Source organism: Gadus morhua, chromosome 22 (genome assembly GCF_902167405.1).
Source record: "Gadus morhua chromosome 22, gadMor3.0, whole genome shotgun sequence".
In the NCBI taxonomy this organism is placed as follows: domain Eukaryota; kingdom Metazoa; phylum Chordata; class Actinopteri; order Gadiformes; family Gadidae; genus Gadus; species Gadus morhua.
Genome location: NC_044069.1, coordinates 13471717 through 13541901, shown reverse-complemented (window position 1 = coordinate 13541901; position 70185 = coordinate 13471717). Strand labels below are relative to the sequence as shown.

Genomic DNA, 70185 nt, shown 5'->3' with positions numbered 1-70185 from the left:
CTCACTAATAACCTGTGTCCATGACGGGATGGAACAAAGCATAACTTGGTCGATGTAACCTCCATTGGGGAAAGATGTCAGGAAGCTGTATGAAATGTTAATTATTTCTGTTGCAGCTCACTTTTAATCCTTTCTGTAAAGTGAGCATGATCTTTATTTTGATCCAATTTTTTGAACCACACAAATTCAGGCACCTTTTATATTTGCTTTTCAATTCAGGGTTTTCCAGGAAGTCTTGTTGTTGTTGTTCTTGGTTGGTGATACTAGTTAGTTTGGTTTTATTATCATCAAAATATGGCACACAGTAACTGCTGCATCATCCAATCACATCGAGTCTCTAAAACTTTTTTGCATTGTTCCAAATAAATAGAACAGATGTAAGTTGCTAAGTTATTACATAATGATATATTAATAAATGCAGTGTGAAAACACTATTAATCTTGTCTCCTATTATCCAATCTCTGCAAGGAAAAACTTTGCCATCGCCAAACCCAATCAATAATTCAACACACATATGCACGCATATAATTTATCACTATTAGACTATCATTCTAGATTCAATACCCTTGAAGTAAACAAGACTCAATTCAATTTCTCTTCGATTAATTGTGCATGCCCCCACTAAAGATTTGAATTACATTCTCCAACAAGGAAGTACATTTTTATGAAAGAACTGCAATATCCAGTGGTAATGCTATTTTACTGATTCACAGTAGAATATTTAGTAAGTTGTTTCATCAGTAAGTTATAATTATGAGTATGTAACTTGGCAAGATTTGCTTAAACAGGTCCCTGTAGTCGTGTTTTTGATATCCAAAAACTTTATTAGTATTTCAAAACATGATTTCAGCTCTTGAATGGTGCATAAAAAAACCATTGTATAGAAAGCAGTAGTGGGACAAACAAACGTGAAAATGCAACATTGTAGACCTACTTGTAAACTATTTCTGCTGAAATTCAGAAGTAGTTATCTTCAGCACTATAGGCCAAACCAAATACCACCTCATAGAGCCGTCACAGTTGAGTATATGAGACTATATTGAAGAAGTCCACACATCCAAAGAAGCAATGCTACTTGACCACCTCAAGACATGCATTTCATGTCATAGGCGGAAGTTCTCATAATTCCTGCTGCCGTTATTATGTTTCGATATCATAGCTGTTGTTGATGTAGGGACTGATGCCATAGCGTTTGGAGGACTTTCTGTTGAGTCCACAGCGAATGAGTCTGTAAATGGCGACCAGGGGGATGGAGATCACCGGAAACACAGAGAGGATGACTATAATGGCAAACACCCAGCCTGGGTAATCCTTTGCCTCTGTCTTGGGGAAATTGACCTGGGATAAAAACAAGCCAATGAATTAAATTCCCATGAGTTGCTTTTACAATGACATTTTACAATGACAATAACATTGTAAAATAAACAACATTACCTTATTACGTTATAAAATGTTATAAAAGAGTTGATCCTCAAACCACTTCGAAGCAACTGTATATGTCATGTCTTTCGTCTCTGATCGGTTCACTCACATAGTCAGGGTTCCATGCAGGATACTGTGGGTGCTGCTGGGCCTGAATAACCACATAGGCCAGAAACACCACCAGCAGGTACAGTGGACTGATAAACCTCCAGCAAACCCTCCAGAAGATGTTGGGTCTTTTCCCAGTCATGAAGAGGATGTCGTCACTAAACCTGCCCAGAGACATAGAACATGAATGTGATTAATAGAGTTCCTTTAGTTGTAACTGTATCCAACATGGGGCATGACCTACGTTTAGGGAATAAATTAATGCAAAAATGACAACTTCATATCTACCACCAAAAACAGACTAAAATAATGACAATCACGATTAATGCTAGAAGGAAATGGTTACTTTTGCATCCCGTAGAAATAGATGACTCCGATCAGCTCGAAGAAGGCGATGATGAGCAGTGGCACTGAGCCCACGTAGCTGTTGAAGATCTCCAGCCAGTAGTTCCCTGAGCCCAGGGTGAACACCAGGGCCACCAGGAAGGAGATCAGGCAAACACCAGCTTTGAGAGTTGAGAGAAAATATGGTGTAATTAAGGCCCCGGTTAAAAGAGGACGCTTGCGGGCAAAAACGACAAAATACTTATCGGAAGTGCCTTTTGTTAAGACGGTGACAGCGTTTTTGGGGCTTAAAAAACGCAAAAATCTGAAACCACCCTCCAGAGTGGAAAACTTGCTCCGAATTCGCTCCGAATTCGCTCCGCCTTAGCATTTCCGTCTACACTGCCAAAACGCAAAACTCTGCTCAGATCAGTTCTCGTCGCATACATGTTTACGTCACATACATGCACCAGTACAGGGAAATAAACAAACATGTTGGATTATTTCCATGCGTCGGACCATCAAGCTGCTCTGGCAGCTCTAATAAACGTACAGGAGTCTTTCCAGGAAATGTACAGGACATGTACAGATAGTATTACTTAACAGAGAAGGATCTGTAATATGTTTTGGTTTTCGCGGCGCAGATAAGAGAAGAAGGAAGATTCTACGCATGGGCTCAGACATGCCGGTGTTGTGTGATAGTGTAACACAGCACCACCTAGCCGCCTGACATGCATACCCAATCGAATTCCACACACTTTTTGCGTCACCGTATGCACCCGAAAAAACTCAATGCGGAATAAAAAGTGAAGACGCAACGCCACTTTTGCGTCTTCTGTTCAGACCGTCATCATGTAAACGTAGCCTAAACCCGCCACAAGTACTCCATGCGCTACAAAGTCGGCCAGATTTGATAATAAACGACGGTCCTTTGCTCTTTTCCTCTTTCCTCCAATGCACTTCGCTGGTCATCAGTAGCGGTTTTAAGCACGGGCGAACCGGGCAGCCCGTGGGGGGTCGGCAAATTACGTATAGGGCGCCACGAGCAGAAAAAATAAAGAAATAATCATCTCCGCTGCGAAGAGGTTTCTTTTGGAAGTACAATAACCTTGTGTGGGGAATTGGCATACTGGCGCCCCCTCTGGCTGCAGGCGCCCCTGCTCGTTAAGAAGGTGCCATGCACAGATGGATTGACACCCCCACCGAAGTCTGTAGGGTCATGATACAATCTGTCATGACCCTTAAAATGTCTAATTGTGTGGAGGAACAACAAATAGCATTGGTGCACTGCACACCTGGGACCAGCTCACTGGGGATCCACTTTGGCACCAGTTTTAGGTCCCGAATAGGCGTAAAAATTCCCTCCATGGTTCCAAACATGGTTGACAGGCCCAGGCTGAAGAGCATGACAAAGAACAGCACGGCCCAGACCTGAGAGCCCGACATCTTTAACACCGCTTCGCTGAACACAATGAACGCCAGGCCGGTACCAGACGCACTCTGAGAAAAGAGGATGGAAAGTATATGTTTATATTCTATCATTTAATATTATTACCAGAATTATCTATCCATTGATCGGTCCCTTAGTACCTGGTCAAGGAACTTTTGAAGGTCGCAGGACCTCAGTTCCACCTGTGCAACCTCATTTGGCCGTGTGCTGGTCAGATATTCAAGCATCTGTTCGTAGTTTTCTAAGGTCATGTTCTGGTCTCCGATCTCCAAGTAGTTGGTCAGAGATAAGATGTTGCTGAAGATTAAATACATTATGTGTATTATATCTACAGGCAATTTAAAGAAAATTGAAAGAGTAAACTTGAATTACCTCATGCGGCATGAGTTGTAGTTGTTGGTGGCCTTGAAGCCCAAAATGGAGAAGATGGTAATGGCTGCATAAATAGATGTAATAAAATTGATCACACCCACCAGAACAGCATCTCGCTCACAGTTATTCCTGATGGGCATCCGGGAGAGAACACAGATCATTAACACTTCAGCGTCTGTCATTGCTTAATGACAGTCCTGCATGTGCTAGAAAGGTAAGCATTAGAAAGCTCAGCTTTAGCATGATTAGCATTAGAAAGTTAAGCATTATGAACAGGCCACCCACTTCTCAGGATTATAACTGGATAAGGCGATGAGACCTCCGATACCCAATGAGAGTGAGAAGAAGATTTGAGTGGCGGCGTCCAGCCACACCTGGGGATTCTTCAGAATGTTCCACTGGAGAAGGAACAAAACACATACAAAATCCCATCAAACCTGCTCCCAAATGTGAGAAAGGAGGTCAGCCTGCAAGTTGTGATAACTTACATCTGGTGTGAAGAGGTATATCAGGCCGTCAGTGGATCCAGGCAGAGTGAGGCTTTGTATCAGGAATATAGTCAGCACCAGGTAGGGGAAGGTAGCTGTCACATATACTGCCTTGAAGACAAAAGGTACGTTAGGCCAAACTCCTGCATTTACCCTGTGGTAGAATATCCCTCCTTGTATATCCTTACAAAATCAATGACAACCAAAGTCAACCCGGTGCACCCACCTTCCCTATGGTCTCGATGCCCCTGATGATGCAGATGTAGACCACACACCAGGTGGTGGCCAAGCAGATGACCATCGTCCACTGCAGAGAGCCGCTAATCTCGATGTCCGGGGTTATGTTCAGGGTCTGGCGGTACCAGAAGTAGTTTACCGGCGTGCTGTCCACACACTCTTGGTTGTAGGCTGTTCAAGGAGATCACCGGTTCAAGGAAGGGTATTTGCCTCAAAATGTTATCGTTGCTCATTTAATATCAGATAACTTATGTGATCTAGTACAGTAAAACTTTTAGCAATCCTGCCCTGACAAACCTTGGAAACCTAACTCAGACACCGAGCCATGACCAAGACATGCGGATGTACTTCCTGTTACCTGTAGAGTTGTCATTAAGCGGGCACTGACTCCAGGGCAGGGGATCCTGGAAAGAGTGGAAGAAGTACCAGAGCACCCAGGCCAGGATGGTGTTGTAGTACAGGCTCACCAGGAACGACACCGCCATGCTGGCTATGCCTGGGCAACAGATTTTTTGTGATTAATGTAGATTCTCATTCAAGGTCCTCCTAATTGTGATCGATTGTCAACTCTATTGTTTAATCCACCATGTTTCTGAACCCAAACTGCTCTTTATCAGCAGGAAGCCTCACCATTTGTATGTTACATGTGTTTTTTTGATGCACTTCTTCCGGATTCTTTTTTTTTACTAAGACACATCTCTTTTTTGTTGCTACTCAAACCATGTCTCAAAGCTTGCACGCCCATTCAAATTACTCAATGCTAATGTTATCAGGGATCAGACACTGTTTTCAAATCGATTCGCTTAAGGCGACCTACCGACTCCACCTAGGAAAGGGGCGATGGAGGTCCAGACGCCGATGCTGCCCATGCGCAGCCTCTGTCCGATGGCCATCTCCAGGTAGAGCAGTGGAAGGCCCTCAAATACAAAGGCTATCAGGTAGGGGATGAGGAATGCACCTGGGTGGGGAAATACTTGAGACGTCAGGCAGGAATGTAGAAACAATCTGGGACTTTGTCCATGATGTCTGTGCTCTTCGTCAGACAAACTAATTGTTAAAAATCTGTCGTCTATTCGGCCTAATTTCTAATCTCAACTCCCAACTAGTGGCTCGAACACAATCAAAACACATAGCCGCGGGAACGTATTCTCAGCAGGGGGTGCTGGAAAAAAAAAAATCAGCCTGCACTAGACTCGCAACTCGCTACATTGATAAAAAAGAAATATAGCAGCGCAGCTCAATTACACCAGTGCATGCGCGCACAGTCGAAAATCGATCATTGTGTTCACACCATGGTTCACATCCAGCTTCTCGCAGAACAAGTTTAGCGCACCACCGCTCCCCTCACACTTTTTCATATAACTTTTTTTCATCACTAGGTCATATGAGCATTAAATAAATGCTGCTTCTCAAAATGCCTTGGACAGCAGCGAGGATGACCCGCTTTGCCACGGGCCGAAACAGTGCGGAGCGACCACAGCCAGAGCGAACACAGCGGGGCAGAGGAGTGTCAGGAATAGTCTTTGGTGTACACATCAGTACGGCCTATTTGCACTACTGTTTAGTGGCAATGCAGTGTTTTATTCGATGCCTTTTTGTTTTCGTATATTTCAATGAATACAATTTATTTATTTATTTATAAAAACAAGATCTGGTCTTCAAATCTTTTTTCCAAATATAGGTCGTCTTACAATGGGGTTTGTGTTTATATTCGAACCAATACGGTACAGCGGGCGCTGACATGACGTTAAGCATTTCCTGGTGCATGTGACGCTTCAGAACCTAAAATCCCGTTTCTCCCCATTGACACGACAACACATAACCGGCGTTTTCAGAAATCTCCACTTTGGCCGGAGTTTTTAGAAATGATCGTTTTCTGTGATAAGACAGGGCCTCAGACAGGGGGTGCTGCAGCACCCCCAGCACCCCTACTTCCCGCGGTACTGCACATACACCTACACAGAGCTTCTTCGTCCCCATTTTCTGTAAAGATTGTGACGGTGGACAAGCTGTCATCCAGCCATTAGTTGAACCCTTTACATTGGATTTGACATAAAGCTGAATGTTCCTTTTCAGAAGATACAAGGATTCGACTGAATGGTTCACTAAAGGATAGTCAAACATATGTTTACTTAAATACGAGAGCTTACTTGACTTTAATGATCTCCGAGACCTAGTATATAAGATGGATAACGCTCATCCTTTATTTTTTAATAATTCTAGTATATGATGCGTACTCAATGACATGACACTGGCTATTGCCATTTCATATGGACAAACAATATTTTATTCAAAAGGAAAAACAATTTTTATGTATACATCTCGATCACGGACAAAAATTAAGTTTTCAGGGTTTAGTCTTTTTCCTTCATTTTCTAGAAAAAATAAGCAGCCAACTGATTGTTGAATATTTAGGGGTCCAAGCAGAGAAGCTCCTTGGCCCCTATTGTTTCTGTTACGTTTTTTTATTTTCTCAAAAAAAGGATACCGTAAGTCAAAAACTCTTGACATTTTCAGGTATGGTTACCAATAACCCCCTCTTCCCATGAACCCAAATGTGGTACTGCACCTAATGGTGGCGCTATTGTAAAAATCAGGAATTAGACTTTTTTTCTCCGCCTTCAGATTGACCTGGACTCCAAATTCTTTCAGAATATTAATCTTTAGAATCTGAATTCAATAAAATCCTTTATTAAAGCTAAACATGATAAAAAGATTCACAGGCTACAAAAATTATAAAAAATTCCCCAAAATCGCCACATAAAATCTTTAGACCAAGCCTCACAAATATCATCGAACAGAATTTGTTTTACTTAGATCTATTTGAGAAATTTTGGCCAATAAAATGAGCAGTAAGCCCATTTTTCTTATCGTATAAAAAAACATAAGACTATTCTTAGGTGGATATCAATACCCCTAATAAACCCAAATTGTGGTACTGCACCCAAAGGTAGCGCTATTTAAAAAAAATGTGAACTAGCCTAATTTCTCCTAACGTGATTGACCCGGACTCAAAATTCTCATGATATTAATATCTAAAATCAGATGCATCTTTTTCACCATGGTCACCATGGTCTAAAAATGTTTACTTTTCCCACAATTTCATAGAAAAGCCAAACGTCCACAGTCTGAACCCATTTTGCCTATATGACCATTTTGTTATTGTATAACTACCATACGGCTATCATTAGGTGGATACCATTAACAGTGCAAATTTTCTGATTTGTACTCTTTTAAGAAAGCCCTTTAATTCTCTTGTGAAATGTGTGCTTGGAGTTTTCTTGATGTTGTGTGCTTATCAATCGACTATTTGACAATGTGAATGAGGCTTTATGCAGTTCAGGAATGTCATTGGCTCAACGGGATAATGCTGTGTACTGGTGGTCCTTAGGTTGAGGGTTTGAATCCTGATTAGAGCATTATGAACAAGCTGAACATGACATTCTGTCATTGCCACTCATTTAGGAAACACAACATTGAACAGCACCGGAAATTCATCAGGCAATCAATATTCCGGCTCATTAGTTTCCAAGAGTCGGTCTGCCAAGACACAGTATGGCATTAAGGGGAACATCTCCGTTAACCATTTTTCCTTCATAATTAGCTCATATTTATATTTATATTTCCTCCGTTAGTGTTCTTGACTACAAATGTTTAATTTCCCCAGAATTTAAAAGATTTTTCAGGTATATGCTTTGAAGAGAGCCCTTAATTCACATGAAAAATGTGTGCTTTGAATTTTCTGGATGTTGTGTCGCTATCAATATACATTTTGACCATGTGAATGAGGCTGCAGTTCAGGTTTATAAGTGGAACATCTTTCCTTAAATATGACAATTATATGCAACATGTATCTTCAATTAGTGTGTTCTTGACTTTTAATTTTGCTCGGACTCCGTTAATCACCGCTTGCAGTTATATTTAACCTTGAATCTTTCTACCCTTCATATTGTCAAACCTATCAACCAATGGCTGGTGGCAAGTGTTATTTCCTGACCGTGATCTCAAATTACTCTTTTTGTAAATGAATAAGCATGAAATCATTCAAAAAACTACAGCATATAATCCTTGTATCCAACATCCCCCATACCAAGTTGGACATGAATGATGCACTATCACAAAGTATTCATAGAGGATAAATATATATTCAAAAGTAGTACCTTACCTCCGCCATAGATTTGGCACAGATAGGGAAAACGCCATACATTCCCCAGTCCCACAGCAAAGCCAACGCTGGTCAGGAGATACTGGACTTTGTTGTCCCATTTAGGTCTCTCCTCCTTCCCATTGGAGTCCACTGTTTTCCCCATGTTGCAGAGACAGCTCTTCAAACAACAAGGTTAGATACCAAATCCAGCGATGGAGAACTTTCAAAGCTGATATCCAAGACAACCCCTTGGAAATATTTTGGGGAGTCTGACCTGGACTCACAATCCAGTCGCAGGGTCTGTCGACCGAAGGCAAAGTATGATGTCCAGTTGGTTATGCCCTCGCTTCTCTTTTGACTCGCTTGCTCTTTATCTCTCTCTCGCTCTAAGTGGGTCTGTTCTCGGTTTTAAATGCACAAGCCCTTGTATGCAGGCTAGAGGTGGTGGTGGTGGTGGGGGTGGGGGGGTTATAGGTACGATGAGTGCTAGTTAAAGTGGACAGGATGATCTAATGCCTATGACAGGGTTTTTTGGTTTGGGCCGGAACAAAAAAAATTAATGGTTTATCATGGTGATACTGCCTGTGTGCTGCCCAGATCACAGGCACTTGGGCACATCTTACTACTATAATAGCAGGCCTGTCGCACCAGTTACTCAAGTTAGTCGTGTGCGCATGTGCCAAGCAGAAGGCAGCTCATACACACACACAGCAGGCGCAAACGCATCCATACACCGCAAGCACGCACATACACAGCACGCACACCCACCCAGGCGCACACACCGCACGTCAAGAAAAATGCAGCGACACATACACGGAAGCGCACACGCTCGCGCACACACACACAAGCACACGCACACAGCGCACGTCAGGACAAAGGCAGCGACGCACTCGCCGAGGTAAGACGTTATGTTTTTAAACATAACGGCTCCGCCATCGACACACGCGCAGGTAAGAACACACACGCACGCGCACACACTGCAGCGACACTCTCCCTTAAACATAACGTCCCTGCTATCGACACACGCGCAGGTAGGAACACACACGCATGCGCACACACAGCAGCGACACAGGCCCAGGTAAGACTTTATGTTTTTAAACATAACGGCTCCGCCATCTACACATGCGCCCAGGTAAAAAACACGCACTGCAGCGACACACTCGCCCAGGTAAGACGTTATGTTTTTAAACATAACGGCTTCGCCGTTGACAAACTCTCCCAGGTAAGAAGTTCTGCATATAGACTGTAGAAATTGCGATAAAAGAAGGGAAGAGACAATTTCTCACCTCTACAAGCAACGGCAGGTCGTTAATTTTGTCACATGACAAAACCGTTCAATTCAAACATTGCGCCGACCGGCAAATCAACACACAAGTCAAGTGATCTTACTGTAAAAAAAGTCAGTGTCCCTATAAGGCAACGAAAACACGTCAATAACAGAATATTGTGAATTAGGTCTTTAGAGTTGTCGTGGAAATATCAATCATAACTAAAATATATAATCATACAAATTATATTAACCTTGTTTACATAATTACTATTCACATTAAAAGGAACTATATACATTCTCCCTGTATCTTAAGATACATCCCTTCCTCTCTCTAACTGAGAAGGGTAAGAAAGTTCAGATTTGCATTCCCACTGGAGCCACAATGTCTGATACTAAGGCCAGGCCAATCGACTGACTTCTTTGTTATGTAGATTCCTTTAACCTTCTTGCAGCCATGCTTGCAGACTCGCAGACATTGTCCACTTCTCCAATAGTGTATTGCAGTTAACTTGGCCTCTCCTGCCAATCCTAACTTTCCACTATGGTCACTCCCACTAACCAGTGTATTCCCTACCCACAATGCAAACGTTTCCCTATAAGAATCTTGATAACCCATTTTCTCACTGAATGTATCCTTGGTGAATGTATCCTCCTATAATATCAAATCAAATAATTCGCTGGCCGACGTGTCTGAAAATTAAGTTTCTCTTCATCAAGAGTCCACCACAAGACTACACTTTGTTGCTCAAATGTAATATAACCCGCCTCCTTGAGCCTCCCGAAATGTATTTACACTTTGTTGCTCAAACTTAATATTTCTCTCCTCCTTGAGCCTCCCAAAATGTCTTGCAATTGTAACCGGTACCTGGTGTCTTTTAATGAACACTGTTACTAGTTTACAATCAATAATCAATATATGGGCTAGACTACCAGAAGATTCTAAAGTTCGTTAAGGAGAGATATGGTAACTGTCTGCACCAGAAATGACACACTGAAACAAGAGATATACCTGTATATTTCAAAGGTAAGAGAATTTTCAACGCTGTTTTTTTTCTCTCTTACCTTTTGGTTTTATTTATTTAAGTAGGAAAAATGATAAACGGAAACAATTATACCTAAATTGATTTAAAATAAAATGTGGAAAAGATTAAAATGATCACAAATACCTTTCTTATTTACACTCTTATTTTAGGTCACCAAAAGAGTCAACCCTTTCAAATAAAACTTAACCAGGTTTCAAAATAACTCTGAATACTTAAAACATCCCTAAATAACACATTTCAATTACACTAATAAAACACAGTAAAAATATTAGATCAGCCTATTTACAATATCTAAATAATTCAGTCTCTTGTCCCTACACTGCTGCAGAAACGATTAGAATTTGCCTTATTGTTCGTGGTCCAATAGGATCGCTCTGATGGGGTAGCTCGCCAGTCTGCACACCGCTGCGGGACCATAGGGAGGGCGAGCAGGATACAGACGTTCCAGGGTTCAATATCTTTTTTCGATCCACACAAAAAACCCGGCCAAGGGTTTCGATTTACTGCACAGGCTTTTCGGGACTTTTAGTGGCGGGGAAATCTCTGTTCTTTAGGTTACTATTAAAAAACGGTAGTCTATCGTCGAATCTCATCTGTGGCTCGTCCCGAAAAGGACGAATCTGCGTAACAGCTATCTGCTGACGCTAAAAAGAGGCGGGTCTAATTTCTGATTGGCTAACTAAGCCAAACCAGTTGCCATGCGACTTTGTTGAGTTACAGGTGGTTTAACAAATCACACCATACTATTTAGATTCAATAATTGAAATGCATTCATTTGAAATATTTTCCCAATATACATCTTTATCTCATTCTGTGGCACTATTTAGAACGACAATACACAAGCCATGTATTTCTTACTGGTTAGTAACAAACTTTTAAAAGGGGTTGTGATTTAAATCGAATTAAATGAAACGGTGTCATGTAACCTGGGTTACACGATATTGATATCCCCCTTCTCCACTGTTTTAGTGTATGCTATGTGTGACTGTAGGCTACTGCTGCCTGCCTTGGCCAGGACACTCGAAGAGATGTTTAATCTCATTGATGATTATTATTTTCAACTAACCAATAGTAGTGGCCTTTCATTTAAAAAATATCAATGCACTTTTCAGCCCTGAATAACAGTAAAAGCTATTTAATAATTGATTTGCATGCATAGTATACTACACTTTCCGATGAATAATTACCCCTGTTACCATAAATTTACTAATTTTATAATCTAATCAAAAGCTCACACACTAGCTGTATTCAGACGGACGTGTAAGTTCTGATATTCTCCTGATGGGCCGTATGTGTAACCAATATATCCTGACATTTGAAAATCTCCTGAATAATACTATCCCTGAGGTAGTATTTTCTCCGTAGGAAATGAAAATAACCTTATATGTGAATGAGGAATAGAAAGTCTGTATTTCTCACACCACTTCAGTGGGCGTGCCGATGACGCCTCTGAATGTCATTGAGTGGCCCCCTGAATGATAATCAGCCTGTTGCCTTTTATTCGCTGAATAGTTAAAAAATATTTAAATGTTGGCACTGCTTTTAAGGGTCATTTGTGGTGAACGAATGTTATACTTTGTGACATTATAGGCAAAATGTTATTATATCATGCGCTCAGAAATTGGTTACATTATCGACTGGGGGTTTCCACAATATTGCTATTGGTTTAAATTACAACTAGAGGATGAGCACGCACAAAAACTAGTTTGTTTAAAACATGATGATGTGACATATAGTTTGGCTCTGTCATAAAATTATACGGGCAACCCAGAGAGGAGAACGATGATGGCGAACACCCAGTCCGGGTACGGTATCACATTCGTCTGGGGGAAATCCACTTGAGGGGGGACAAAAACCCCCATGAGTAATAGTAACGTAATAGTAACGTCTGACTTTGGATTTTATCTCGGACTGACTGAACGTGTGCGGCCGCCTTACGTGGCTGGGGTCCCATGCGGGTCCCATTCATTTGGAATAGCCCCACCAAATATTTTGTCATGGTGTTATTAATGATTGATTTGGGGAATTTCGTTTTATGTACACATTTATAAACCATCACCCACAATAAGTTAGAGAAGAAAATGCACTGCTGCATGAATTATTCCCAGAATCAAAATAAAAAAATGTGTCACCTTACCACCACCATAGATTTGGCACAGATAGGAAAAACGCCATACATTCCTCAGTCGAACAGCAAATCCAATGAACGACAGGAGATACTGGTCTTTGTTGTCCCATTTAGGTCTCTCCCCCTTCCCCACCACCGTTTTTCCCATGTTGCGATGACAGGTTTTCAAAATATAACGTTGAGATAGTCCCAAATCCTGTGATGGAGATCACTTAATGCATATATCAAACACAACCCTGCGTTTTATTTTTGTGGAGTCTTCCTGGATTTTTAGTCAGACTCCCAGTCAAGTAGAGGCTCTACTGTCAACCAAAGGCAAAGTAGCTTCAATGATGTTCAGTTGGTTTGTCCCTCTCTCCTCTGTTAGCTCACTGTCTCTCTCTACCACTATCGCTCTCCCCTTTATCTCTAAGTGGTTGTGCTCAGAAGTTTTCTGATTTAAATACACAAACCCATGTATGCATGGGGAGGGGCGGATTTAGTTGGTCTTATTAGTGTTAGTTATTGGTTTAACTGACCTTGTCAGTGCAAGTGGCATGAGCAGGGTGCTGCTTAGTCAACCACTGGCTGGCTAAATGGCTAAATAGCAGATGACTGGCTGATTAGCAGATGACTCTTGCAAAAGACTGCATTTCTAGAGTTGGCTGAATTTATTTAGCCTATTTAGCCTTTCTTTAATAACGAGGCTGTGGATATGTAGTCATTTTTGTCCATTATAACATGGCAATAGTACAATGTAACTGAGGGAATCTCTTTATTTTACATTAACTATGAGTTTGTTTTTTTATAGGTTTTTTTCCCTCTACCATCGCTTCGAAGCGACGTTTGGACGTGGTTTAAGCATAGACTGTGAAGTGGTGTTGACACTTTTAGTTTCATTTAAAAAAAATCTGCTTGGTTAGGAGTTACAAATCATTATTCCTCCTGTCTATATTCAATATCCCATTGTGTCTTTGGTTCATTACAAGTGGGAAACATGTACAAGATGTATGAGAAAGGATCGGTTAGGGTTAGGGAGGATAGTTTCTAGAAATAATGTAGAATGTAGAAAAAATAAGAAAAAACGTCTATCTCACCTCGATTCACTCCGGGATTTCAGCATAAGAATGACATGGCTCATCAAGATTGCCCATATTTGTGGTGCTTGCAAAGAACAGGTTGTACTTCACTACCGTTAGCCTCCTCGTTCAAGTCACTGATTTGTGGACGCTTTTGGCTGACAGTCAACTCACATCTTTCATCTGGGTCATCGGTCACCAATGTCTGTACTACGTCATTCATTGCATGATAGTCTACTGATGACTTTGAAGTTGATTGATTTGCCTGTCACCCCAATTTCGAGAGCAATACAAGGCAAAATGGTCCAAGCCCCTGTTCCTTTCTGAACCAGGTGCACAATTAACTTCTACCTGAAGGGGTCACCTTCACAGAGCTTAACAATGAAGAGCAACACTGAAGAGCAACTCTGTGGAGGCTGTCTACGGCAATGTGTACAAGCTGGTGTTGCTTCATGCATGGATGAACTGTTAGACCACCAGACACTCTCACAGTCAACCTTCAAACCCCATTACTGCTAACTGACTGCTTCTATCTTGGGCTTGGGCTTGTGAGTAATTGATTTCCAACAGCACAAAATCTAAATCCAGGTTTAAGGAATGCAGGCAATTCAGTTTTATTTCTATTCAATGAATGATGGAATGACGTGCTTCGAATGACCCTGGTCATGACCTGTGTTTATTGCTTTATTGTTGGGATTTTGCTTTGTTTTGTTTCGTCATTATGTATTCCTCCACTCATTAGTGTGGTTGCAAAGCAACTAAATACATTTTGAGTTAACTGAACTTCGGTTTTAGAGTGTTTGTATAGTGTCTTCATAACGTCTAATTGAGTAAGTATCTTCATTCCTATGTTCAACCTTTAGAGGTTTTGTTACTTTTTCAACCCTTGTTTTTTCTTATTGCATTTCACGTCTCTTGGTAGAGCCCATGCCAGCAATCAACTATGTGTTTACAACCACTCCCTAGGATAAGATGTTTGATGAGTCAACCTCACTAATAACCCGTGTCCATGACGGGAAGGACCGAAGCATAACTTGGTCGATATAACCTCCATTGGGGAAAGATGTCAGGAAGCTGTATGAAATGTTAATTATTTCTGTTGCAGCTCACTTTTAATCCTTTCTGTAAAATGAGCATGATCTTTATTTTGATCCAATTTTTTGAACCACACAAATTTAGGCACCTTTTATATTTGCTTTTCAATGCAGGGTTTTCCAGGAAGTCTTGTTGTTGTTCTTGGTTGGTGATACTAGTTAGTTTGGTTTTATTATCATCAAAATATGGCACACAGTAACTCTGCTGCATCATCCAATCACATCGAGTCTCTAAAACCTTTTTGCATTGTTCCAAATAAATAGAACAGATGTAAGTTGCTAAGTTATTACATAATAATATATTAATAAATGCAGTGTGAAAACACTATTAATCTTGTCTCCTATTATCCAATCTCTGCAAGGAAAAACTTTGCCATCGCCAAACCCAATCAATAATTCAACACACATATGCACACATATAATTTATCACTATTAGACTATCATTCTAGATTCAATACCCTTGAAGTAAACAAGACTCAATTCAATTTCTCTTCGATTAATTGTGCATGCCCCCACTAAAGATTTGAATTACATTCTCCAACAAGGAAGTACATTTTTATGAAAGAACTGCAATATCCAGTGGTAATGCTATTTTACTGATTCACAGTAGAATATTTAGTAAGTTGTTTTATCAGTAAGTTATAATTATGAGTATGTAACTTGGCAAGATTTGCTTAAACAGGTCCCTGTGGTCGTGTTTTTGATATCCAAAAACTCTTACTGTTATTAGTATTTCAAAACATGATTTCAGCTCTTGAATGGTGCATAAAAAAACCATTGTATAGAAAGCAGTAGTGGGACAAACAAACGTGAAAATGCAACATTGTAGACCTACTTGTAAACTATTTCTGCTGAAATTCAGAAGTAGTTATCTTCAGCACTACAGGCCAAACCAAATACCACCTCATAGAGCCGTCACAGTTGAGTATATGAGACTATATTGAAGAAGTCCACACATCCAAAGAAGCAATGCTACTTGACCACCTCTAGACATGCATTTCATGTCATAGGCGGAAGTTCTCATAATTCCTGCTGCCGTTATTATGTTTCGATATCATAGCTGTTGTTGATGTAGGGATTGATGCCATAGCGTTTGGAGGACTTTCTGTTGAGTCCACAGCGAATGAGTCTGTAAATGGCGACCAGGGGGATGGAGATCACCGGAAACACAGAGAGGATGACTATAATGGCAAACACCCAGCCTGGGTAATCCTTTGCCTCTGTCTTGGGGAAATTGACCTGGGATAAAAACAAGCCAATGAATTAAATTCCCATGAGTTGCTTTTACAATGACATTTTACAATGACAATAACATTGTAAAATAAACAACATTACCTTATTACGTTATAAAATGTTATAAAAGAGTTGATCCTCAAACAACTTCGAAGCAACTGTATATGTCATGTCTTTCGTCTCTGATCGGTTCACTCACATAGTCAGGGTTCCATGCAGGATACTGTGGGTGCTGCTGGGCCTGAATAACCACATAGGCCAGAAACACCACCAGCAGGTACAGTGGACTGATAAACCTCCAGCAAACCCTCCAGAAGATGTTGGGTCTTTTCCCAGTCATGAAGAGGATGTCGTCACTAAACCTGCCCAGAGACATAGAACATGAATGTGATTAATAGAGTTCCTTTAGTTGTAACTGTATCCAACATGGGGCATGACCTACGTTTAGGGAATAAATTAATGCAAAAATGACAACTTCATATCTACCACCAAAAACAGACTAAAATAATGACAATCACGATTAATGCTAGAAGGAAATGGTTACTTTTGCATCCCGTAGAAATAGATGACTCCGATCAGCTCGAAGAAGGCGATGATGAGCAGTGGCACTGAGCCCACGTAGCTGTTGAAGATCTCCAGCCAGTAGTTCCCTGAGCCCAGGGTGAACACCAGGGCCACCAGGAAGGAGATCAGGCAAACACCAGCTTTGAAAGTTGAGAGAAGACATGGAGTATTTAAGTCCGGCACGGGTACCCTATGCGTTACAAAGTCGGGCAGATTCGATAAACTACAGTCCTATGCTCTTTCCTGCTTTTCTTCAACGCATTTGGTTATTATTAATTAATGGACTTCGCAGAGGCAACTGTCCTCCGCTGCGCGTCAGACAGTTCTAAGGCCTCTGCGTCCTCCATTCATTTCTTATAATGGACACCTCGAAGGGCATTATACCGCTTATGGTCACTTGCCAAAGAAAATAAATTAAGACTATTCATTCAAATTTTCATGCGTTTTACAATCCAAATATAAAGGTTCTCCCGTAAGGTTCTTGCAACGAAATCGTTGTTCACTCCTCCAGTAAATAGGATAGACCTTAGCTACGAGAGCTAACGTTATGCATTGTACATATTTATAATTCTAATTTCGTCCAAGCCTTTATTCCACAGATACTCTAGGACAATCTGACTGGAACTACTTAGCAGGTGTCTTTATATCAGGGGTTAAGCACACCCTGCAGCCAATCAGAATCGAGTATTCCCCAAGACCATGGTATAAATGTTAATATTTCACCTTGACTGAGAATTAGTAATGTTTGATGCATGAAAGATTTGTTTAAAAAACCTCTCAAATGTTTTAAATAACTAAGGATTATACTCTACAGTAGAGTTGAACCATGGGAATAGTAATGAGGTACACAGGCTTATACCATATATCAGGGGTCAGCAACCTTTTCAACAGGCAGTGCCAGTTTGACATTTTCTCGTTAATGAGTGTGCCTTAAGCAACAATTTATAAAAAATGAAGCTGAATTATGACACAGCAACCAAAAACATTTCCAGAAGACCTGGAATTGTACTATTTTCATATAGTCCACAATCATGCATCAACATTTTAAATGTTTTTTTTTTTAGATATTTGCAACATGGGTGTACAAATTATAATGACATATGTCCCATCTTAAAATACCATTTTCAGAAACTCATTCAAAAACATATTTGCACTGTGAGAAATGTAAAAAACGAGAATATATGAGAATGTTGAAACCATCCACATCAATATCTTTCAGACATGTTATGCTATGCAAAACCATGTGAAGGCGATGCATACAGCAACAACACCACTTGCAACAACATTTTAAATATTTTCTTTTCTATTACTCACGACATAGGTTTAAAAACTATTAATTGATTCCATTTCAGAACACTGCTTTCTGTAACTAATTTTGACATATTTGCACTGGGAGGAAATGCCCAAAACAGAATAAAGTGCAAAAAAAAATCGGTAGTAATGATTATGCTGTCGCATTGTGCTTTGAATTTTTTTAATAATATATATATTTTTTCTTTTCTTTTCTTTTTTTTTTTCTTTTAAGCGTGCCAATGATTATGCTGCCCCGTGCGAGTGGTGGCACGCGTGCCTAGGGTTGCCGACCCCTGCCATAGATATTATATAAAATTGATGTAGCATCCGGGCAGGCCTCAGTTATTCCAACTGCATCCAATTCTCTGCATCCAGCTCGTAGCTCATTAGTTTTTAAACTATCGGTTGGTACAGTTGACCGCAGAGCAAGGCATCTTGGCACCGGAATGAACAATAGGAATGAACGCAGTCGAGGTCAAGAGGACGGAGATAGCATGCTAATCCTGAAAACTAGCCTCCGAGGTGAGGTGAGGGTCAGCGGCTAACTGTCACTCAAGAGGTCGCGCCCCTAATTATTCATACATTTTAACCTCCAATAAAATAAAAACTAGCCTGCTAAAGATAAATTCACCCACCTCAGTGTTGTCATGGAGATATAAACTAAACATACTGACTAGAATTTTTTTTTTTGGACCAGGCTGTAAATAGGTTCAATAAGACTGTGAAAACGGCCTGTTTAACAAGTGAGTCAGCGAAGAATTGCTCACTTTTGGTACCACCTCGTTGTGGCCACCCGGTGCTACTGCAAGGTTTGTCACTTCCGCATTGGATGCTGGTAGAACTCGCTGTGGTTGGGACTTGCCTCTACCCATTACTTGTTCTTTTACTCTTGCTTTTCCTAGTTTTCAACATTAAATCTAAATTAATTGCACTGCACTATGGTCGTATCAAATATCAGATCAGCTGAATAAGTAAAGCCAAAGAAATTATGTTTCCGGGAACGAAAATGTCAAAACTTTCAGAGTGACATCTCTGTCTTTTTTCCAATTGTGTTGAGGAACATCAAATGGCAGTGGTGCACTGCAAACCTGTGACAAGCTCGCTGGGGATCCACGTTGGCACCAGTTTAAGGTCCCGAATAGGCGTAAGAATGCCCTCCATGTTTCCAAACATGGAGGACAGGCCCAGGCTGAAGAGCATGACAAAGAACAGCACGGCCCAGACCTGAGAGCCCGGCATCTCTATCACCGCTTCGGTGAACACAATGAACGCCAGGCCGGTACCAGACGCACTCTGAGAAAAGAGGATGGAAAGTATATGTTTATATTCAATCATTGAATATTATTATCAGAATTATCTATCTATTGATCGTTCCCTTAGTACCTGGTCAAGGAAATTTTGAAGTACGCAGGACCTCAGTTTCACATCTGCAACCTCATTCGGACGTGTGATGTTCAGATGTTCAAGCATCTGTTCGTAGTTGTCCACGGTCATGTTCTGGTCCCCGATCTCCAAGTAGTTGGTCAGAGATAAGATGTTGCTGCAGACGAAATACAAATGTGTATTATATCTAGAGGCAATTTAAACATAATTGAAAGAGAAAACTTGAATTACCTCATGCGGCATGAGTTGTAGTTGTTGGTGGCCTTGAAGCCCAGAATTGAGAATATGGGAATGGCTGCATAAATAGACGTAATGCTGTTGATCACACCCACCAGAACAGCATCTCGCTGACAGTTATTCCTGATGTGCATCCGGGAGAGAACACAGATCATTAACACTTCATCGTCTGTCATTGCTTAATGACAGACCTGCATGTGCTAGAAAGGTAAGCATTAGAAAGGTTAGCATTATGAACAGAAAACCAACTTCTCAGGATTGTAACTGGAGAAGGCGATGAGACCTCCGAAAGCCAATGAGAGCGAGAAGAAGATTTGAGTGGCGGCGTCCAGCCACACCTGGGGATTCTTCAGCACGTTCCACTGGAGGAAGAACAAAACAACGCATACAAAATCACATCAAACATGCTTCCAAATGTGAGAATGTGAGAGGTCTGCCTAAAAGTTGTAATAACTTACATCGGGAGTGAAGAGGTAGATCAGGCCATCAGTGGATCCAGGCAGAGTGAGGCTTTGTATCAGGAATATAGTCAGCACCAGGTAGGGGAAGGTAGCTGTCACATATACTGCCTTGAAGACAAAAACAATCACTCAAGTGTGGTTATTAGATATTCGTTGAAACAATGGTACGTTAGGCCAAACTCCTGCATTTACCCTGTGGTAGAATATCCCTCCTTGTATATCCTTACAAAATCAATGACAACCAAAGTCAACCCGGTGCACCCACCTTCCCTATGGTCTCGATGCCCCTGATGAAGCAGATGTAGACCACACACCAGGCGGTGGCCAAGCAGATGACCATCGTCCACTGCAGAGAGCCGCTAATCTCGATGTCCGGGGTTATGTTCAGGGTCTGGCGGTACCAGAAGTAGTTTACCGGCGTGCTGTCCACACACTCTTGGTTGTAGGCTGTTCAAGGAGATCACCGGTTCAAGAAAGGGTATTTGCCTCAAAATGTTATCGTTGCTTATTTGTTAACAGATAACTGTTATGTGATCAAGTACAGTAAAACTTTTAGCAATCCTGCCCTGAAGCCTTGGAAACCTAACCCAGACCCCGAGCCATGACCAAGACATGCGGATGTACTTCCTGTTACCTGTAGAGTTGTCATTAAGCGGGCACTGACTCCAGGGCAGGGGATCCTGGAAAGAGTGGAAGAAGTACCAGAGCACCCAGGCCAGGATGGTGTTGTAGAACAGGCTCACAAGGAACGACACCGCCATGCTGGCTATGCCTGGGCAACATGATTGGCAGTGAGCAGAATCTTGATTTATTTTTGATTAATGTAGATTCTCATTTAAGGTAATTGTGATCGATTGTCAACTCCATTGATTAATCCGCCATGTTCCTGAACCCAAACTGCTCTATATCAGCAGGAAGCCTCACATTTGTATGTTACATGTGGTTTTTGCTGCACTTCTTCCAGATGCTTTTTTTTTACTAGGAGACATCTCTTTTTTGTTGCTACTCAAACCATGTCTCAAAGCTTACACGCCCATTCAAATTACTCAATGCTAATGTTATCAGGTATCAGACACTGTCTTTAAATCGATCTTAAGGCGACCTACCGACTCCACCAAGGAAAGGGGAGATGGAGGTCCAGACGCCGATGCTGCCCATGCGCAGCCTCTGTCCGATGGCCATCTCCAGGTAGAGCAGGGGAAGGCCCTCAAATACCAAGGCTATCAGGTAGGGGATGAGGAATGCACCTGGGTGGGGAAATACTTGAGACGTCAGGCAGGAATGTAGAAACAAACGGGGACTTTGTCCATGATGTCTGTGCTCTTCGTCAGACAATCTAATTGTTAAAAATCTGTCGTCTGTTAGCCTAATTTCTAAACTCGACTCCCAACTAGAGGCTCCAAAACAATCAAAACACATACACCCACACAGAGCTTCTTCATCCCCATTTTCTGTGAAGATTGTGACGGTGGACAAGCTGTCATCCAGCCATTAGTTGAACCCTTTACATTGGATTTGACTAAAATCTGAAGGTACCTTATCAGATGATACAAGGCTGCGACTAATGGTTCAGTATAGGATAGTCGAACATATGTTTACTTAAATACGAGGGCTAAGTTTGACTTTAATGATCTCCGAGACATATATTAGATGAATAACGCTCATCCTTTATTTAAAATAATGGAAAATATGATGCAAACTCACCGAAAGGACACCGGCTATTGACATTTCAAATGGACAAACAATATTTTATTCAACAGGAAAAACATTTTTTATATATATATCTCGATCAGGGCCAAAAATGTAGTATTCAGAGTTTAGTCTTTTTCCTTAATTTTCTAGAAAAAATTACCAGCCAAGTGATTGTTGAATATTTAACCTTGAATCTTTCTACCATTCATATGGTCAAACCTATCCAACCAATGGCTGGTGACAGTTGTTATTTTCTGACCCTGATCTCAAATAACTCATTTTGTAAATTAATAAGCATGAATTTATTCAGGTGGTTGCATAAAACCACAACATCTAATTATTGTATCCAACATCCCCCACACCAAGTTGGACATGACAGATTCACGCTATCATGTATTCATTCATTCAAGTATTCATAGAGGATAAATATGTCTATAAAAAGTAGTACCTTACCACCACCGTAGATTTGGCACAGATAGGGAAAACGCCATACATTCCCCAGTCCCACAGCAAAGCCAACGCAGGTCAGGAGATACTGGACTTTGTTGTCCCATTTAGGTCTCTCCTCCTTCCCATTGGAGTCCACTGTTTTCCCCATGTTGCAGAGACAGCTCTTCAAACAACAAGGTTAGATCCCAAATCCAGTGATGGAGAACTTTCAAGGCTGATATCCAAGGCAACCCCTTGGTTATATTTTGGGGAGTCTGGTCTGGTATTAAGTTGGACTCACAATCCAGTCGCAGGGTCTGTCGACCGAAGGCAAAGTATGATGTCCAGTTGGTAATGCCCTCTCTCCTCGTTTGACTCACTCTCTCTCTCTTTATCTCTCTCTCTCTAAGTGGGGTGTGTTCAAATACTCTCGGATTTAAATGCATGGGGGGGGGGGGGGGGGGGGGGGGGGGGGGGGGGGTTGGGGGGTTTATAGGTGCGATGAGTGTAGTTATTGGTTTAACAGGCTTTCAAGTAAAAGGTGACATGACATGACAGGATGATCTAATGCCTATGACAGTGTTTGTTTGGGGCGGAACCAAGCCCTAAGTTAATGGTTAACCAGGTGATGCCTGAATCCAAGGCACTTGGGCACATTGGTTTAAAAACATGATCATGTGACATATAGTTTGACTCTGTCCTAAAATTGTTTTATATGGAATAAATGATAAATCAGTCATCGATCAAGGAAACCAAAGGTTGTAGTTACTCTGGGAACAATAACCCCAGAATAAAGCAATAAATAATAATAATCTTTTTTAAGGCTTTGTAGTGAGTTCATCTTTGTTGAATTCCGAACAAAGGACAGAAGTTACAATGCATCATATATAATTAACCATCAATAATCTACAATGTTTTTTTTTATTCTGTCACATAAAAACAAAAACCTGCATATGATTGTCAAACATAAACCAATTTCACTGTAGCTGACATCAGACATTCTTCACATTTCACTAGTTTCATCCGGGAAATGTTTAGGGATAAAAAACAGCTTTCAAGGCCAAATAATAAAGTTAATTAGTAAAAACATTGGATTCAAGTTTGTCATTAGCGTTGTATTAGCCATTACATGAGGCTTAGGAAAGTGGTTACTACTCCGGAAATACCATTTGTAAAGAGCAGTTGTGCATGTAACATCGCACACAACGGATGCTCCAGAAGTTTCACACAAATGTCTTTTCAGGGACAGCCTCTTCACCATCCTCATCCCTGTCCTCGGATGCGCGCGGGCGGGGCCAAGGCTCCGAGGGTATCTTCCCCCGACTCAACCCGCACCAACCACCACAGCGTCCCTCTCACAGTCGTTACTGATGCAATAGAAAACACGCCAGGCGAGATCAGAGAAGACATAAGAACAATCATTTTTTAGCCCATGTATACACAAAACACCATGTTTCACAATATTAAACAAACGTGAACTAATAGGATTGTATCTAGTGTTTAGGTGATGGTCTACAGTGGATTCTGGGATATGTGATAAACATGGGATTGTACATTTTCAATTCATTGCTGTTTTGAACACATCAAATAATTGCTTGTCATAATAACTTATTACTTACTCAGCGACGCAGGGGCTGGGCTGAGGCTCTGAGGGTAGACTCCTTCGACCTTTCAACCCGCAGCAGATCAGCGTGTACAGCGCCACCAGTGGGATGGGGGCCACGGGCAACCCAGAGAGGAGAACGATGATGGCGAACACCCAGTCCGGGTACGGCGTCACGTTCGTCCGGGGGAAATCCACCTGAGGGGGGACAAAAACCTATCCCATGAGTAATAGTCACGTCTGACTTTGGATTCTATCTCGGACCGACTGAACGTGTGCGGCCGCCTTACGTGGCTGGGGTCCCATGCGGGATAGTTGGGGTGTTTATCTGCCTGCACGGAAACGTACGCCACAAACACAATCAGGAGGTACAGCGGGCTGATGACGAGCCAACAGGCCCTCCAGAAGATGTTGGGCCTTCTGCCTGTCATGGTGTGGATGTCTTCACTGAAGCTGTACATTCAAAGTGAGTCATTTTTTTTTTCACACAGAAAAAGAAATCCACTTGAGTGCTACCTAGGGGCGAAGCTTACCGCTTAAGTCCGTACACGTACACCACGCCGACGATCTCGAAAAAGGAAATGATGAGAAATGGAACGGAGCCCACATAGCCGTTGAAGATCTCCAACCAGTAGTTCCCGGAGCCCAGGGTGAAGATCAGAGACATCAGGAACGCCACCAAACAAACTATGCCTAAAACACACAAGGTTGACAGGTGAACAGATAATGAAATGTAGCCGGAGTAACAAGTGAGTTGAATGTTGTTGAGTGACAACAATGGTTTGTTAATTGTTGAAAAAGAAATCCTGCCTATCCGTTTGAATTGGATATTGGTTTGAATGTTTGTAATGAATTAAATCAAAATCTATCTGTTTGGAAACTTGAACTATGAACTCCTTATGCACATTAACTAGGGAAGGTTCCAGGAGCTGGCCTATACCTACCAGTGAAAAGCCACCTGGGCATCCACTTTGGGACCAAGTTTAGCTCCATCAGGGGGTTTAGAACTCCTTCCAAGTTTCCAAACATGGTGGAGAGGCCCAGGCTAAAGAGCATGACGAAGAACAGCACGGCCCAGACCTGGGACCCCGGCATCTCTATCACCGCCTCGGTGAAGACAATGAACGCCAGGCCGGTACCAGACGCACTCTGAGAAAGGAGGACCGATACATAATGAAACCTAGTTGCCCAGTTTCACCGCAAGTGAAACTAATTAAATGGAAGAGAGCAAAGCATGAGACGTGGAATGTTCTCCCCCCCCTGTGTCTGATGCCTGAGAAAAACATTCAACTCCACTAATGTTATCATTTGCTATTTCTGTGGAAGATTCCAATATTAGTTTGCAACGCATATCTAAGTAAGTATCTGTTGAATGACTTAATGGAATGCAATCAAATCCCCAACGGGCTCATGGATACCCGTCAGTCAGTACCTGGTCAAGGAATGTTTGGAGGTCACAGGGCCTCAGGTTCAGCTGGGCCACCTCCTCCGGCCGTGTGCTGTTCAGATATCCAAGCATCTGTTCGTAGTTGTCCAGGGTCATGTTCTGGTCTCCAATCTCAAAGCGGTCGGTCAGAGCCAAGATGTTGCTATGAGGAAAGAGCGATATATTTTAGGGCTGCTCGATTATAGAAAAAATTTGAATCACGATAATTTTGGTCAATTTTGAAATCACGATTATTCAAACAACTATTTTTGAGTTTGAAAACATGATGCATTTATTCAGCCTTTCTTTCCAAAAAAAACGTCTTAACTGAGAACTATGTAATTTCGCCCTTAAACAAATACACAAATTGTCAAATAGAAAATAGAAAATCTTAAATAACATACAAAAATGTATTTCTATAAAATATTTAATCATTATATTAGTTAAAATAAGTTAAATCATGATACAAATTTGATTTATTGCACAGCCCTAATATATTATCAATGATCGTACACATCCCTGTTTGTTGAGGCGTATCCATGACAGGATGTGGTCTGAATGACAAGGGCATGGCCCTAGTCCATCTACGCTGTGTAAACATACTCCCAAGATGATAGCTATACCTGATCTTCTCTCTACTCGTACTCCCAAGATAAGACCAAGGTTGCGTTTAGGCCCTCTTTGTATTGGATATATTAAAAGGGGCAGTTTGTAGAATTGAGTGCCAGCAGTGGGGTTGCAGATTGCAACCAATTGAATTCCCCCCAACTTCACCCTTCCCTTTAGAGCGCCATAGAAGAAGGACTTTATTGGGTAAGGTGCCAGTGGATATTACCAAAATGAGACCTAATTTAGTAGCTAATTGTTAAGTGGCAAGGTTCAGTGATAGATTCATAAATTGTATTGTATGATGTATGATGTTGAAAAAGCTGTCATTTCAATATGCTCTATGACACTGAATCTGTTCTTTACACATATCCTATTTCCCTTTGGATTCCTCCAGGTTATCCTTCCTCTATTGATTTAGAAACTGACGTTAAAGCTGAATGACTGTTCTCTAATCTCTGGGAATTGTGTTTGGGTTTCCTTTAAAGGAAGATCCCACGGCAGGGTACTCTCATCCTGTTGGTTGATAACAAGACAATAGACAATTGAAATAAAGTGAATGATTGCCACCTGGGTCAGACATGTTTACCATACCTAACTAAAGCCTGACTGCTTACAACCATTGTGTGGTTGTAAGCAGTACAGCCAGCTTAGCTTCTCTGTTGTAGGAAAGGGTGGGGAGGAGCATTCAGTTGGATGCCGCTGTAGAAAATTCATTTTTAACCCCAATGCAATATCTCACACAGAGATGCCTACACAAACAAAACCATCTCCACAAAGGACCCCAATTATATAAGACCATAGGGTTGGGCTAATGCTACTACAGTAGGCAGTGCGTACCTTTGTAGACAGCTGACATAGTTGTTCTTGGCTTTGAATCCCAGGATGGAGAACACGGAGACGGAGGCGTAGAGGGAGGTGGCGCTGTTCACCAGACCAACCACTACAGCGTCCTTCTCACAGTCGTTACTGATGCAATAGAAAACACACACACACACACACACACCAGGCGAGAGGAGATAAGACATAACGTCATTTTTTAGTCCATGCATACACCATTTTTTTTACAATATAACATAAACGGGAATTAATAGGATTGTATCTAGTGTGTAGGTCGACAGGGATTCCTGCATTGCAGAGAAGACAAGTAGCATGTGATAAACATGGGATTGTATATTCAAAGAGAAGGATTTTCAGTGGTTTTGAACACATCAAATAATTGCTCGTCATAGCTTAAACTGGGAGCCTTGTCACAATAAAAAAATCTCAAATTATTAAGACAAAGGTTTTGGAGAGCAAATAGACAATTCTTGGAAGAAATGAGCAGCAAATATATAGAACAGATAGATAAATTCTCACTGCACATTCCACTCACTAATGGGGTTATTAATAGGATAATAGGATAGCTATGCAATTTCTTAGAATGATATAAATATACGATTTCTATAAATAACAAATAAGGATTTCTTCCAGTGTAGTTACCACTTTCCAAAGCCTCATGTAATGGCTAAGCTAATGACAAACATGAATATAATGTTTTTACTAATTAACTCTGTGTTGGCCTTGAAAGGTGTTTTATATCCCTAAACATTTCCCGGATGAAACTATTGAAATATGAAGAATGTCTGATGTCAGCTACAGTTGGTTTATGTTTGACAATCATATGCAGGTTTTGTTTTTATGTGATAGAAGAAAAAAAACATTTGTAGATTATTGATGGTTAATTATATATTATGTATTGTAATACTGTCCTATGTTTGGAATTCAAAAAAGATGAACTTACTAAAAAAGCCATGAAAAAGATTATTATTATGTATTGCTTTATTCTGGGGTTATTGCTCCCAGAGTAACTACAACCTTTGATTTTCCTCAAATAAGGGCTCTTAAACCTTACAAACACTATCTACTTATCTTCTGTTATACAAGGTTAAATAAAAACTAAATGACGGAAGGAAGACTACATTATAAAGGTCCCAATTATATGTGGGTCTACCAAAAAGTAGGACATGGGTCACTAGCAGACATATTTCCTGGGAGAAGTCATAAAGGTTGTGTTTTGCTGAAAGTAGGATCACTGACTCTGAAGGGTTGTAGCTGGAGAAGACGATCAGACCTCCAAAGGCCACGGAGAGTGAGAAGAAGATCTGGGTGGCGGCATCCAGCCACACCTGGGGATTCATCAAGATCTCCCACTGATGAGAGAAACACCAATCCTTATGGAGAAGCCCCCGACACGCTAAATACCTCATACTGTTCATTCTTATTCTCTTAACAATCGTCTAGGCGGGTACGGTAAGAAGTTGAAAAAATGCCCATTATATATTCAGATAAATGGAGAACAAAATATAAAGGTTACGGCATGCATACACCTTATTTCACAACTTAACAATGGCAAATAGCGATAACAAAAACAAACAATTTGAATGGGAAGTGCAGATCTAGAGCAGTGGATCATCTGACAGTGTTCGAATGGGCCTCATTCACATGGTGGCCATCTTCGTTCGATACCCAGCTAAGGTTGAGAACAAATATGGCTGCTAGAGGAATACGGCCCATTGTGATTTGATGAGATAAGAGACGAGAGCGGCTACCTTTGGGGTGAAGAGGTACTTCAGGCCGTCGACTGCCCCTGGCAGAGTGAGGGCACGCACCAGGAATATGGTCAGAACCACGTACGGCAGGGTGACCGTTACGTACACGGCCTGGGAGAATACGGTGCATAGAAGTCGTTTCACAATTGAGTTTATAACGAATCCACCAAGCATCATGACCAAATGGCTGCTTATTGGCAAAGAAATTTGAAAGTTGATATGAGCTTTGACATCTTTGTGAAAAAAGTGAAGCGATAGGCTCTTAAAGGGGTAGTTTGGAAATTTGGATATAGGGCCTGATTTCCAAGTTATCCTTGGTGTTCTTTATCATTGTAGACAGTTTTCAACACATTTCATTCAGTCCTTCTAATTGCAGAGTTCGCTCGCGCACGGGACGGCAACGGGCAATGCTAGCCTGCTAATAAAACAGTCTTTCCCACTCCACAGTACACCCGAGGTAAATCAATTATAACGCCAGACTATTGATGTAAATGTCTGTGTTGATAGAATAATGCTAGAAATAAAACTAACCTTGCATCGCATGAATCATCGCATGTTGAGGGACTTCTTTCTCAGCAGCATTGGAATTTAACCTAGGAATCAGTCCGCCGCGTCCGTAGCCTACAACCTGGAATATAACACTGCTGCTGAGACACAGCAAGTCCCTCAAAATGCAAGATTGGTTTTATTTCTAACATTATTCTATCAACACAGACATTTACATCGAAAGTCTGGCGTTACAGTTGATTATCCTCAGATGTACTGTGGAGTGGGTAAGACTGTTTTATTAGCAGGCTAGTGTTGCCCGTTGCCGTGCGCTAGCCTAGCACGAGCAAACTCTGCAACTAGAAGGACTGAATGAAATGTGTTGAAAACTGTCTCCAATGACAAAGAACACCAAGGATTACTTGGGAATCAGGCCCTATGTCCAAAATTCCGAACTACCCCTTTAAATGTTTGTTAGTTCGGTTCGTTCCAAATATGGAAGATTTCATTCTTTCTAATCTAATGCATCCATTTCTTAGCCATCTAAAAATAACCATGTTGAGTATCTCAGTTTCTGTTAGTATGACATACGTGTCAGGCAGTTGGTGCATTAAAAAATAAATTTACAGTCAAAAAGTAGACAGTGAGAAAGTGCATCCACTAATGTTTCTAACATTTTTTAAATCTTAACTAACCAGTAAATGCAACATCAGCAGGATCTAGTGCTATGAAATCAATGGAAATGCATGACAGACACAACCAGCTGCGCCCACCTTCCCTATGGTCTCGATGCCCCTGATGAAGCAGACGTAGACCACAAACCAAGCAGTGGCCAGGCAGATGACCATCCACCACTGCAGAGAGCCGCTGGTCTCCACGTTCGGGGTGATGTTCAGGGTCTGGCGGTACCAGAAGTAGTTTGACGGCGTGCTGTCCACACACTCCTGGTTGTAGGCTGTTGATTGAAGCAGAACACGTTCATACTTGATCAGTAGATCTATTCACCCATGCGTGTTAGGGTATCTGCCTCAAAATGTCGTTTTAGTCTCATCTAAAAGACTCACTACAGTTTAGTGGTCTTTTGTGTCAACTAGCAACAGTCAATGTTGACTGGGAATCAAGCTATTCTGAAACTTATAAAAAAATATTGCTTGATGCTGTCTACTTATCCTCCCTATATATCAGATGGATGAGAATCGAAATGCCTATGTGTCCTCTCTCTCCCTTGCCTACCTGTGAGGTTCTGGTTGAGGGGACATTGGCTCCAGGGCAGGGGATCCTGGAAGGAGTTGAAGAAGTACCAGAGTACCCAGGCCACGATGGTGTTGTAGAACAGAGACACCAGGAAAGAAACCAGCATAGAGGAAATACCTGCACAGATTACTTTTGTAAAAAAACTAAAAGCAATCGAAAAAGAGGTTTCCATTCATCAGATTGAACTCTGGTGCAACCTGATGGCTAAGTGGCAAAACTAGAAAAAGTGAAATTTGTTGGCTATATGACCACTGCTAATGAATAATGCTTTTCAGGGATGTCTTGGAGTAGAGCGAACAACCTGTCTTGTCTTGAGAAGGTTTTGAAACTTTTCAGCTTTAAGCAATGAACAGGTGTATATATAAGCCCATTAGAGCAAATAATGTCTCAGAAATGTTGCATATTTGGACGTTTTAATGCAACAAACAATTGAAAGGTTAACTTAACTTTCTGGAAGTGGCAAATAAGCGACCTTGATCAAGGCAGTCATACATATTCATGAAGAGTTTCTGTCAATGATTAAACAGCAATGCAAGGGAGCACGTTGTGCATCAATTACTGATGTCTACGCATGATTTTGGGTGCGTAACGTAAGAAAAAAGTACACGTTAACGCAACAAAAATTATAGACACAAGTTGCAATGAATTTAAATAAGTGAAGTCTGTAATATAATTCATTGAATTTATTGCATACAGGGATAAGCAAAATGTTGAGGAGAGAAGGAACAGTAGGTTGTGTTATCAAACATTTGTGTCCAAAAGCACAAATAGTACTCCACAATCATTAATTGTTAAAAAAAACAAAAACATTCAACCAAGTTTATCAAGAGACATTCCACTGCAACTACCACTTCATTCTGTGTTTTCCTACTGGCAATGTTAAGAAAAATGGAGGTTAAAATCTATTTGTTTATTTTATTTTATGTAAATATATTGCAAGCTAAAATATATGCTTATGCTTATTAAATTGAATGGCCCAATTTCCGAAACAGCCCACAAGAGCCTGAGGTGAGGGTTCATGTTATGGAAGGAGACTCACTCCTGATAATTCCAGGTGGAACAAAAGCTGATTTGAATTGTAATGAAGCCTGAGTGAGGCACGGTCTATATTCCCCTAGGGAAGAGACTAAACTAACTGTATGGGTGTGCTTCAACGTGTGGAAGGCTTCAGAATTGCCGTTCCCCGCCCAAAGTTTAAATCGGCTTCTTCTACGTTGATTTGCGTATCGAGTGTGGACTATGCGTCACTCTATTGAAGACCATCGTAACAAGTTTAAAGCATGTTCACAGACGACCAGGTCATTTATTGATGTCCGCATCAGTAATTTAGGCTGAACATGCTACATGCAACATTCTCCTTTGAGTTGTTGTTCATCATCATGATGTAGCCATCCTTTCTTTAATATGTTTGACTGCCTTGATTCAAGTCGCTTATTGGCCACAACCAACAAAGCATCATCTTGTGCTACGTTAACCTGTCAGGTAGGCCTACTAATGACCTTCCACAGTAGGCCTATATGATGCTATTTACACAAATAGCATAGTGATGTTGGCCTGACGTCGGTTATTAAACATTAACGCACAAACCACCAAAATATGCGAGCTGCACAGTTTCCAACCCAGCAGCCATTTTTTAAATGCCAAACTGCTGAAAAGAAGTTTCCTCATTAACCAACCTACCGACTCCACCCAGGAAAGGGGAGATGGAGTTCCAGACTCCGATGCTGCCCATGCGCAGCCTCTGTCCGATGGCCAGCTCCAGGTAGAGCAGGGGAAGGCCCTCGAATACCAAGGCTATCAGGTAGGGGATGAGGAAAGCACCTGGAGAAAGGGACGGGGGATAAGGCTGGTTGGTTCATACAACATGTTTAGATGGTGTATGTACAGGTTGATACAAATATATATCAATTTACATTGCAGATAGTGGTTTGGGTCTATTCTAATAACTATGTATTGAAGTTTTCGTTGCGAAAGGTTCACAAAAAAAAACATCTGCTTCAGAAGGACATCGTGACTCTGCATCCGTTGGAGTTTAAACCCTATACAGCCTATACTCATTCTAAATCCTTCATCCTTCATAGGACACACATAGGACAGCGAGGACAACGAGTTTAACACAATGAGCCAACCCAGCAGCCATTTTTAAAATGCCAAACTGCTGAAAAGAAAATACAAAGTTCTATCCTAGTTAAAGGTAAACTGCGGCTTACCTCCTCCATGGATTTGACAAAGGTACGGAAAGCGCCACACGTTTCCCACTCCTACTGCAAATCCAATACAGGTCAGCAGATACTGGGCCTTGTTTGCCCACTCTGGTCTCTCCTGGGGTTTAGCCATTTTCAACCTGCCTGCTAGACAGACAGAGATGCAGTGGGGGCTTGGGACTTGAAATGCCTACTTCCACACAGTGGAAATGTACCGGGGTGGGAAAGGCGTACCAGGACTTGGTTTAATGGATAACCGAGCTAAGCCTACGGCTTCAGTGCACCAAAAAGAGAGTGAAATCGTTATGAGGCTAGCTGTATAAGAGACAGATGATAAGGTTATTTTTTATCTAGGTTTTATTGGTGTGCTTTGGGAACACGTCCAAGGCCCATATACCTTCACCCAAATTCTGGGAAATTTGTCCCTGAATTCCTCTTGTCCAATCGACTTTGTTGACGCTGACTGTATGGCCCTTTATTTGTTTTATTTTGGTCAGTGAGAATCATGATTGACATTGGAATACATATTGATTGCAGTGCCTCAATGCTAAAGGATGACCAAATGCAAATTATTTCTTATCTTGCAAAATCCTTCACAATCCTGCCCCAGCACAACCCCTCTCAAACATCCTCACCCATCCCGCGACTTGCATGAGATGACCCCGAAACGTTTTTATTAAAATATGTATTTTATTCACCAGTATCACATTATGGCTAGATATTAATGCTATACAGCACGTTCTTGGGCGTGTCCTGGTCTTTGTCTTTCCTGCAGCGGACGTAGATGAACCGGCCCACGGCGAAGAATGGGAGGCAGAGACTTGGGATCCCCGCCAGGACCACGATGACGGCGTTTACCCAGGAAGGGTACGGTATCGAGGCCAACGTGGGGAAGTTCTCCTGCAGGGCCGAGCACATTGCGGCATCAGAACACACATGCTAGTCAGCTATTAGGATTATTATAGATAGGAATCTTTAGAAAGATGGATAAATGAATAGATCCTGAATTGATGAGTGGGGATAGATAGATAAATTAATGGATCGATAGATACATTGATGGACGGATGGGTGAAAGGAGGGGGATTGATGAAAAACAGATTGACCGAAGGATGTATATTAATTTAGATGAATAATTAGATATACTGACATGACACAACAGTTGGAAGAGTCAAGAATACAGTTGAATTAACTGAGGACAGAAGAGGCCACTCTGCGTGCTTACATATTCAGGGTCCCAGACCAAGTAGGTGAGCTCCTCTTGGATTTTGGTCACCAGGTAGAAGAGGAAGATGACGAGGACTATCAGGGGGCTGATGAACCTCCATGTCACCTGCCAGTAGATATTGGGCTTATGTCCAATCATGAACTCCAGGTCCTTGTTGAACCTGAAGCCGAGAGGTTATGTTTCAATCATTTGAAAACCCAGATCTTTCAATGTCCAACCATTTTGTAAAAAAGTAAGCCATATCAACGGAGGGGCACATGTTGTTGTTGTTGAATGTGATAATGTGGCAAGGATCCTGAGGCACTGACCTATCTATGCCGTAGATGTAGACAACGGCTATCATCTCGAAGAAGGCGATGGTGAGCAGGGGGAGAGAGCCGGCAAAGTTGTCAAAAAGAGCAAGCCAGTAATTCCCTGAGCCCTGTGCGAACAGGAGGGCAATGACAAAGGCCACCACACACAGGACACCTGAAACACACACACACACACACACACACACACACACACACACACACACACACACACACACACACACACACACACACACACACACACACACACACACACACACACACACACACACACACACACACACACAGATTCCATTTTGTTAGAATCTCGACCTGCAAAGGCCGTCAAGAGAAGAAGCAAACGCTCCATTACCGGTGGACAGTGCATGGGGCCATTTCTTAGGGAAGACCCCGAGGTCCTTCAAAGGCTGGACGACCCCTTCGATGTTCCCGAACATGGTGGACAGCCCCAGGCAGAGGAGCATGATGAAGAAGAGGACGGCCCAGATGGGAGAGATGGGCATCTTGGTGATGGCCTCAGTGAACACGATGAAGGCCAGACCCGTCCCCTCCACGCCCTGGTGAAGGAGAACTTCAGCCAACCTCATCGCAATAGGGATTGATACTTCAATGCTTGGTGTCCGTTTGCCATAGTCACCTCGCTGAGCAGTCTCTGCATGTCACAGGTGGTGAGGTTTAAACCCTGGACAACGTGGGGTTGACTGGCGTTCAAATGTTCTAAGGCCAAGTTGTAGTTGTCCTCGGTCACAATGCCTTCTGGTAGCTCGAAAGCGTCCAACAGCGCCATGATGTTACTAAGAAAGACGTATTGTACAAATGTTTTTATTATATTATTTTCACAATGAGTATACTCATTTTCACTTTCATTACATTGCATTGCATTTCCCTCATTGAAGGCCTATGTACTGTAAAAGGTTTTACATAACAGGGTATAATGTAAAACAATAACGTGTGTATAACTTAAGCTCAAAATAGACAGTGTGCAAATTTAGGTTAATAATTGCACTGTGACCCAAAAGGGAAAGTGAATCATATTGTTTTAACAGAGCACAAATGTAAGCAGACAGTTTTTATCAATTGCCTTATATCAGACCGAAGTCGATTTGGATGTGAAAATTCCAAACCATTATATTCTTTTATATTATTTATTTTCTAATCGTTTTGTGTAGTGTTTTGGGCTTTATACAACAGTAGCGTAGCTCAGTAATCAGCTCACCCACTGACACACTCGTCAAACTTCCTGGTCGCCCGGAAGCCGATGATGGAGTAGATGACCGTGGCGGCGTAGACGGATGTACAGCCGGTGACGATAGACAGAATGACAGCGTCTTGTTCACAGTTGTTGCTAAAAGAGAAGGAAAGGAATAGCACACTTGTTTATTGCAGCTGTCATTTGGAACCTGAAGCCTAACCTAAAATGGATTTGGAGGTCATATCAAGATAAGATAAGATAAGATAAGATAAGATATTATGTAATATATCCATCCCCGAAGAAATAAACTTGTCACAGCAGAAGTAAAGTACAGTAATATGAATACAAAATAGATACTGATGTTAAAAACGGAATATGTACCAATCTGACAAAATAAACACACACCATGACTAGCTGAAATGTTACCAGACAGTTGAGCTCAGCATTAATACATTATTACAATGTAAATGTTTTTTATGCCGTCCACACATAGTGAAAGCCTGGTGAAGGAGCTGTTTACTTCTTACTGAATAGGGTTGTAGCTGGAGAAGGAGATCAGACCCCCCCATGCCAGCCCGAAGGAGTAGAAAACCTGAGCCCCCGCGTCCATCCAGGTGGTGGGGTTCATCAGCTCGTTCACCTGCGAGTTGTCACATGACTCATATTGCAACCCTTATCCCTCAGTCGCACATACCCACTGTCTCCAAATCCTTCCCTCCCTCGACTTAAACCACAGAAAATGAAAACCTTGTTAAACTCATCATTCAACGTTTGTCCATATTTAAAGTTGTATCTAAAAGAATTTCATGAAAATAAATATCTGTTGGGTCACTTTCTATCGCCGAATGTGGTCAAACAATAGTGACGAGCCTGTGGCCTACTGATGAAAGCCATTGCATTTGCAGTTTTATGAATTTTTACGAACTGGGTGTCAGTGGCTTCCCTGATGGGATCTAAGGGAACAGATATTGCTCACACCAAAAGTTTCTCAAAATAGAACGACGCGGTTATCTTTGAGAATGGCACTTGCTTAACAGGGAAATATTCAAGCATTCAAAGAAGGATTTATTGTGACACGGGCGCCACATCCCAAAACACAGAAACAAAAGGTGTTCTTTCCCGTTGGGCACTCACATCCGGTGTGAAGAGGAACTTGATCCCACTCACGGCTCCTTTCAGGGTCAGACCTCGGATGAGGAAGATGGTAAGGACCAGGTACGGCAGGGTGGAGGTGATGTACACCGCCTGGTGTGACGTGAGAATGGGAATGACAGACATGAGGCCCTTTGGAACAGCCAGTGAGGAGTAACAACAGTGCTCATTGCTGAAAAATAACAGCAACCAACTCACTTAATCACTCGCTTAGTCGTCAAACAAACAAACAAAATTGCACTCTACAAAGACAAAGCCTAGACGGCTAATGGGTCTAATCATTTTTCACAACACTCTATGTGCGTTCATTTGTTTGGAATTCTGGCTGGGAAACAAAATGGCCGACCTTGCCGGTGGATTGGATGCCCTTGATGCAGCAGACACAGAGCACTGTCCAGGCGGCCAACAGACAGAGCACAATAGGCCAGTGGATGCCGCCGGACTCCGATATGGTGGGAGTACTGTTCAGGGTGACGCGGTACCAGAAGTAGTCCACCGGGGAACTCCGCTCACACTCTTCGACTAGGCCTGCAGTTGGATCAGGTTGGGGACATGGTCCTCAGCTGATTGATTGTGTGTGCGTGTACGTGCTTGAATATGCATTGTTTGTGAGCATATTTTGATTGTGTCAAAACAGGTTATGAATGTAGGGAATTTTTTTGAATGATGATGGAATCAATTCAATTAAAATGCCTTTTTAAAAAGAAATCTGAATTAAAATGTACATGCATATGCACGTGTGTGTGTGTGTGTGTGTGTGTGTGTGTGTGTGTGTGTGTGTGTGTGTGTGTGTGTGTGTGTGTGTGTGTGTGTGTGTGTGTGTGTGTGTGTGTGTGTGTATGCGCGAGTGTGTGTAGTTTGCAGTAGGCCCACCTGTGCCGTTCTCATTCAGGGGGCAGTCATTCCACGGCAGGGGGTCCTGGAAGGAGTTGCAGAAGTACCAGATGATCCAGGCCATGATGGTGTTGTAGTACAGTCCAATCATGAAGGACACCAGCATAGACGCAATACCTGTACGGCGGGTGGGGGGGGGGGAGGACCACAATACAATTATATACCGGTATCGAAAAATATTCCCTATTCCCTGGAGGGATTGACGCATGGATTGGCACGTTTTATCCCTGATGCCATTCTGAACTTTCCAGTTCAGATGTGGTTGAATAAAGTAAAACGTAAAAAAACGTCCGTAATGCAGGTTTAAGGCATTTGGAGTATTTCTTTGTTAACACTAGAAGTGAGATTCTACACATATTTCAGACCTTAATGGACCGGACAGTGAAGACAGATAGAAAAGCCGGGTGCTGAAAAGCGACTGGCAAGGCTTCCTAATGACAATATGGGTCCATTATACATGGGAGCGCTGGCCGGTCCCGTACCGATTCCAGTGAGGTAAGGGTTGATGGAGGTCCAGACACCGATTGGTCCCTTCCTGAGGCGCTGGCCGATGGCGAACTCCAACAGCAGGAGCGGCGTTCCCTCCAGGACCAGGAGGATGAGGAAGGGAATCATGAAGGCCCCTAAAACACCACAGGGTATGTGAGTGTTTTTTATGCAGTAAGCCTACACCGTCCAACAAATCACAGACTTGAAAAAACAAATTCCTTGTGTAGTTGTTGAAATTTCGCCCCCTGATAATAATACAATCTTCCATATTAACTTCATATTTCTGCTAGTGTATTATTTTAATGAACTTTGGTGGAATAAGTTGAACAAAAATCAGCAAATCTTCTCAACTGAATTGTTCTGTAATACAATTTTTGGCCACAAGAGAGCACACGTGTTCAGGCCTTGGAATTGAAATATGGTTTGGCCAAAGGTTTAGGCATAGGCGCATACAGTAAACTACTGTAGCCTACTACATAACGTAGGCTAACTCAATCGTCAGGTGTATGACATCGTTAGACGTCCTTGGTTGTGGTATCTCATTAATTCAAACTTCTACAAAGAGGGATGCAATGGGTTAGGCATTACCTGTAATCTCTTGAACAAAATAAATGATTACCCTAATTATAGGCTTTTCTCGCACATCAGATAAATAATTAGGCCAATCGTTAAAGAAAAACGCCCAAACGCTCACATAAAACCATCGGATACCTCAGAGGTTAACAAAGTTCAGCACTTGGATCTCTGTTTGGATCTCAGACATGTCATGTCCAAGCTTACCTCCTCCATGACTTTGACACAAGTACGGGAAGCGCCACACGTTACCGAGACCAATGCAGAATCCTACACAGGTGAGAATATACTGCGCCTTGTTGTCCCATTTGGGTCTGTCCCCGACCTCCTTCTTCTCCAGCTCCTCCAGCTCCTCATACGAAAGAATCCGTTCATCTAGGCCGGGATTTGGGAGTACCAGTTTCATGGCTACTGGTTCTGTCAGGAAGTCGCCCGTGTGCAGTTATAATTTATAGTAAAAATGCAGTTAAACCAAGTTGCACATTGATCAGTAGCACTATCCCAGCCCCTTTAAATAGTAGCCTATGAGGAACCGGGCGAAAAGCGCGGTTTAATATGGATAAGCGGTTATCAGCCTCAGAAGAGCTTAATAATTTCCATAACAGACCCCGTGTCAAGTCAGCAAACTCATTAATGAATAACTAGTATTTCATGATTAGGCTAATTATTCAAATAATTAGTGTTGTAAAGCAAGCCCCACTATTGTTATGACCTGTCTAATTATTATTATTCCCACTAATTTTCGGTACCTCCTCCTCCTACACTGTTGCAGGTATAAAAACCATGGCCATTCAAAATAATTGCACACATACCGTGCGCTATTCCTATGATTAAAAAATAAATCTTTTTTTTTTAAATTCATATTTATTATATTATTATTTAACATGGAAGTGAATAGAGAAAAAAATTAAATTCAATCACTCGAAATCTGAACACCTGAGAGTTGTCAACTTAAATTAGCATACGGAGACCGGAAGTACGGAGGTCTTCACAAGATTCTGTCCGGCTGTGACAACAGGGGGCGCTATAACTCGTGGTAAAACCTTTACAGTCATGTGCCGTGGCCCAGTTTCTAAAAAATTCAGAAACTTGCTTTCCGGGCCTTATTTGACGTCCTGAATATTTTCGCCTTGTGGACCCATAAGGTCAGTCGTGAACGATTTTGCTGTACCTTGCACGCCTTGAACCCAATAAATCAAAATTTGCATGTACATTTTTTTTGAAGATGTTCTGATAATGGATAAAAAACAAATAGCGATACAAATAATTTAAGTACACAAGTCTATTGCATATAATAAGCTTCTTATAGCACATGTATGTTACACACTTGGAGTGCGATATGGGGCATATCAACATTTTAAACTTGTAACATTGGGATAACAATAGGAAAAGGGTTATTCATGTTTTCTTTCAATAAAAATATATAAGATAATATGTATAAAAGATTAACAATAATAAAACCTGTCCACAGATATCCCCCATCGATCTATGCTTAAAAGAAACCCAGGGAAAAATTTGGATTCCGAGTTTCACTCATTTCTCACTCATTTGTATTTTGCTCGAAATTGTTAGAATTTTGTCTGCGTCCCGATCCTCCCCCTTGTAGCACTTGTTCCTGATGAGTTTGCAGATGGCGTACCCTGGGATAACTAAACAGGGTATTCCAGCCAAGATGAAGATTATGCCATATATCCAGTCAGGAAACTGACGCTTAGCCAGTGTCGGGAATTCCGGCTGTGGATTAAAAGGAAAGTTAGGAAGTAGAAAAATAAATCTGCCACAGGTGTATGAAACCATCATCCCGTTTTATCTATCTCAATGTCCCATAAATAAACTAACAAACACTTCCTGTTTTTCAGTGATTGAGGGAATACTGACCGCATCTTCGTCCCACACCAGGTAGGTGAGGTTTTTGGTCACTTGCGTCACAAAGTAAAAAACAAAGATGAAGGCCATGATCAGTGGGCTGACATAGCGCCACGTGATCTGCCAGAACAGGTTGGGCTTGTGGCCGATCATAAACTCAATGTCTTCGTTAAACCTGAGGGTAGAGGGGCGGTGGAGGAGGAGAGAGGAAGAGATAGGCAATCAGATCAATGTGGCACACCTTGCTTGTTGGAGACAGCTTTATGACACATGCAGCCTTTTGCTTGTAAAAAAAACACACAACAAGGATTGTTACTTTATTTCAGAACAAGGCTGAATATTTCAATAGCCAGATTCCTACCTGTCGATGCCGTAGATATACATGACGGAAAACATCTCGCAGAAGGCAATGACCAGGAGGGGGATGGATCCTGCAAAACCGTCGAAAAGTGCCAGCCAGTAGCTCCCAGAGCGCATTGCAAATATGAGTCCAAGGCCAAGGCACACAAAACAGGTTATGCCTGAGAGAAAAAGCACAACATAACATGATGAGAAGTCGCTGCATTTTGCGAAAATGAATTTCAAGAGTTAACAGTTAGCAAGAGTTAATTTCTCGCAACCCACTGCTCGTGTCATCCCTAGACATGAGTTACACCTGTGAACATTTCTTTGGGCCATTTCTTGGGCAGGATGTTCAGGTCCTGCAGTGGCACCACAATCCCTTCGATACATCCGAACATGGTGGAGAGCCCCAGGCAGAAGAGCATGACGAAGAAGAGCACCGCCCAAAGGGGGGAAAAGGGCATCTTTATGATGGCCTCGGTGAACACGATGAAGGCCAATCCAGTTCCTTCAACCCCCTGGAGAGTGAACACAGCACCAACTGCATCAAGTAATTTACAATCAAATCTCGTAGTTCTGGCTATTCTTAGCCGAAGTGAATCGTTGAAAGAAATGTAGAATGTAAATTATTCTTAGGACAGATAATTCCAACAGGCCAACGAGGCATTTTTTTTTAGAAGCATTTTTTGTCAAATTTGTTTAAGTTATTTTTAGATCCTGACAGAAAATGCAGACACACGGCTAGCAAGACCTATTGCTAAAGCTAGCAAGCTAGTCAAGAGTTTTTTGGGGATTGGCTTTAGATGGATTCGATTTTTTGTGTTTGATGCTTTTAAAACCAAGCTTACTCTGGCATGTTTCCCCAAATGACCTATCCTAGCATAATAATGTTTTTCATACAGATGTTATAATATGAATAGAATAGAATCCTGACCTTCTCCTAACTATATTGACGATGAACGTTTGTTCTGTATTGTATATTACTGACCTCGCTAAGTAATCTTTGCAAGTCACAGGTTTGAAGAGGCAGGCCTTGAATGATGCTGGGACTGGTGCTGTTTAAGAAGTCCAGCACTTCTTTGTAGTTGGTGTCAGTGATAGAGTTCTCAGGGTAATTGAAGGCATTTGTCAGCTCCAAGATGTTGCTGAAATACAAAACAGGCCATGCCGGTCCGATTGCCAGTAGTAGTAGTGAGATTTTGTCAGCATTTTATATTAAAATGTGACTTCATACAAATGTCTCCACAGACATGGTGGCTAATATATGATAGTAAGCATTATTGGCCCTTAACACTAATATTCAGAAACAACACTGCCTCAAATGGTTATTGGCTTAAGCAACACCAGTAGAGGCATATACTTTTCTAAATAACTTTTTCAAAACTAAATTAATGCACTCACAATAAATACAATTCCTAAGGTGGTGGAAATGTTTTGCTGCATGTCTGATCCCAGAGCATATCCTCAACTCACCGGTCCACACAGTCGTCAAACTTTTCTGTGGCTCTGAAGCCAATGATGGAGTAGATGACCGTCGCAGAGAATATAGAGGTGAAGCCGTTGATAATGGAGATGATAACGGCATCCTGTTCACAATTGTTACTATCGGCAGAGATTACAAAGAACAATGCATGTTAGGGAAGCGATGACCAGTGGGGTATTCCACGAACGGAGGTTTAACAAACAGAGTTAACGCTGAACTCTAGGTTGATTGACCCTGTACCAACTAAACCAGAGCAGTCGGTTCCACCGCCCGGGTTATGCATTAGTTCAATCAACACGGGGTTGGTTAAGACGGTTAACACAGGGTTGTGCGCGTCCACGCCAAACCTATAAAGACGTGATGACTGGATCATGGAAACCCTGATCGAAATGGCGAAACGGGACGCTTAATTCAATAAAATGGAACTCGAGTTTCTCTTGGAGAGCTATGACGAGGAGAAGGACATTATCACAAGTTATTACACGGGTCTTTTCAACGTTCCGTTCACTTGCATGGGCACTTCACAACTTCCGGCGGTCAATTATTTTTGGATAATTCATTGGCAACGGATGAATAATGACCGCTGTCAAGGTAAACAAAATGAGTTTTTGCCTTTGGTAACGCTCCGCACGTAGTCCGGTAACTTGTCAATGTAATAAGCGGGAAATGTATCAACCCAAGCGCTGTCGGTTGCTAAGAGTCGACGTCAACGTCTTGGGCGGACTATTTCTCTGCTGATCAACACTATGAATGCTGGTAACAAATACATTGTAAATAAATTGTTTCGTTTTGGCAAGTACCCGTGTAATAAGCGGGATAATGTATATAACTTTGCCGGTCATTATCGTAAAATAAGCCCCTTCATCGCGAAGCAAGACACCTCCGCTGCGCGTCGGTGTCCTGTTCGCCCTGTCGGGGCTTATTTTCTCGATAATGACCGGCGTTCTATATATTATCCCTTACATAAGGGAACGCTAAAGCCTGAAGTCAAAAGGATGATCCCATTTAAGCATTCTTAACGTTCCTACCACATAACCCTTTTCTTTTAAAAAAAACATGTAGGCTGCTCCGATGGCTCCCAAGCGGTCAGCGGATCAAGTAAAAATGAAGTATAAAAACGTAAGCTTTTCCCAACATTGTATTGGCATACATTTAAATAAGCCCTTTTTTTTAAGCCAATCGTGAAAAGGCCGACAGTCGGCAGACTGGATCTGGCCCTCAAATTGTCTTGACCCTGGTGGAGGAGCTGTTAATAGACATAAATCCAGGGCGCCCTGGCATGGAGGGGGTACCTGGCTGGAGGTACCTCCTCAGAGAGTCAGTGGCCATGTGAGGGTACCCCACTGGTTGAATGTAGGTTTTTGTGTTTCTCTTGTAGCCTATTTCAGATTTTTTTTGCCTTCGAAGTAACCTACCCATGCAAACCGTGTGCGTGCCACAGCGCATATTCCAAATGTGGCCGTTAGGACTATTTTATAATTTCTGTATAAAATAGGAAGCAGATTCAAACACACAAGCTGTATTACCCTCACTTAACCACTAGGAAGCAGGACCAAACATATAAGCCGTAAATACTATACATAGCCACAAGGGGAGCAAGACCTTATTGAAGGCTGCTCCATCCACAGACGGCATCACCTTTAGTTAGGTGAAGAAGCCGAAGCCATTACGTCACCCCGGCCACGCCCACTACATAGGACACGCCCACTTGACGTCCTCTAGCGGGTGATTCAAAGGAAACAGGCCAGAAACTCTCGGCAGCCCATACGATAGGGTTATTATAGCTTTGGTCAGCTGGGAGTCGCTCAGCACGTGCAAAGTCACGCTTCCACCTTTGCTCCATAGTATTAGTTACCATACCGAAATACTTTACCAAATAAAGTAACTGTTAAAAGCTATCTCTGGATTTGACGACTTTCCTTGAAGATCTTCTGCACTACCATTTGCAATAAACGGAGGGCTACACAAATAGTCTTGAGGGAACTGAGGCCAGGATTGGTAGTGTTAGGCCTACTGTGTTGGCTATGTAAGGCTGGAGAAGGCTATTTAAATATATTAAAGATTTGCGCGAGAATCTATAGCCTATCTCTCCAGCAAAAAGTCATCCGATATGCCAAGATGTCGCTCCCGGTGGATTGCACGAATAATTTGCGCTCCGATATCAACAGCCTCTCATCAAAAGGCCATGCCATTGTGAACACATGAAATCTGAGGTGAACGCGGGTTTAAATACCCATGTTCGAAACTTAACCTGCGCAAAACCTGATCCGACCAGGTTTGATATAGTAACTAACATACCCTGTTCCTTTTGGAACGGAAAACCATAGGGTTACCGCAAACCCTGGGTTAACTTACCCGGTATGTGATAAAACCGGCTTTGTAGAATACGCTACCCCACAGACAGGCTTTTCCTTTGTGTTTGTTTAATGTGGTTATCAGCAGAATGGGAGCTGTAGTTTTTTGTGTAGTGGCAAACTGAAAGGGAGTTGTATTCTGACGTACTTACTGCACAGAGTTGTAGCTTGAGAAGGAGATGAGGCCTCCAAACGCCAGGGAGAAGGAGTAAAAGACCTGGGCACCTGCATCCAACCATGTAGTGGGGTTCATCAGCTCGTTCACCTTTATAGAGAGTAGTCGTATAAAAGTATGTAATATTCCTCTCTGAATGACGGTCAGATAACCATCTCTGTTATTGTGTCACAGGTACTCTGCTGAGTGTAGGGGTAGTTATAGTCATAATTTTTGTCTTGGGTATTCTCACAAATCAAACTTTTGATTATTTTCTAAAGTCTGATGGCAGACGAGCTCAAATCTAATTGAACAGCATTTCACTTTCTTTTGCTTTATATTTGTCTTGATCAATCATGGAAAAACAGGAAACAAGGTGTACCTTAGGCCCATGCTCTGTGCCATCTCACCCCAGTTGTTCTGGTAAAGCATAGGTTAACTATTGGATCCGAGCCCTGATCTACCAAACCCTTGTGATTTGTGTTTCGAAAGCGGTGCTTACATCAGGGGTAAAGAGGAACTTGATCCCATCCACCGAGCCTTTGAGAGTCAGTCCTCTAATGAGGAAGATGGTAAGCACCACGTACGGCAGAGTGGAGGTGACATAGACGGCCTGCGAATAAGCAAGAGATAAACATGTAGTGATACAGCAATGCGTAGTCATTCTTCTTTTCCACATAGTCCCCGTTAAATTACTGGGATAACCTTTCAGGCAATGTAAGATATTTTCGCTATCCACATACAGCTCCATTCTGGAACATTTCCGTCGTTAGCCTTTTCACACATGGCATAGCAATGCTGGAACTGATGGGCCAAGAAACAGTCCAGCAGATGGCGGTAATGCAGCACTTATGAAGGCCAACCGCCATATAACTGCTGTATTGATATTCTTATGAATCACCCGAAGAGCATTGCCGCTTTAAGATAAGTAACAGATTCAAATAAGTCCTCAGTGGAGTCATGGTATTGATTGGTTCGTTCCACGTGAAAGCGTCCTGCATCAGATGGACGTTATACTTAATGTTTCTCTCTTGACAATATTACTCCATTCTTTCACAACACAGCCCATGGGCATTGATCTTCAAATGTTATTACTTCTTCAGGATGCAAATTCCCGGGCATATTTCCCGGAATATCTATTCCGGTTCCCAGCCATTTATGAGATAGCCTGAAAGGGGCTCCTCTAGGTAGGTACACACCGACCAAAATCCTAAGGTAAATCCTCTCTAAGCTCACACAGATTCATAAGAAAGAGACAAAGAAGGAGAAAGAGAGACACACACACACACACACACACACACACACACACACACACACACACACACACACACACACACACACACACACACACACACACACACACACACACGTTGTGACATGTTACAAACATGTCACATCAGCAGAATAACTGGAGGCCCTATCAGCCAATTCATTCAACATTTTATTTTCTTATCTTGCAATACTGTATACTCAAGCATTCTGGGGTTGTTTAGCAATCTAAATGGACTGGAGCGAATGTAAACTGCTTTTTAAATGCTAACCTTGCCAGTGGTCTCAATGCCCCGGATGCAGCAGACGTAGAGTAGGGTCCAGGCAGCCACCAGGGACAGAACAATCCACCACTGCAGACCTCCGGACTCGTCGATGGCCGTGGAGGTGTTCAGAGTCTCCCGGTACCAGAAGTAGTCCACCGTGCTGCTGCGGGCGCACTCTGACACCACGCCTGCATCAGATAAGGAGGGAGCCAGAGGGTTAGAGCTTCATCTAGAAGTTTGTGTTTCAAAATAGAAGGATGTTGTACCACAATGTTACCTTTTATCTTTTCATACATTGAAATGAGGGACACGAGTGCGGTACGAGTGGATGTGGCTTTGAGCGATGATCATGCTGCTTCCCTGATCAGACGTCTTGTTGACCGTCATCATAGAGGAGCACCTACTTGTTCTGTTGGCAGTGAGGGGGCACTGACTCCACGGCAGGGGGTCCTGGAAGGAGTTGAAGAGGTACCACATGATCCAGGCCATGATGGTGTTGTAGTACATGCCCACCAGGAACGACGTCAGCCCTGATGCGATACCTGATACGCCACAGACACAAACGCAAAAGGGCTGGTTATAACCAATGTCGTTGATCTTCTCTGGTGTTTTTTGACCTCTGTTGTTGTGTTTTTCTACCCACCGATGCCGGTGAGGTAAGGGTTGATGGACCTCCAGACCCCAACACTGCCCATCCGCATGCGCTGGCCGATAGCAAACTCCAGGTGTAGCAGTGGGATCCCCTCCAGAACCAAGAGGATGAGGAAGGGGATCACGAAGGCTCCTGTAAGCACCATGTAGAGTCAAGGTTGTGTAAACTTCATTTTGTTTTTCAATTTAACTTTTAACTGGAGTTGTTATACAGCTATACTTGTTAATTAGTGCTGTCAAAATGATACAAATGTAATCTGCATAGCTTGAAAATGCCCAATTAAATTACCATATCACTCATTTGTCTTTGGAAAAATCACCTCAAAGCAAAATACCCTACCGAAACTACAGGGCTTCACAAATCTGAATCAGAAGGGTATGATGCTCGGCAAATTTCGAAACCTTTCAGTAAGAAGGTAACTTATGCTTTGGCTAATTGGAGGGCAGCAGGATGAACATCCGCAGGATGAAACTATAGTATTTTAGGGGGAAAAAATACTAGGGGAAATTATTAACTGTGATTAGTCTCAGCTAATTGTGCGATTAATTTGTTGTATTTTTAATCGATTGATAGGTGTTTATAAATCGATTTTATTATGACTATTAAAAACCACGTTGGATATTTAAGAAAACCAATAAAAGGGGGGCAAGACAATGGAAATGTAATGGTCTGTCTGTTTCCTTGTCTTGTTTTGGTGTGTTTCCTGTTCTACTTTGGTATCTCTGTCTTGTTTCTCCCCATGTCCGGTCAGGTTTCCCTCCTGTGTGATTACTGCTCCCTCCCCTAATGTGTTTCAGCTATTACTCGTTGCGTGCCCTGTGTGTGTTTGGTATTTTAGCCCTTGTCTTTCCTTTGTTCCTTGTCGAATCATTGTAGTTTGTGGTGAGTTGTGTCCTGTGTGTTACCTGTGTCACCTGTGTTACCCGCGTCACCTGTGTTACCCGCGTCACCTGTGTTACCCGCGTCACCTGTGTTACCCGCGTCACCTGTGTTACCTGCGTCACCTGTGTTACCTGTGTTACCTGTGTTACCCACGTCACCTATGTTCTCTGTGTTCCTTGCCTTTTACGTTAATAAATTATCCTTTACCTGAACTTTCTGCGATTGGGTCCTACCTGCCTGCCTGCCACCCGCTAACCGTGACAGGAAAAGGTGACATTATCTTCATTAAAAATAATTTAGTGATCACATTAATCCTCATTAAAGTGTCCACACATTAATTCTATATATGAATGTGGTAACTGTAGTCTTGTTTTATTTTGCATCGTTTTTATCCTCAGGGAAGACTATAAACATCAATATAATGACAGGGTCCAGCTATACCAACTCTTTTTTTTTTTAACTACAAGATGTAAATGATTACAAAGTAACTTCTTGGCTATCTTGTGTATTTTTTACCGACATTCTTGGTTGTTTTTTTTATCAACCAAGAATGTCGGGTCAAGTGAGTTCAAATGGAATAATGGTTCCAAGTTAAGTACATCTGAATGGAATCGGATACAATGACTATAAATAAACGATGTCTTGATATCAATGAAAACATCAGAATATACAAATCAACATTAATTCTAAGATTGCATAAAAGGCTTAAAGCGAACGGGGCTATTGGGAGGCAGAAAGCAGTCATCAATTCGGTCTAGCCCAGCCTACCTCCACCGTGGCTCTGACAGAGATAAGGGAACCTCCAGACGTTGCCGAGCCCCACGCAGAAGCCCACGCAGGTGAGCAGATACTGGGCTTTGTTGTCCCATTTGGGCCTGTCTGCAACCTCCTCCTTCTCCATCCGCTCCAGCTCCTGATGAGAGGGGATTCGGTCGTCCAGACCAGGGTTTGGTAGCTTCATCTTGGGCCACTTGAATCCCATGGCGGAAATTCGATCCTACACACTCGTTATCCTTTTTGCGTCTGTTTGGCCCTCGGGTCTTCAACCAGTCATTTTCTTTTGGGATATACTGGTCAATATCATATAAAGGAAGTGGGCGTCTTCAAAAGGCACAATTAACCTTGGAGGCTGTCTTCGTGTGCAATTTACACAAAGTATCAATTGTAACCTCTGGCATACTTTGGCTGTTGTCTGTTTCCACAACGCAGGTCATTATGAGTCAGCACGTTTGCAGGGAAAGGGGGGAAAGCAGTTCTTATAATGGCTTATGCATTAGTTGACAGAACCAAAGGTATGCAACTAAAAGTGAAGATACAGCGGGGTCTTTATGAGCCTACCTGCTCACACACGCAAATTTAGGCTAAAAATGAAACGGTATCATATTTCTTAAACAGAGCACTAATGTAAGCAGACTGCATTCATTAATTGCTTCCTATTGGATTGAGGTCTATTTTAATAGTAGTTAGTAGTGTAAAGCTCAGTAATTAGCTCACCCAATGACACACTCATCAAACTTTCTGGTCGCCCGGAAGCCCATAATAGAGTAGATGACCGTGGCGGCGTAGACGATGTACAGCCAGTGACGATAGACAGCGACATCCCGGCGACTTGTTCACAGTTGTTGCTAAGAGAAAAGGAAAGGTAAAGCAAACTTGTTATTGCAGCTGTCATTTGGAACCTGAATCTAAAACTGCCATGGAGGTGGTGTCAAGATAAGATATTATGTGCTATATCAATCCCAGAAGAAAAAAACCTATACAAGGAGCAGTATTTTTTTATAAATTTATTTTTATTTTTGAATAAAAAATAGATAAATATGTAAATAATGAATATTGACAAATCTGACAAAATATATAAACAACACAGTGGAGCTCAGCAAAGTCAAAGTCGGCTTTATTGACAATTGCATCACATGTAGACATACAAAGCAATTCAAACAAAAGTCATCCATTCCACAATCCATCAGCTTTTTAAACAAACATCTGAAAATACGGTTTTAATTGTTGGTTTAAAATGCCAACAACCTTAGATGTGTCCTTGTACTACACGGGAAATGTGATTTTGGGGTCTTGTCTTGTCAGTGGTTGTTTATTTTTTGTTGAGTGTTTGTTTTTATGTTGTTGTTGTGGTAATGGTCATGTGTATCTGCTATTCACTGAAAACAATTTCCCCAAGGGGACAATATATTATCTATCCATCTATCTAAGCAATTATGAAGATTACTCACTATCCCACAATGAACAGATAAAGTGCACACGCACAACAGATTAGACAACCCTAAAAGTCGACAACAGATAAGACAACGCTAAAAGTAAACATTGAAGTGAACAAGAGAAAAGGACATTACTTATATTAAAGGTCCCATGGCATGAAAATCTCACTTTATGAGGTTTTCTTACATAAATATGAGTTCCCCTAGCCTGCCTATGGTCCCCCAGTGGCTGAAACTTGCGTTCGGTATAAAACGAGCACTAGGTGTTCACTCACATACAGCCGAGGCATTGAATGTCAAGAAGGAGCCAGTGAAACTGACAGTGTCAACGATAACATCAATCACAAAGGTCGTATCCAGCCCTAACTCTGAAAATATAATCAAACTCCCCGCACCAGTACCAGCAAATAGATCTCATATACCCACAAGTACAACTGCAACGTTATGGCCTGACTTAGAATATCTAGAGCACGAAATGTCTCCAGAGCTTGACTATGAAGTAGGATTGTTGATAGTCTATAACTGCCCCCAAGCCCTTCTTCCCAGAGACGTCATTAGTGCAGTGTGGACCAGCCATACGCACTGAAGTCTGCGTTGGGTTGGAGCATCATTGGCTTCAGCAATGCTGGCCTTGACATGATGATGAAATAGGCATGAGTCACTGTATAATCACAAAGCAAGTCATACCAGCAATCAAGTCTTCAGTTGAACTCAAATCTGAAGTCCATTTTGTTTGCAGGACCCAAGTTAAAAAAATTATGACTCCAGCAGACATAATCAAAGCCTCCGAGTCAAATTTCACTGAGAGGACCAGTGAGGAAGTTTCAATGTCACAAGAAGACATCGGGCCCTATTTTAACGGTCTGAAAAGCAAGTGAGAAGCGCCAAGCGCAAGTAGCTTGATGGGCGGTTCTATGGCGATGTCGCTATTTTACCGGCGCAAAAATTACTCTTGCGCCCGACGCAAATCTAAAAAGAGCTGGTCTGATGTAGCCTAATTACCTGTAGGTGTGGTTTGGGTGTAACGTGCAATAAACCAATGAGAGTGCCAGCTCCCATCCCCTTTAAGAGCCATGAGCGCATTTGAATCTGACGAGTTGATATTTTGACAGCGTGTCTGCAGTCTCCGATGAGACAGATGCACATGAATTTCAAACTTCAAATGGCTCAGTTTATGGCCAAATAATATGGCGTAATTCACACATGGAATAAGGTTTTCTTCCACAACTTCAGAAATACTGAGTCCTCAAATAAATTTTGGCAAAGAAAACTTAACACACATATGATATGCGGTAACTGTGGTTCTATTTAATGATACGCGCAATACATTATAAACATAGTTTCTTATCAGTATTGTATGCATTATCGTTATCGACTTGTGTTCCTAATATGCATTTGCCCCCCCCCCGTTAATATACATTGCCATGGACTTTATTATGCATTACTTGTTTAGTTTGCATGTGTTTAAACAGATGGACGCACACATGTGCGCCCGCATTTATTAATTATTTTACACATACACACACTTCGTTCATTCTTTTTCTCATTCGCTGTGAAACAATGTTTTCTCACGATCAAATACTCATCAATCCTAAAAGTTATGGGCATGTACACGATGTCTGTGTCAAGAAAATATGTGTTTGCTGTACGTGTTTGCAGATGCATTGATTTGAAAGTACAACTTATTACCGCTGTATCAGCTGTTCTTTCCTAAATAATTTACCAAGAATGTGTGGCTAGGTAGATTAGATGAGCAAAGTGTATGCACGAGGTGCACAAGCAAAATTGTGCATGCGCCCTTAAAATAGCATTTGAACAACGCGCCACTGACTTTAAACCAGGTATTTACTGGTTTGTGGCGCAAGTGGTTTCTGAAACTGCAAAATAGCACCAGGGAACATTTGCACCAGAACATGCCTCCTCCTTTCGCCACAAGTTCATTCCCTTATTTACCGACCCGTGGCGCAGGAGGGAAAAGAACGCTCTGCGCCAGTTGCAAACTAGCAACGACAAATGCGCCAGTGATTAAGACAATTGCGCCGGATGCAAGATAGGGCCCATCAAGTTTTTGACAAAGATTAAAGAGGGCATCAAGCAGAAGCCTAATGGACACTACGAACATCTACTCACTGGGCCATACCTTACCATACCAATGCCCTCATAGGGGTCTTGTGTCGTTTCCGTAAGGGGCAAGTAGCCAACATGTGTGATGTAGAGCGTGTGTTCCATCAGTTTAATTTTGCACCAAGGGACCAAGACTACCTCAGATTCTTGTGGTGGGAAGGAGGTAATCTGGAAGCTTCCCCATCAGTGTATCGCATGATGGTTCTCTTATTTGGTGCTGCCTCATCGTCAGGATGTGCAAACTTCGGGCTTAAGCATCTCGCTGCACAAGGAGCAGGCAAATTTAACGAACCAACTTGAGGTTTATCCAACGCAATTTTTACATTTACGATGGACTGGCCAGTGTGGACAATGAAGCAGAAGCCACCCAGCTAGTCAAAGAAGCTAGGGATCTCTGCTGCACTGGTATGCTCAGCTTACACAAATTCCTTACCAATAGCAAGGAGGTGCTTGCCATGATCCCAAAGAAAGAATGCATAGAGGGTGCTACCGACCTGGACTTGGCCCTTTGGAGAACCCAAGATAGAAAGGGCTCTTGGATTCCAGTGGTGCCTTAGCTCAGATAAGTTCCAGTTCAGAGTCGAGGTAAAGGAATATCCCTTTATCAGAAGAGGAGTATTGTCAACAGTGGCCTCAATTTTTGATCCTCTTGGATTTGTTGCACCCTTCATTTTGATTGGGAAGCAGATCCTGCAAAGGATGAGTCCGGAGAAGATGGACTTGGATGAACCACCTCCTGATGACCTCAAGCTGCGTTGGGAAGCTTGGTTACAAGATCTTCACAATCTGTCTTCAGTTGAGATACCACGATGCTATATACCCTTGACTATCAAGGAAGTTCAGCAGTATGAATTACACAATTTTAGCGACGCTAGTGTGTCTGGCTACGGAACATGTTCGTACCTCAGAGCTGTTAACAAGTCTGGAGAAGAACATTGTGCTCCTGTTATGGGGAAAGCAAGAGTTGCACCAACAAAGGTGACAACAATCCCAAGTCTGGAACTCTCAGCTGCTGTAGTCACCACAAAAACAAGTGATATGCTTTAGTGTGAACTAGAACTGGAAGGCCTATGTGAATCCTTTTGGACTGATTCAAAGGTTGTTGTTGGTTACATTAATAATGATGCAAGGCGGTTCCGTATTTGTAGCCAACCGTGTTCAGCGGATTACATTCAGCACAGAGCCAAGTCAGTGGCATTATGTTGCTTCAAAGGAGAACCCAGCTGACCATGCCTCTCGTGGGCTCACCGTAAAGGAAGTATAGAGTCCAACTGGTTTACAGGGCCGAGTTTCCTTTGGCAAAGAGAACAACCTCAGGAAGAAGAAATTAAGGTGGGAGAGCTTGATGACGAGGACGCGGAACTCAAAGGAGCATCCAGGTTCACACTACTGAAGCACAGGAGCATAGGTCACTGTCAGATCGTTTACAAAAGTTTTCAGACTTAAGGACAGCGGTAAGAGCCATAGCAAGACTTAAGTGGTATGCAAAGGAGATAAAGGGTCTAAAGACAGTATCTGATAAAGTTACTACACTCAAAGAAAGACAGGAAGCTGAACAATTCATAATCCATGCAGTTCAAGAGGAAGCGTTCAGTGAAGAAATAAAATCTCTGAAGCAAAGCATAGAGCTGCCTGAGTATAATTCAACTAAGCTGCACAAGTTAAGTCCGTTCATTGATAGCCATGATATCCTGAGGGTGGGAGGGAGATTGACAGAAGCAGCACTCCATCCCCACGTGAAACACCAGGCTAGCCTTCCACAAGGCTCAATCATGTGTCTCGCCTATTAATTAAGCACTTCCACGAGAAGGTGCTACATCAAGGTTGTGGAATGACCATCAATGAACTACGCTCCAAATGAATTTGGATTCTTGGTTGTAGCAGTGAAGTGTCATCTTTTATCTTCAGATGCGTTAGGTGCAGGAAGTTAAGAAAGTGTACTCAAGAACAAAAAATGGCCGACCTTCCACTAGAGAGGATGGAAGCCACCTCTCAATTTACATACAGTGGAATGGACTGTTTATGTCAAGGATGGAAGGATGAGCTCAAGAGATATGGGCTCCTATACATGCATGTGCTCAAGAGCTATCCACATCGAGATGTTGGATGACCAGTGTTTGTATTAACGCAGTTCAAAAGAATGGCGTTAGGTAACGCCGTTACTTTTTAAATAACGGGGTAATCTAACTAATTACTGTTTCCGTCATTACAACGTCGTTACCGTTACTGTATGTTAAATGCGGTGCGCTACTATGAATTGATTGAATAAAGTGCGTAATCCGAACACACCCCTGGCTCCAAACACAAACTGCTAGTGAGGAGACCGGGTGGGTTAACAACGAGATAAGCGATTAAGATTGGCTAAGGCAGAGTCATGTTTCATCGTAGCCAATCGGAGCCAGTGTTTTTACACACAAGCCAGGACATGCGCACCACACACACACGCACATGCACACGCACACACCAAACAGATTCGATGAAGCAGCAAAAGTGGCGAGTCCGGAGAAATTCAATGAAAAGTTGGCATTTTCTGTAGTATTGTGCAAATGTTCCGAAGCATTTGCAACCGAGCAAATAAAAATTAAGTTGGAAGTATATCAGGGCCTTGAATGATCAGTTCAACCATTTAACACATTAAGGCCAAGTGAAAACTTCTCAGAAAAATCTGAATTACATTTACATTTACATTTAGGGCATTTAGCAGACGCCTTTATCCAATGCAAGTATATTTGTCATAAGAAGTTGAAACAATACATCGCTGTCAGTACAGTAAACATTTTCATAGAACCAAGTGCAAGTACTAACAATCGCTAGGCTAACCCATTCCCCGTGTATAGCAGTGATAGCAGCTACTGTAGAGGCTACACAATGAAGTACTATAAATAAGTGCATAAAATAAGTGCCTACATCAATCTGGCCCCCTAATCATCGTCATGTATAGTTGGCTGACTCATTAATTCCCTCACTCTCCACCTCAAGCTGGTGTGTGGTGAGTGTTCTGGCACAGATTGGCTGCCGTGCATCCACCAAGTGGGTGCTACACACTGGTGGTGGTTAGTGAGGTCCCCCTTTCACTGTAAAGCGTCTTTGAGTGTCTAGAAAAGCGCTATATAAATTCAATCCATTATTACATTAAGTGCCAGGACGTACAACATACAATGCTGGCCGGAAGGGGCTGGATGGCTATGCAGAGTCGAGGTGAACTCTGAACAGGTGAGTTTTGAGTTTTGCGGAAGCTGGTGAGCGACTCTGCGATCCTGACATCTGCAGGGAGCTCGTTCCACCACTGAGGTCCCAAAACAGAGAAAAGTTGTGACTTTGCTGATCGACCTTTGCTTGCTCTTAGTGATGGAGGTACGGTACCAGACGTCCAGCTGAGGTAGTTTAGCGGAGGGATCGAGCTTGGGTGTGTGGCTTGACCAACGCTTGGATGTAGGCAGGGGCAGTTCCATTGACTGCCTTGTATGCCAGTACCATCATCTTGAATCTGATGCTAGCTAATACAGGGAGCCAGTGGATGTCCCGGAAGAGGGGGGTCACATGGGAGAACTTAGGTAGGTTGAACACGAGGCGTGCTGCTGCATTCGGCAGGGAGTTCAGCCAGGAGCGAGTTGCAGTAGTCGAGATGACCAGTGATTGGACTAGAAGCTGAGCTGCTTCCCTTGTGAGGAACGGCCGGATCCTGCGGATGTTGTAAAGTGCAAATCTGCAGGTTCGGGCCACCGCTGTGATGTTTGCGGTGCAGCATAACTGATTGTCCAGTACCACACCGAGGTTTCTGGCAGTTGGAGAAGGAGATACAGTGATGTTCTCAACAGTGACTAGTAAGTCAACGTGTGGGCAATCTTTCCCTGGCATTAGGAGGAGCTCAGTCTTGTTGAGGTTAAGCCTCAGGTGATGGGCAGTTGTCCAAGTGCTGACATCTGCCAGACATTCAGATATGCGTGTTGCAATCAGGGCTTTGTCAGATGAGGGGAAAGAGAGAAAGTGTCATCAGCGTAGCAGTGATAGGAAAAGCCAAGAGATCTGGTATAGAGGGAGAACAGAGGGGCCCCACAAATTCTTTGACATATAGCAACTTTCTTTTTTTAAAGTAACGTAAATAGTTACTTTCCCTGGTAACTAGTAACTTTAATTATAGAGTAATTTGGTTACTAACTCAGTTACTTTTTGGAACAAGTAGTGAGTAACTATAACTAATTACTTTTTAAAAGTAACGTTCCGAACACTGTGGATGACCTTACCTCTGATGCCTTCCTCAACACGCTGCGTTGCTTTATTGCTTTAAGAGGCAATGTAAGTCAGCTTCAAAGTAACCAAGGCACAAATTTCGTGGGTGCACGGAATGAATTCAAGGAACTTATGAAAGAAATCGAGCAAGAACATGTGAAAGAACTGCGATTTAGCTTTGTCATGAACCCACCTGCTTCCAGTCACATGGGTGGTGTCTGGGAGAGGCAGGTAAGAACGGTCCGAAGTGTCCTTGCATCCATCCTAGACCAGTCTGCAAAAAGACTAGACAGTTTCTCACTGAGAACCTTCCTATATGAAGTAATGGCTATAGTGAACAGTCGACCATTGACCACAGAGCATCTCAATGATCCATCAGGACCACAACTTTTGAAATGTACCTGTTGTTTTATTTCTTGGTCTTATTTTGTTTTTTACCAGGAAGCTTCCAGAAGCTAGCGTTGCAGCTGCAGACAAGCCACGTTTTTTATTGGCTAAGGTTTTATATTTTAAGCTTTCTTCAAGCGAGTTTTAAGTTATATCCCATTGGCTACAAACGGTCACAATTCATCGTACTCATTCCAGAATAATTTGTATTTTATGATTAGACTAATTATTAATGTAACAATGCAAAAAATTGCATACAACAAAATAGACAGATTTCATTTATTTTGTAAGAGTTAACAATATATGTGTGCTTTTATTTCGGGATATTCTGAAAGATACAGAAAAGTTGCATTACAAATATTGGTAATAATTTCAATTTTTTATGTTACAATACTGACTTTGTCATAAGCTTCTTATAGCACATATACATGACGACCGCTGAATGCTGTTTGGTGAATATTAAATAGGATTTAACATTTAAAACGTTTAACATTGGATTACCATAGGAAAATAATATCTAATGATAGTCATTCATGTTTTCTTTCGATTAACATATTAAATAATAATATATACATAAAAGATGAACAATAATAAAAACAGTCCATGGCCTATCGATCCATGCATAAAAGAATCCCAAGGAATAGTTTGGATTCTAAATTGTCCTCATTTCTCACTCATTTGCATTTTGCCCGATATTGTTGGAACTGAGTCCTGATCCTTCCCCTTGCAGCACTTGTTCCTAATGAGTTTGCAGATGGCGAACACTGGGATAACTAAACAGGGTACTCCAGCCAAGATGAAGATTATGCTATATATCCAGTCAGGATACTGACGTGCAGCCAGTGTCGGGAAGTCCGGCTGTGGATACAAATGAAAGTCAGGAAGTAGAAAAATCTATATGCCACAGGGGTATGAAAACATCATCCTAAGTGAAGGCAAGATAACGTTAGCTATGCATCATTGTATACCTCAATAAAGTCCCATAAATAAGTTAACCTCAAAAAAAGAGAAATTCAGGTATTAGAGAATACTGACCGCAGCTTCGTCCCACACCAGGTAGGTGAGGTTTTTGGTCACTTGCGTCACTAAGTAAAAGACAAAGATGAAGGCCATGATCAGTGGGCTGATATAGCGCCACGTGATCTGCCAGAACAGGTTTGGCTTGTGGCCGATCATAAACTCCATGTCGTCGTTAAACCTGAGGGTAGAGGGGCGTTGGAGGAGGAGAGAGGAAGAGATATCAGATCAATGTGGCACACCTTTCTTGTTGGAGACAGCTTTGACACATGCAGTCTTTAGCTTGTAAAACACAAAACAAATATCATTAATGTTTTTTTACAACACAGCTGGATATTTGACTCCTACCTGTCTATACCATAGATATACATGACGGAAAACATCTCGCAGAAGGCAATGACCAGGAGGGGGATGGATCCCGCAAAACTGTCGAAAAGAGCCAGCCAGTAGCTCCCAGAGCGCATTGCAAATATGAGTCCAATTCCAAAGGACACAAAACACGTTATACCTGAGAGGAAAAAAACAAATGGCAACAACAACATAACATGATGGGAAGTCAACACTTTCCCTTTTTTTTGAAAAAGGTTTCTAGAGTTCTCTGTCGTCGAGAGTTAATTGCTCGTAACTGACAGCTAGTGTCCTCCCTAGACATGAGTAACACCTGTTAAAATTTCTTTGGGCCATTTCTTGGGCAGGATGTTCAGGTCCTGCAGTGGCACCACGACCCCTTCGATGTTTCCAAACATGGTGGAGAGCCCCAGGCAAAAGAGCATGACGAAGAAGAGCACCGCCCACAGGGGGGAAAAGGGCATCTTTATGATGGCCTCGGTGAACACGATGAAGGCCAATCCGGTTCCTTCGACCCCCTGGAGAGTGAACACAGCACAAACTGCATCAAGTAATTTACCATCATGTCTGTTAGTTCAGGCTATCCTTTGCTACTGTGTGGTGATCATTGTTTATTAGTGTGACCTAGATTGTTTATAAATGCTTGAATTGGATTCCAAGGTCAACCCAAGGTCAACCCAATCAATAGTAGACTAGAGAAGGATGATATAATCTTTTGTCTTTGTCATGAAAGATATTAACTTCAATTGCAGCACATTTCAATCGTTGTCCTAAAGCTAAGGTTCAGCGCAGTGCTATGATTAAATAAAGAGTTATCTATTTTTAGGACAGATTATGCAACACTGCAACTTATTTTAAAGCTTGGGTAGGCAATTTACCTGGCTACATGTGCGCATTCTGTCCGTTCACTCATTGCACATTACATTAGTCTTCCACACTGCTAGGCTAAAGCTAGCGAGCTAGTCAAGGGTTTTGAGGGAGTGGCTTTGGAGTGATGCCTGAAGGGAGGGATGGGATGTTTTAGGGTTCGTTACTTTTAAAATCAAGCTTACTCTGGCTGTTTTTCCAAAATGACCTACCCTAGCTTCAATCACATTTAAACAGGAAAAAAAAGAACGTTTTTTTTTTCATACAGATGTAAGAATATAAATAAAATAGAATCCTGCCCTTCTCCTAACTATATTGACGTTGAATGTTTGTTCTGTATTGTATTTTACTGACCTCGCTAAGTAATCTTTGCAAGTCACAGATTTGAAGAGGCAGGCCTTGAATGATGCTGGGATTGGTGATGTTTAAGTGGTCCAGCACTTCTTTGTAGTTGGTGTCAGTGATAGAGTTCTCAGGGTAATTGAAGGCATTTGTCAGCTCCAAGATGTTGCTAAAATACAGAACAGGCCATGCTGGTCAGATCGGTAGTAATTGTATTGATCACCGGGGGAAATTGCATTGACAATAATAATTAGACATCATAACAAATAGAAACAAATAAAACACACAAAACAAATATGATATGATTGGGGGATAAATATCATGCAGGGGAAGACCTTTCAATAGCCTGCAAAACCACACATTCTAAAATATGAATGTACAATTTTAAAAACAACACTAAATAAATGTACTACATTTACAACAATTCCTAAGCTGGTGGACATCATCAAATATTTTGCTCCATGTCTGAACGCAGTGTGCTTTCAACTCACCGGTCCATACAGTCGTCAAACCTCTCTGTGGCTCTGAAGCCAATGATGGAGTAGATGACCGTCGCAGAGAACACAGAGGTGCAGCCGTTGATAATGGAGATGATAACGGCATCCTGTTCACAATTGTTACTATCGGCAGGGATAAACATATGAAACAACGCTTGTTAGGGGAGCGATTACCAGACAGGCTTCTCCTCTGGTTGTATAATGTGGTGATTAGCAGAATGGGAGCTGTAGTTTATGTGGTAATTATTAACTGCATGGGAGTTGTTGTTTAATTTTGGAACTTAGTGAATGGGAGTGGTAGTTTGATGTACCACAATGTTTTAGTAAGATATTGTAAATTACTGAATGGGAGTTGCAGTTTGCTGTAAGGACTTAGTGGAAGGGAGTGGTATTCTGTGTACTTACTGCACAGAGTTGTAGCTTGAGAAGGAGATGAGGCCTCCGAAGGCCAGGGAGAAAGAGTAAAAGACCTGGGCACCTGCATCCAACCATGTAGTGGGGTTCATCAGCTCGTTCACCTTATAGAGAGTTGTCGTATAAAAGTATGTAATATTCCTCTCTGAATGACGGTCAGATAACCATCTCTGACTTTATGTCACAGCAGGTACTGTGCTGAATTCAGAGTTTCAGACAGTTTAAGTCTTGGGCATTCTAACAAATCAAACTTTAGATACATTCTCAAAAGTCTGATAGCAGACAAGCTCAAATCTTATCGAACAGAGCGCTTCACTCCTTTGCTTCATATTGTCTCAACCAATCATGTTGCAGGAGCAGGGTATCTGTAAGATCTTAATTGGTTATCAACAGCAAGTATTATCTCATCAGCACTTAACTAACAAGGTTTAAAATCAACACTGTTTAAGTCTAAACAGTTGTTAAACAGTTTTTTATACCATCGCTGTTGAAATATACTTCTTAAAGCCCCTTCTAAAAGCATCATCCACATGCGAAAATGAGGTAATCTTTGGTGGAATATCTCTGTAACAAATGAGAAACAAGGTGTAACTTAGGCCCATGCTCTGTGCCATCTCACCCCAGTTGTTCTGCTAAAGCATAGTTTAACTATGGGATCTGAGCCCTGATCTCAAAAACCCTTGTGATTTGTGTTTAGAAAGCGGTGCTTACATCAGGGGTAAAGAGGAACTTGATCCCATCCACCGAGCCTTTGAGAGTCAGTCCTCTAATGAGGAAGATGGTAAGCACCACGTACGGCAGAGTGGAGGTGATATAGACGGCCTGTGAATAAGAAAATAATTTTGTACACACAAAAATTAAACAAGGGTTTAGCAACGAAATGTTAAAAACTAGAAAATGCGGAGGGTGCTGTAGTGCAAACGGAGGCCTAAAGTATTTTTGAATAGGTGTCAAAGAGTGGCAAAAATGTTTTTTAGCAATCCGATTTGGTTAAAAATCGTATATTTTTCCAAATGATCTGATTAATCGAAAAACTTTTTTTTTTTTTTGAGGAATCTGATGGTTGAAAAATAAAAGAAATTCGGCAAATATGATTTGGCAAAAATAAACGTTTTTCGAAAGATCTGATTAGTCGAAAAATATGTTTTTCGACCTATCTGACCATTCTGAGTATTCTGGGATTGTTTCCCAGTTGAAATGGAACTCCTTACCCTGGCAGTTTTAATGCTATAATTTCCTGGAGGAATTTCCAGTCTGCGTGATAAAGTGACACTTTATATCATCTTATCTCAGCCATAGAGCGAGTGAGGACAGCCTTATGTAATGTCCAAAGGTGCTATTTAACACTCACCTTGCCACTGGTCTCAATGCCCCGGATGCAGCAGACGTAGAGTAGGGTCCAGGCAGCCACCAGTGACAGAACCATCCACCACTGCAGACCTCCGGAATCCTCGATGGCCTTGGAGGTGTTCAGAGTCTCCCGGTACCAGAAGTAGTCCACCGTGCTGCTGCGGGCGCACTCTGACACCACGCCTGCATCAGATAAGGAGGGAGCCAGAGGGTTAGAGCTTCATCTGGAAGTTTGATTATCTGTGTTTTAAAATAGAAGGATGTTATACCACAATGTTACCTTTTATCTTTTTATACATTGAAATGAGGGACACGAGTGCGGTACGAGTGGATGTGGCTTTGAGCGATGATCATGCTGCTGCCCTGTACAGACTTCTTGTTGACCGTCATCATAGAGGAGCACCTACTTGTTCCGTTGGCAGTGAGGGGGCACTGACTCCACGGCAGGGGGTCCTGGAAGGAGTTGAAGAGGTACCACATGATCCAGGCCATGATGGTGTTGTAGTACATGCCCACCAGGAACGACGTCAGCCCTGATGCGATACCTGATACGCCACAGAAACAAACGCAAAAGGGCTGGTTATAACCAATGTCGTTGATCTTCTCTGGGTTTTTTTGACCTCTGTTGTTGTGTTGTTCTACCCACCGATGCCGGTGAGGTAAGGGTTGATGGACCTCCAGACCCCAACACTGCCCATCCGCATGCGCTGGCCGATAGCCATCTCCAGGTGTAGCAGTGGGATCCCCTCCAGAACCAAGAGGATGAGGAAGGGGATCATGAAGGCTCCTGTAAGCACCACGTAGAGTCAAGTTCAGGGGCGGTTCTAGGGGGGGTCAGTAGGATCCAGTGCCCCCGTAAAACTGAACTCGTACCTCCACTGGTCGGGGGGTCAATTGCTTGCCATGGTGTGGCACTAGCCGCGTTTACATGGACACATCTATGCCGCATAGATTTCTATGCGGCATAGAAAATGGTCATGTATACGCCTCATTCGGAATACAATTATCTGTTCGGCATAGATTCTATGCCGAATAGAAGAGGTGGTGTAGTCCGTTTTAAATCGCCATGTATACACTTATTCCGCATAGATTGGGGTTCAAGTCGCAGCCGCAGTAGTTCGCAATTGGTCCACTGAGCTCCGTCGGTACTTTTAAGCACACCGAACTTCACCGCTGTCAAGGGAAGTGGATTTATTGCCTGATTCACGTCTTTGTTATCACTCCGTAAAAGTAGTCCGGTAAGCGTGTCCGGTTGCTAAGCGACGGGACACATGGGTGTTCATTAATGACGTGTTCGCGTATCGTAGTGTCCGCGCTCGTCCGAGATAACTGTGAATGAGTAGGCTGCCTACTACTAGTACTTTTGCAGGCTGAACGTTAAAATACTTCTTAACTTAGAGAGATGGCAGCTGCAGTAGTTCGCAATTGGACCTTCGAGGATTACTGGTCACTAAATTCCCGTAAGACCACTCTCCAGTCTTGGCTGCGGACTCGCATCCAAATTCCTCTTGTTTGCGGCGGAGCTTAGGGTAAATATAAAGATCTGACGAGAAATTGACGTTGCTGCGCTGTCGTCCTCCTTCTTAATTGAAGGAGCAGGCAGAGAAAAGCTCTCTCCTGCTGTGCTTTCATTAAAATCAAATTTAAAATCCCCGATAGTGATAAGACATCCATTATGTCGCCGCCGGTCCAGAGATGTGTCAGGTGTGCGCGAGAGACATAACGGACACTTTTGTTACTGCCATGTATACAGTACATTCGGAACACATTTTAGGAACAGATCTATGCCGCATAGAAATCTATGTGGATCAGATGTGCCATGTAAACGCGGCTACTGTTGCACAAGGCGGAACTTTAGATTTATGATATATCATACTGAATCTTTGGCTGGTGGTGATGCATGATACTGAGGGGTTTGATGTCAGTGAAGGAAACTCAAAATGTTGTGAAATTGACAATTACTTTCACCAATGAAACATTTCAAATGTATAATATTGACAATTGCTGTAACTGAAGGAAACACTTAATACTATGCTACAGATATAACTGCTGTAACGGGAAAAAGCCAATTCTTGTACATTGTGTTTTTGAATTACTTAGTACTAAACTAAATATTTTGCGTCCCGGGTTCAATGTGCCCCTCCAACAAAACAGCGGGCCCCAGTCTGGCCCCCACATGAACATTGATCTAGAACCGCCCCTGGTCAAGTCGTGTAGACTTATTTTTCAACTTTTCACCAGAGTTGTACTTGATTTGTACTATAACTATACGTGTCTGTTTTGTTTGGGCTCTTCAAACCAAGTTGGACATTTAAGTAAACCTATAAAAGGTGGATAAGACAATGGAAAATGCATTAAACATATTTTGGGGCATATTTCATGTAGGCCTTAGGGCATGGATGTTGACATAAATAGTATATTATATATTTTTATTGTGAGAAAATTAATCATCGAGATTAAGGGTCCAAAATGTGTACATTTATTCTAAATATAACTGGCAACTATAGTGTTATTTTTGCTTTAGTTGCATAGTATTTATCCTCAGGAAAGACTTTAAACATCAATATAATGACAGGGTCAAGCTATACCAACTCTTTTTTAGCAACACAATGTAAATGATTAGCAAGGAACCTCTCAGCTCTCGCATGCATTTTAGCTAATGATTCAAATCACCAGCTGCTTTAGTTAGAGTTTAATTGTTTGCTGTGGTTGGCTGCCAAAAGCCACTCATAATGGCCATCCAAGAATATCAGATCAAGTAAGGCCAGTCGAAGTTAAAGAGATACTTCACCGGTGGGAATAATTCAATGTATTATGAATGTGAAGAAAAAATTGAAATCGGTTCATCCTAGCCTGAAAAAAGGCAGAAAGAGTGATTTCATGGTCTCTCTGGCTCAAAGTAAGAAAACCTCGAACTAGTACAGTGCATTGCGCTCGATGCCCCGCCCACCTGTCGGTCTCCCGTCCCCCTCATTCCCCCTCAGTACGCGAGCTCCCGCCCCCTCTCATTCCTTATTGGTGGAAAAATTTGTCACCAAAAGTGTGTTGTAGTCCTCTGCCCTTCTAGCGGGAGGTTTCTCCCGAAATGACGTCAAACGCGTCATTTGACGTCATTTCGGGAGAAAATTAGATGAGAAAAAATGGGCCAAGGGGAGACTGGTTTAGACTGATATTTATTTATATATTTATTTATATTACAATCGCGATTTTATAATGATAGAACGCCGGTTCTAAATGGGTGAAGTATCCCTTTAAGTACATCTCATTGAGATGCATTGAAAATTGATAACCAAATCAATCTGATACAATGACCAGGAAATACGCTGTATTGATATCTTATATCAATGAAAACATCTGAATACATGAACAAGCATTAATTATAAGATTCCCTGAAAGGCTTAAAGTGAATGTGTGGGGAGGGGGAGCAGTCATCAATTCGGTCTAGCCCAGCCTACCTCCACCGTGGCTCTGACAGAGATAAGGGAACCTCCAGACGTTGCCGAGTCCCACGCAGAAGCCCACGCAGGTGAGCAGATACTGGGCTTTGTTGTCCCATTTGGGCCTGCCTGCAACCTCCTCCTTCTCCATCCTCTCCAGCTCCTGATGAGAGGGGATTCGGTCGTCCAGACCAGGGTTTGGTAGCTTCATCTTTGGCCACTTGAATCCCATGGCGGCGATTCAATCTACAATAAAAAAAATAATCTTCAGAAGGTCCTACTCTCCTTTCTGCATCTGTTTGGTCCTACACTCCTTTCTGCGTCTGTTTGGTCCTCGTATTCACCTCCCGTCTTCAGCCAGTTGTTTTCCTTTGGGATACACTGGCCCGTGTGATCACACTCACTGATGAATATCTGAAAAAAAGAAGAGGGTGTCTTAAAAAGGTGTACTTAACCTTGGAGGGTGTTCTCTCCACGTGCATTGAAAGATCATTTATTGTGACCTTTGTCACGGGAGGGTTGTCTGTTCCCATAGCGCAGGCGTTCAGTCATTATCTGTTGTCAGCACGTTTGCAGGGAGAGTTTTTATTATAGCTTATGCATTTAGTGACATGAACAAAGGTATCCAACACTGAGAGTGAACATACAGCTAGCCGAGGCCATGACAGAGGGGGTCTTCATGAGCCTACTTTAGGCATACAGGATGGATAGAAGTTGTTTTTTGTTTTGTATCATGCCTGTCACTGAAAAGTCAGTTAAGCTTCCAAGATATTGTTGGTGTTTATTTTCTCAGCTATTACCAGCCCTGAGACCTTATTCAGTATTTGGTGAATGCATCATGGGATGCAGTTAGGGTTAGGGGGGGGGGTTACACAATGATTATATTTAAATTCACATATTGACATTTGATTTGTCAGACGATTGTTTCTCAGTGACTAACAAGTGTGGCTGTCAATAAAATAAACCAAATAATCAAAGTTGTTATAACAAAAAGTTATAGCAAGTGCAGCAAAACAACGTTTCAGAGTAGCTATAGGAATCAAAGACAAGGCATTTATTTTTTTATGTTCTAAATGCAGCGTAAATGCTGATAAAAAATCAAATTAGTTTGTAAGGTAAAGCGATAGCCCTTTAGATGTTTTCTGAAGACGGGGAGGGATTCTGTAGGTATAATATGGCACTGTATTACAAATAAACAGAGCAATATTGTCAGTGTTGTTCTTAGAATGTACTACATCAAGATTTCAATGTTGACACAAAAGGGATGGATTGCAAAGCGGGTCTCGTTGAAAGCGTATTTGCCGGTAATATAAAATGTGCTGAAGGTACTCTTGTAATCATTAACAAAAAACAGGGCTTTATTGGCTGACTTGCAATCAACATGAATACATGAAAGGCCATTTTCAAGGATTTCCAACATACTATCCATCTGTTTTGGAACAGATATAAATGTATTCATTCTAACTAAACAATATTGCATTTCACGTATATACTTAAGTTGTAAATGCTATTTCCAGAAAGTCTTTTTTTTAGAGAGAAGCAGAAACAAATAAATACTTTAGATTGACTATATAGGGTACTTAAGGGGCTGAGCTTTACTTGTAAGTACCTACCATTTAGGCAAGGCAAGGCAACTTTATTTATATAGCACTTTCATACACAAGGCAGACTCAAAGTGCTTCACATATAAACATTGTCATACAATAAAATAAAATAATAGATAAGTAAAACAAAACATATGCAAAGATATGAGTAAAACAGAAAGTTAAAAAGGCATTTTAGTATTAAAATAGCAAACAAAGGCAAAGTTAAAAAAGGGCAAGTCATGGAGTTTATACCAGCTATTTGTTGCATAGTAACTAAATCCTGCTTTCCCATGTTTCGTGTTTACTCTGGGGATAATTAACAGATTGGTCTCAGAGGATCTTAGTGGTCTAGAAGGCTTATGTAGTGGAAGCATATCAGTTAAATATTTTCGGCCTAAAGTAAACCATGTAGGGATTTATAGGTTAGTAACATGATTGGTGTAATATGTTCAAATTTTTTGGTCTTTGTTAGAACTCTAGCAGCAGCATTCTGAACAAGCTGAAGCTTCCTCAGAGTTTGTTTTGGGAGACCTGTAAGGAGACCATTGCAGTAATCAAGCTTACTAGTGATAAAGGCTCAGGATGAGATTGTCAATAATTTGTTCAAGTAACAAGGTTGGACATTCAAGATAGCATAACCCTCAGATCCTAGATACAAGGAGTCATGTGTAAACAGCATTCAATAACAACAAAAGGTTCATTCAACAACCTAACCTTTATTTGCCTATACTACATTGAGTGTCACCCCCTAACAGATATGAGTTCCGCTCCCCTTCCTAATCTGAAGTCCCACCAATAAATAGACCTGAGAAGGTATGGCTGCCGTAAATATAATATTTTATGATAGGATGCATGATCACCTCTATAAACGCATGATAAAAACTCAGCATGGAATAACTTGATAGAATAAATAATAAATAGGGAATACAATGCATATAATTAAATTATGCTGCAATAAACATTAATTATTGATGATTTAGGCAAGGTTGTGCAAATTCATGCCCATGACAATGTTCGTTTTTGTATCATGCCTTTTCAGTCAGCTTTACTGACTGAAAGTCACTAAGATATTTTTGTTGTTTGTTATCTCGTCATTGCGCATACAACATTTTCATTATTGTGTACACGTTTTCAGTAAATATCAACACTCATTGATTCAAAAATACTTTGGATTCACGTTAAGTTCATTGCGAAGTTTCCCTTGTCTGGAATTTTGAAACATATTAATAGATCATTGCACATTAATTAAACAATAATGAGACAATTAGGAATCCTTGCCCTTTAATTCACATCTTACAACACACATTTCCATGTTACAAAAATTGTTCTATAGGCCTACAATGGGTATCCTCTTGACCAATATCAAAACATAAGTGCTTAAAGGAGCTATAGGTAGGATACTAGAGTGTAAAAATGTATTGAAGCAAAAAAATAAAAAATTTCTCTCTGCTCTCTGCCTCCGTATGGATTTTAGATTTTTCACGCACCTATGATTGCAAGGCAAGATGGATTCCCTCGAACCAATCATCGAGACCTGGCCCCTCCACGCCCTGGAGAACAACACCTTCTCATTAGCAAGCTCAGTCTAAAAATCATTCACATTGGAGCTACTCAGGGTTAGTCCTATTGACATGGCCATGGACACAGTGGTTGGTTTGGTTGCCCCCCAAGAAATTGGATTGGTCACCAGGTTGCTACCACTAATAAATATTTGTGTAAGCGTATTATTTTACTTATTGTGTGCCACTCCGAGGTCCCCCCTACCAAATCAGTCTGGACACGGCACTGCTTATTGATCCTTGACCCTTGTTGGATCTATCTTCATGTTGATGACCCTACCTCAACGGGGAAAGTCTCGAGCTCATGTTTGTGACGTTCAAGCTTCTGTATGATGGCTGACCCTGTGCCTGTGGCGGTGCTTTTCAGTGACACCAGCATCCCATAATAGTTGTACTGTGTGACACTTCAATCCACAAGGTCAAATGCATTCAACAGCGCAACAATGTTTCTGGAAGAGAACAATCCCAAAACATTAAACACCATGCAACATTGTTTTGTTTGAAATGTGCTCTCAAATAGAGACCTGCGCGGGACTGTTTTCTTCATCCCGCTCCTGCCCGCTCCCGCTGATTTTCTGACCATTACCGCCCGCGCCCGCAACGTGTGTGTTACACTCCCGCCCGCTCCCGCAATGTGCATGTCCACTCCCGCCCGCACCTGCAAAACTCTGAGAATTTATGCCCGCACAATAATAGAGATGCATTGATTTTGTGTCTTCTCCTGTCCCGCAGGAGAAAACACGTAATTATATAGGCTATTAAAAAGAGACTCATGGGCTGCGTGTCTTTTGACGCACTGGTCTAGCGCTCCTATTTCGTTGTTTTCATTTTTCAATTCAATAAGGGCTGTTTCATATTCTATTCTCCTCTTCTGTAGGCCTATTTTATTTATTTTTCTACCTTTATATAATCACGCAGTGATTGAGGATATTGTCTCTTTTCTAAGTTAGACCTGAACCCGCAGTGTTTTGTTTTACCCGCCCGTTCCCGCCCGCAGCAAAGTTCAAACCGCCCGCTCCCGCGAGATTTGGGTTGGGTCCCGCGGGACCCGGCGGGACCCAATCCCAATGCAGACCTCTACTCTCAAACATATTCTGTCATGTAACTCTAATGCTACAGGGATCCAGGTCAATTGCGCCGATTCGGCAGATGTGTAGAGAAATCCCATGTTCCATTTATTTAGCAAGCCTCCCTTTTTGAGGATGGGCGTTTTATGGGGGGAGGGAGGGGTGAGAAGCAGAGTGGTATTGTTGTTTTAAATGTACACAAGCTGGCTGACAATAGCAATGTTGTATAGTACCATTAAGGACATGCTCTCACCGTGTTTATTACGGTGAGAGCACGTCTCAATGTTCCGAAATATTTCCCATTAGATCGACATGCCACTATTCCAACGGTTCAATGTTCCGAAAACGAAACCCATTGGTCCGAAGGTCCGTTAGTCCGACTTTTCAAAAAGGAGGCGCATTAGGCCGACGGTTCAATATGCCGAATAGGAAAAAGGGTTTTATACCTCGCTCCCTCACTCTCAATCTCTGTGTGTGTGTGTGTGTGTGTGTGTGTGTGTGTGTGTGTGTGTGTGTGTGTGTGTGTGTGTGTGTGTGTGTGTGTGTGTGTGTGTGTGTGTGTGTGTGTGTGTGTGTGTGTGTGTGTGTGTGTGTGTGTGTGTGTGTGTGTGTTCGTGCCCGTGTTGAGAATTAGACCTCCGCTCTCTGGCCATGGTGCTGCAACACCGTGTCGAAATGAAGTGAAAAGTTGTCTTTTTGCCCTCCAAAATTCATCGTGAACGTGATATGTAGGCCTAGGTTGTATTTTGGAGACAGAGAGAGAGTGAGATTGAGAGAGAGAGGGAGAGGGAGCGAGCGAGGTATAAAACTATTTTTCCTATTCGGCACATTGAACCGTCGGCCTAATGCGCCTCCTTTTCGAAAAGTCGGACTAACGGACCTTCGGACCAATGGGTTTCGTTTTCGGAACATTGAACCGTCGGAATAGTGACACGTCGATCTAATGGGAATTATTTCGGAACATTGAGACGTCGGAACAATGAGGCGTCGGAATTACGGCATGGCGTCGTTAAATGTTGGTTTCCCATCAACAGGTTAAA

The 70185-nt window shown here is 42.1% G+C and overlaps 6 protein-coding genes across 8 annotated transcripts; all 6 read right to left on the bottom strand.

Annotated features, from left to right (window-relative positions):
- Positions 1-127: 127 nt before the first annotated feature.
- LOC115535849 (sodium-dependent neutral amino acid transporter B(0)AT3) lies at positions 128-8906 on the bottom strand. Its single transcript, XM_030347382.1, has 12 exons — positions 8567-8906; positions 5219-5359; positions 4760-4897; positions 4391-4572; positions 4165-4275; positions 3962-4074; positions 3677-3805; positions 3445-3601; positions 3150-3354; positions 1877-2036; positions 1532-1694; positions 128-1338 (listed from the first exon to the last, which is right to left on the bottom strand). The coding sequence occupies exons 1-12, from the start codon at positions 8709-8711 to the stop codon at positions 1141-1143; spliced, it is 1842 nt and encodes a 613-aa protein (XP_030203242.1). The 5' UTR covers positions 8712-8906; the 3' UTR covers positions 128-1140.
- A 6257-nt stretch (positions 8907-15163) lies between these two features.
- Positions 15164-22856, bottom strand: LOC115535848 (sodium-dependent neutral amino acid transporter B(0)AT3). The gene is made up of 12 exons (XM_030347381.1): positions 22458-22856; positions 21419-21559; positions 20947-21084; positions 20578-20759; positions 20310-20420; positions 20101-20213; positions 19846-19974; positions 19615-19771; positions 19320-19524; positions 16919-17078; positions 16574-16736; positions 15164-16380 (listed from the first exon to the last, which is right to left on the bottom strand). The coding sequence occupies exons 1-12, from the start codon at positions 22600-22602 to the stop codon at positions 16183-16185; spliced, it is 1842 nt and encodes a 613-aa protein (XP_030203241.1). The 5' UTR covers positions 22603-22856; the 3' UTR covers positions 15164-16182.
- A 463-nt stretch (positions 22857-23319) lies between these two features.
- LOC115535631 (sodium-dependent neutral amino acid transporter B(0)AT1) lies at positions 23320-32806 on the bottom strand. The gene is made up of 13 exons (XM_030347005.1): positions 32610-32806; positions 32080-32220; positions 30379-30516; positions 29919-30100; positions 28660-28770; positions 28148-28260; positions 26909-27037; positions 25469-25625; positions 24981-25185; positions 24570-24729; positions 24327-24489; positions 24053-24234; positions 23320-23800 (listed from the first exon to the last, which is right to left on the bottom strand). Exons 1-13 carry the CDS (start codon positions 32734-32736, stop codon positions 23758-23760), a joined length of 1851 nt encoding a protein of 616 aa, XP_030202865.1. The 5' UTR covers positions 32737-32806; the 3' UTR covers positions 23320-23757.
- Positions 32807-33067: 261 nt separating this feature from the next.
- On the bottom strand, positions 33068-38959 carry LOC115535630 (sodium-dependent neutral amino acid transporter B(0)AT1). The gene is made up of 12 exons (XM_030347003.1): positions 38647-38959; positions 37860-38000; positions 37357-37494; positions 36830-37011; positions 36466-36576; positions 35859-35971; positions 35356-35484; positions 34777-34933; positions 34492-34696; positions 34137-34296; positions 33826-33988; positions 33068-33503 (listed from the first exon to the last, which is right to left on the bottom strand). Exons 1-12 carry the CDS (start codon positions 38843-38845, stop codon positions 33318-33320), a joined length of 1884 nt encoding a protein of 627 aa, XP_030202863.1. The 5' UTR covers positions 38846-38959; the 3' UTR covers positions 33068-33317.
- A 563-nt stretch (positions 38960-39522) lies between these two features.
- On the bottom strand, positions 39523-48929 carry LOC115535629 (sodium-dependent neutral amino acid transporter B(0)AT1). The gene is made up of 12 exons (XM_030347002.1): positions 48476-48929; positions 46817-46957; positions 46578-46715; positions 46180-46361; positions 45141-45251; positions 44637-44749; positions 42121-42249; positions 41636-41792; positions 40961-41165; positions 40667-40826; positions 40318-40480; positions 39523-40173 (listed from the first exon to the last, which is right to left on the bottom strand). Exons 1-12 carry the CDS (start codon positions 48687-48689, stop codon positions 39973-39975), a joined length of 1914 nt encoding a protein of 637 aa, XP_030202862.1. The 5' UTR covers positions 48690-48929; the 3' UTR covers positions 39523-39972.
- An 8123-nt stretch (positions 48930-57052) lies between these two features.
- Positions 57053-65408, bottom strand: LOC115535627 (sodium-dependent neutral amino acid transporter B(0)AT1). Of its 3 annotated transcripts, none has more exons than XM_030347001.1 (13): positions 65389-65408; positions 64952-65179; positions 62143-62283; positions 61904-62041; positions 61498-61679; positions 60858-60968; positions 60138-60250; positions 59727-59855; positions 59248-59404; positions 58340-58544; positions 58027-58186; positions 57697-57859; positions 57053-57519 (listed from the first exon to the last, which is right to left on the bottom strand). In XM_030347001.1, the coding sequence occupies exons 2-13, from the start codon at positions 65163-65165 to the stop codon at positions 57325-57327; spliced, it is 1908 nt and encodes a 635-aa protein (XP_030202861.1). In that variant the 5' UTR covers positions 65166-65179; positions 65389-65408; the 3' UTR covers positions 57053-57324. The 3 variants fall into 3 exon arrangements, with proteins under 3 accessions (XP_030202861.1, XP_030202860.1, XP_030202859.1); XM_030347000.1 differs by having other exon boundaries at positions 65278-65403; XM_030346999.1 differs by lacking the exon at positions 65389-65408 and having other exon boundaries at positions 64952-65371.
- Positions 65409-70185: the final 4777 nt, after the last annotated feature.

Bases quoted from the DNA above. Each gene is read 5' to 3' on its own strand.
- LOC115535849 (XM_030347382.1), bottom strand. From the start codon at position 8,711: ATGGGGAAAACAGTGGACTCCAATGGGAAGGAGGAGAGACCTAAATGG. The intron at 1,695-1,876 runs GTAACCATTTCC...GTCTCTGGGCAG, and splicing joins TATTTCTACGGGATGCAAAA to GTTTAGTGACGACATCCTCT. The intron at 1,339-1,531 runs GTGAGTGAACCG...TTTTTATCCCAG, and splicing joins CTGCATGGAACCCTGACTAT to GTCAATTTCCCCAAGACAGA.
- LOC115535848 (XM_030347381.1), bottom strand. From the start codon at position 22,602: ATGGGGAAAACAGTGGACTCCAATGGGAAGGAGGAGAGACCTAAATGG. The intron at 20,760-20,946 runs GTAACAGGAAGT...CTCCTTGAACAG, and splicing joins GCTTAATGACAACTCTACAG to CCTACAACCAAGAGTGTGTG. The intron at 20,214-20,309 runs GTAAGTTATTAC...TTCTTCCTCCAG, and splicing joins TCTACCTCTTCACTCCCGAT to TGGAACGTGCTGAAGAATCC.
- LOC115535631 (XM_030347005.1), bottom strand. From the start codon at position 32,736: ATGGCTAAACCCCAGGAGAGACCAGAGTGGGCAAACAAGGCCCAGTAT. The intron at 25,626-26,908 runs GTACGCACTGCC...CTTTCCTCATAG, and splicing joins TATGTCAGCTGTCTACAAAG to CAACATCTTGGCTCTGACCG. The intron at 23,801-24,052 runs GTAAGTAATAAG...CTATTGCATCAG, and splicing joins CCCAGCCCCTGCGTCGCTGA to TAACGACTGTGAGAGGGACG.
- LOC115535630 (XM_030347003.1), bottom strand. From the start codon at position 38,845: ATGAAACTGGTACTCCCAAATCCCGGCCTAGATGAACGGATTCTTTCG. The intron at 38,001-38,646 runs GTAAGCTTGGAC...GTGGTGTTTTAG, and splicing joins GTGTCAAAGTCATGGAGGAG to GGGCCTTCATGATTCCCTTC. The intron at 35,485-35,858 runs GTAAGAAGTAAA...CTTCTCTTTTAG, and splicing joins TCCAGCTACAACCCTATTCA to CAACAACTGTGAACAAGACG.
- LOC115535629 (XM_030347002.1), bottom strand. From the start codon at position 48,689: ATGGGATTCAAGTGGCCCAAGATGAAGCTACCAAACCCTGGTCTGGAC. The intron at 44,750-45,140 runs GTAAGCACCGCT...CTCTCTATAAAG, and splicing joins AGTTCCTCTTTACCCCTGAT to GTGAACGAGCTGATGAACCC. The intron at 42,250-44,636 runs GTAAGTACGTCA...CTCTGCCGATAG, and splicing joins TCAAGCTACAACTCTGTGCA to TAACAATTGTGAACAGGATG.
- LOC115535627 (XM_030347001.1), bottom strand. From the start codon at position 65,165: ATGGGATTCAAGTGGCCAAAGATGAAGCTACCAAACCCTGGTCTGGAC. The intron at 60,251-60,857 runs GTAAGCACCGCT...ACTCTCTATAAG, and splicing joins AGTTCCTCTTTACCCCTGAT to GTGAACGAGCTGATGAACCC. The intron at 59,856-60,137 runs GTAAGTACACAG...CCCTGCCGATAG, and splicing joins TCAAGCTACAACTCTGTGCA to TAACAATTGTGAACAGGATG.